The sequence below is a fragment of the Delphinapterus leucas genome, chromosome 18, assembly GCF_059928025.1.
Source record: "Delphinapterus leucas isolate spDelLeu-1000000601 "Yukka" chromosome 18, BTC_Dleu_Yukka2, whole genome shotgun sequence".
NCBI lineage: Eukaryota > Metazoa > Chordata > Mammalia > Artiodactyla > Monodontidae > Delphinapterus > Delphinapterus leucas.
Genome location: NC_143146.1, coordinates 7,001,043 through 7,073,131, shown reverse-complemented (window position 1 = coordinate 7,073,131; position 72,089 = coordinate 7,001,043).

Genomic DNA, 72,089 nt, shown 5'->3' with positions numbered 1-72,089 from the left:
GATGGTTAAGTCAGTTATCCAAGTCCATAGGATTTTCTCAGTAAATATTAATCCCTTTCCATGGTATCACTTTTCAAATCTCACCCTCAGCAGGTAGGATTTCCTGCCAATGATAGTTGACCGTGACTATTTTTTTTCACTTCAACTTTCTGTACAAAAATGTGATGCTGCAGCTTATTTTACACTTTGCTTTTCATTTTTTGGTGAAGCTTCAAATCTACAATATCTTTCTTCTGATCTCTATAATGAAAGTTTTGTTACGAACTGAAGAACACCAGAAATTTGTCTGCAAAAATGCATCCAAGTCAGAGAGCATAAAATGTTTCATCTTGAGTTTTGATGAAAAGCTTAGAAAACTAAAATTGATTCAGATGAAGCTATACTTTCCTGGTGAACCTCCTTTATTTCAGAGTTTCAGTATTATGGAGAGTGCATGAATTTGATCATCAGTAATTTCTCGGCACGTGGATTGAATGTTTTAAATGAATCAATACTATGCTTAGATAAAACTAGAAAGTATGAAACAGGATCAAAGTTATTAACTTGTAGTAATAATATTCCTAAAGAAAAGACAAATAGGAGTTTTGGGATTAGCAGATACAAACTATTATATATAAAATATATAAACGACAAGGTCCTATTGTACAGCACAGAAACTATCTTCAATATCTTGTAATAACCTATAATAAAGAAGAATATATATATGTATAACTGAATCACTTTGCTGTACACCAGAAACTAACACAACATTATAAATCAACTACACTTAAATTTAAAAAAAGAAAGAAAGAAAGAAAGAGAGAAAGAAAGAAAAAGAATATTTTTAAAGATGTATAATTAAAATCAGGAATTTGCAAATACATTTTATGGTACTGGAGAAGGTTGACTATTTTTGAAGATGACAGTACACTTTACACCCCTTCTGTTATTTTAGCAAGATTTAGCTCAAGAAATGCATATTAAATAGTAAGATATTTCACGTTCTATAAATAATTCAAAGGTAGAAATATGGTATCTGATTTATTTTGCTAAATCTTTGTTTCTTACATTTCTTAGTGTATTGTTTTTCCCCTTTATAAGTACCAAGAGGACAGCTCTTTATTCTTGTATTCCTTAGAAAGGCAGCTGTGAAGTCAACAATAGCTTCAGCAGGGAAATTAGAGAAAAAAGAGAATAAAGATGTTTTAAAACTTCAGCTCTGGGCTCTGTATAAATAAAAAATAAAATTCAAATATGGTGCTTCCTTAGTGAGCAATGTTGATCAAGTCATTGGAATAAATAGAGGGGGTGAATATTTTAAAAGACTACTTAACTTTTGGTTCAGCTCCAAAAGGTAAGGAGAATGGAAGTTGTCACTTTCATCCTTACTACTAAAAAAACCTAAACTTCGATGATTTTACTTGGACCCATCAGAGACTGAGGATTCAGGTTAAATCACCACCCCAAAATCTGAAGAGACAGGGCAATCCAGAGAATTACAGCCTAGATCAGTTTCCCTGCAGCAGCAGCCCTGGAGTCATAAACGTTGAGGAATGTTTAGGGAAACTGAAGAATTAACTGGAGTCAGAGCATGGACTCGCAGGAGAGTGAGGAAATTCTGGGCAGTGATGCCTCAGGGGCGGGTCCAGCACCTTCATGGAATTTACCTCCAGGACTCCTACCAATTTCACATACAGGAGAGTCCAGAGAAAACAACAACAACAACTCTTTAGTGGTTTTGGGTCTGAGGGAAGAGGGGAGGGAAGGAGGATGGGAGAGAAACCATTCTGAAACAAGTCCAGAAGTCTACCTTACTGGGGGAGAAGGAAATTATCCAACTGCAGAACACTCTAGCCTTCCTGCCTCAACTAATGTGTCAGGGAGAAGGCAAAAAATAGTCAAGTTCACAGCCAAAGCACATAGGAGCACTAAAACATTGACCTTTAGTAATAAGATTACAGAGTGTTTCTCTTACTCCCCACATGTTACCATCACATCAACTGTTAACTGTATTATATCTAATGTAATAAGACAAAAGAAAACAAAATGTATACAGATTGAGAATGAAGGAATTAATCTTTCTTTTTTTTGGCACATGCCCTGATTTTCTATATAGAAAATCCCACGGAAATAGCAAATAAAAAACACCTGCAACCAATAAGGGGTGGCAGCAGGGTCACCAGATACAATGTTAATATACAACAGTCAACTGGTTTCCTATAAAGGAAAATGAGAAATAGTAACTTAATATTAAAAACACATAGCATCAAAAACTGAAATACTTAGATATACATCTAATAAAATATTATGCTATATATATATACAGAAAACCTGATAAAAGGAAATCAAAGATCTAGATTTACAGAAAGATGTTTCATGTTCTAAAATTGGAGGACCCAATATTAAAATATCACTTCTTTCCTAATTGGTTTATAACTATATTACTATTCCAAGTAAAATCCTAACAAGCTGCTTTGTAGATATGAACAAATTGACTCTCATGTTTATATGGAAAAGCAAAAGACCTAAAATAGTTAACACAATATTGAAAAAGAAGAACAAAGTTGGAGGACTGATGCTCCCAACTCTAAGATTTACTGTAAAGTGACAGGAATTAAGGCAGCCTAACAATGGAAAAAGCATGTATAAATATATCAGCTGAACAGAATAGAGACCCCAGTAATAGGCTTGAAATATGTAATCAACAGATCTTTGATAAGAGTGCAAAAGGGATTGCAGGAGGAGAAGATAGTCTTCTCAACAAACGATGCTCGAAAAATCAAGACTAAAAACAACAACAAAACACCTACACACAGATCTAGAAACTTCACAGAAATTAACTCATAAGGGATTACATATAGGGATACAGATAGATATAGATATAGATATACAAAATACAATACCACAAATCTTCTAAAAGAAAACATTGGAGAAAATCTATGTGATCTTGGGATTGGTGATGAGTATTTAGATACAACACCGAAAGCATGATCCATGAAAGAAATATATATATATATAATTTTATAATTTTTAATTATATATATATATATAATTAAAAACCTCTGCTCTGCAAAAGACATTCTTAAAAGACTGAAAAGTCAAGCCAGAGGCTAGGCGACCATATTTTCAAACCTCGTATTTGATAAAGGACTTGATTCAAAATATACAGAGAAAAAATTAACTAAAAAACGGGCAGTGGTTCTGAACAAGACACCTCAGTGAAAAGGATACACAGAATGTTAGATAAACGTATGAAAGATGCTCAGCATCATTTTTCTTCAACGAATTGCAAATTGAAGCCATAATGAGACACCACTAACACTTATTAGAATAGCTAAAATCCAAAAAAACCTGAAAATACCGAAATCTGATGAGGGTGTGGAGCAATAGGAACTTTTCTTTTTTTGCGGTACACGGTCCTCTCACTGTTGTGGCCTCTCCCATTGCGGAGCACAGGCTCCGGACGCGCAGGCTCAGCGGCCATGGCTCGGGATCTTTCCGAACCAGGACACGAACCTGTGTACCCTGCATCGGCAGGCGGACTCTCAACCACTGCGCCACCAAGGAAGCCCAATAGGAACTCTTATACATTGCTGGTAGGGATATAGAATAGTATAGCCACTTTGGAAGGCAGTTTGGTAGCTTCTCACATAGTTAAACATAGTCTTACCATACAATGCAACAACTATGCTCCAAAGTAATTCCCCAGTTGATTTGAAAACTTAGGTCCACATGAATATTTATAGTAGCTTTATTTATAATTGTCCCAAACTAGAAGCATCCAAGGTAGTCTTTAATAAGTGAATGGATAGGCAAGCTGTGGTACACTGGAATATTATTTAGTGATTAAAAGAAATGAACTAGCAAGCCAAGAAAGACATGGAGGATATTTAAATGGATATTAAAGAAGCCAGTATGAAAAAGCCACATACTATGTGATCTATTTATGGATACACGTATACATAAGAACTGCTCTGTGAACTGAGAGTACCCCAAAGAAATTATATCCCAGCAGTAAACAGCCTATCAGATCATGGTTTCTAATACCAGTTTTCATTAATAAGTACCAGGGCTACTTGGATGAATGGTTGATTCTAGGACTCGGGCAAAAAAATATGCAAGATGAGCCTAGAGCATTATGTAGGATCAGAAATTTAGAAAGTGCTCAAAAAAATTCCCATTGATGAGATATGTCTTTTTTTTATTTCAAATATTTTGCTTAAACTGAGCCAGGCGCACTGCTAGCTTCTTGCATTGATTTTCTCTTTTAATCCTATCATTGTAAGATCCATAGGTTAAAAAGCAAAATCACAGTTCAAGTAAGTTATAAAGCTAGAAATTGGACAAAGATCTGTGTAACTCACAATTTCACTTATTTATTCCAGATAAACCTGGAGGCTTTTATATTAGAAATATTCCATTCAGAATGATTAAGATATGTCTGTGATAGTAGCAAAAACAAGGAACATTTATATGCTCAGGAAGCGTAATAAGCTTCTTAAAGGTAAAATGAAATTTTACTGTGACTGTGAGTTAAGCCTCTACTATTATTTTGGGGACAGGTTCCATATTTGTGACAATTCATGATGGACTACCTTTTAACAAAATTCATCGTATAATAAATTATGTCATGACACTGAAGTAGAAAAAGAATAGCTATTAGGTCATAATAAAGAAGTATCTTAGGCACTGGAAAAATCTGATTCACTCATCCCGAGAAGCTATTGTCCTCAATTCTATAAAAGGATTAATACTAAATATAGTGTAACATCAATGATCAACAGCCAAGATCTCTGTAACGTACGAAATCTGTCCATTGAGTCTTCATAGAATTTCAAGCAATTCTATTCAAAAATGGGTACTTGCTCATGCAAATTAATGATAATTACAAAATAAATCATAACAGCATCCAAAAAATCTTATATTCTTTCTGTTATATCTAATACATCGTCAATTTTGCTGATTTTAAAACTATCAGCAAATATTTTTTATATAAAGTTTTACTTTAATGTTTCTAATATGATAGCTTTTATTTATTCCCAAATTTCTTAAAGATAGTGAACACGGAAGGGTGAAAATAACCATGATACTGTCTTCTGCACAATTGGCTTATCAATAGGGACAGCTGTTCTTCTCTGGATTTATGCCACCTATATAATTTTAATTGCATTCAAAAATAGTTTTAAGCATTGATGCTAGAAGCAAAAACCAAACTCGCAGATCAGTTCCATGCAGATTCACTTGAACATTTTAGACATTGCTTGTCAACAACCATCTTCCGTTTTCCACTTTAAAAAGTACCTTCTTGATAATCACTGTAGAAAAAACATCTATCAATATTTAATTATTTGACCTTGAAGCATGATTTAGCTGCATTCTTTTGGATTTCATTTGCAAAAGCATAGAGGTACAGACTAATTAAGATGAAACTCTAATTAATCACGTTTTCAAAATGGAGTTTGGTGATACTTCTGTCCACTCTTTGGGTCAGTGATATAATTTAATATGAGGCTATCAGGGTCTTTTTTATCTTACATTTATTTTAGATTATGACATTACTGAATATTTCAATGCCCAGCGGTATATCATATTTATTTTCTTCTCTTTCTGTAGTGCATTAAATGAAAAGAAAATATCATGCTAGGGCCAATATTCATATGGACCTAATTTTGGTAATTTGAATTTTCTTATTATCATCATTACTATTCCAAATAATTTTTGTAAGGTTTATTTCTTCCATGTAGAGAATCCTCTTCTTCAGGCTGTTACCTTTTTATACAAACATTATCTTTTTCACAGACTTCGAGTTAAGGTTTTGCATGAACGTGCTCAGCTGTTAAAAGGGAATTGTCTTTGGCCATCAATCCATAATGCTTGGAATGTTTCCAGACGGCCACACTGATTTTAACTGTTCTGCTACACAATGTAGATTGTTTTAGTGTCGGGCTGTCATTGGGATACTTCCAGAGATAAAATAACGTTAAACCATTTGGCCTTTCTTATCTATTGTTTTTCATTATTTTAAATCTCTACTATAGCACTAACAGGAGTTTCCTATGGTTAAAAAAATAAAATAAAAGGCAAAACACATACACAAAAGCCTTACAGACTCACATTTCTAAGCAAGAGTTTCTTTCCAAAGAATGTTATCGTTTTTGTTGAGTGTACTTTTCTGCTTCTAAAACAGTTTGAAATTTGATAAGAGTGAAAAAGAACTTTTATGTTCACCTTAAAACAAATAGAGGTGAACTATAACTTTGCTCATGTTTACCTACAAAGACTATGTCTAAAAATTAGAGGTGGGATGTAAGTTTAAATTCTTATAAATCTTTATCTTCTATTAAAAAGTAAGCAGATGAATGAAACATTTTAAAAGATTTTAATTCCAGAAAGAATGCTTTTTTCAACTGATGCCTACGTGTTCTTTACTTTGTGCCTGAATTACGTTCATTAATCCACTTATACAAACACTCAGATAGCTATTCTTTGCCATAATTTTTCTGTTAAATATTCAGGTCAAATTACGAAAAGTAAAACTCTTGGAGAGAAAGAATCTACGTATTAAGTTTGTAAGTAATCTGAACTTATAAAAACAGCACTGTCCCCATCAATGTTCTGGCCCAGAACTGATTTTCAGACCCTCAGGTTTTTTGTTCACATCTCTGTTTTATTAAACTACTAGACTGTAAGAAATCTTGAAGAAAGTAACTATGCATTATTCGCTAGTGTAATCCCCACATGATCCAGAACACATTCTCAGTCAAGAGGAAAATGTAGGCTTTCAAAATTAAAAAAAATAAAATAAAATTAGCAAAATGATTTTTAAAAGTCCTTCTTAATTCCTGAACTAAGTGATGAAGAGAAACAACAAATGTGAATTTTTCAGTTTTTCTATATGTAATAAAATATTAAGTCCTCAGATAAAATTTTTAGAATTCCAGACAGAGAATTAGATAGATAGAACATAATAAAGTCAATTGGAGATTAGAACACAATGCTTCTAACCAAAATACATTTAAAAAACATTTATAATACCTTTATTATAACAGAAGAGGCTGCCTCCTTTCATGTTTGAGTAGATGTTAAGAGAAAAAATAGGTTAATATGTAAAGGAAATATTTGAAGAAACCAGGCCATCAAAAACATTAAGCTATCAAGGTTTCAGGTTTCTTGAAATCAAGAGAAAGTAACATCTTATAAATCAAAAAACTAATTATGAAAAGAAAATTACAAAATATAACAGGAGATCGTCTCATGATTTATTTGGAATTTCTTCTTTGATTCAGATAAAAGTTTCTTTTGTAGTTCAGATTAAGCATCACAAGATTAATGGCTCACTTAGATAAGTATGTTTTTAAAGCTAGTTTCTTTTTTCAAGCTAGTTCTTTTGGAGATATGACCCTAAAAGTGCAGCCATAAATTCCCTATAACTGGTTACAGTTACAGAAACACCTAATAAATGCAAATCTGAAGAAGATTCCCCCTCAGTTCCATTTTTTTGTTGTTCTTCCTCTTTACACACTTCCTTGGTGGTCTCGTCTCCTCAGAGAGATTTTTGGGTACCAGTATCTGGCAACTACCTCTCTAGTTCCAAATTCACATCTTTAAAATTACACTGCATTTTCTTCTTCTTCACCTAACTCCTAACAACGTCTCATATTGGGCTTGGTGAATGATATCTACTGGGTACTACAGTACAGTTTTCAAATTAATTTCTGCTCCAATTTCTAAACTAATTACTATCTCATTTTTTGTTCATCAGCGATCGTATTTTGATAGCTAGAGTTCCTGGGTCAGGAATTTTTCTTCAGGTACCAGAATAACCCTTGGGCTAAGAACCGTCTTGGGTTTTCACCAGAAAATTGCATAAGGAAAGTGAGAAGACACAAAAATGTAACCAAATTTCACCACTCTTATTTTTAATAATGCAGCTCTAATTTGAATTATTCAAGCAGGCAGCATTATTCCCATAAAAAAAAGTACAGTTTGGGGTGCATAGGTGGAATCGTTCACTTATAATTCCACTGGAGATATCCCCAAAATGAAGTTGCAGACTGTAGATGGGAAATAAAAACATTAAAAAAATTTTGGATTAAAATTCATCAGTTAATTTTCATCTAACAGCAGCCTATGTTAGGAATAGTTTACTCTGAGTGACTCAGGGTATAACTTTAAAAACATATATGCTGTGGAAATATTTCTATCTGGAGAAGTGAAAATGATATAATTATTCATTTTCACCATGTTTAAGATGGAAGGCTTTGCAAACAATAAAGAAAAATTACATTGATCATTAATTCATTCTATTATAATGGCTGATTTGTTAAACCCCAGGCCCCCCCTCCAAAAGATATATTGAAGTCCTAACCCCCAGTGCCTCTAATGTGACCTTATTTGTGATTTAGGTCATTGCAGATGTAGTTAGTTAACATGAGGTCACATAAAAGCAGGGAAGGTCCTAAACCAACATGACTCCTGCCCTTATAAGAAGATGCCCATATGAAGATAAGAGTTACAGAAAGAATATCTTGTAATTAAAAAGGCAAAAATTGGATTTACTCAGTTGTAAGCTAAGAAACACCAAAAATTACCAGCAACCAGCAGAAGCTGGAAGAGGCAAGGAAGGGTTCCCCTGCAGTTTCCAGAGGGAACATGACGCTACCAACACCATGATTTTGGACTTCTGAGCTCCAGAACTACGAAACAATACGTTTCTGTTGTTTGAAGCCATCCAGTTTATAATACCTTGTCAGGGAAGCCCTAGGAAACGAATACATATGACTTGTATTTTAAAGCAAACGTGTATGTATTTATTTATTTATTTAAAATTTTTATTGAAGTATACTTGATTTATAATGTTGTGTTAGTTTCAGGTGTACAGCAAAGTGAATCATTTATACATATACATATATCCACTCTTTTTTAAAGATTCTTTTCCCATACAGGGCATTCAGAGTATTGAGTAGAGTTCCCTGTGCTATACAGCAGGTTCTTATTAGTTATCTATTTTATATACAGTAGTGTGTATATGTCAGTCGCAATCTCCCAATTTATCCCTCTGATCCTTTATTAGAACACTTGCTAACACCATACACAAAAATAAAATCAAAATGAATTAAAGACCTAAATGTAAGGCTAGAAACCATAAAACTCTTAGAAGAAAACATAAGCAGAACACTCTTTGACATAAATCGCAGCAAGATCTTTTTTGACCCACCTCCTAGAGTAATGAAAATAAAAGGAGAACTAAACAAATGGGATCTAATTAAACTTAAAGGTTTTGCACAGCAAAGGAAACCATATACAAAACAAAAAGACAACCCTCAGGATGGGAGAAAATATTTGCAAATGGAGCAACTGGCAAGGGATTAATCTCCAAAATATACAAACAACACATGCAGCTCAATATCAAAAAAACAAATAACCCTGTCAAAAAATGGGTGGAAGATCTACATAGACATTTCTCCAAAGAAGACATACAGATGGCCAAAAAGCCCATGAAGAGATGCTCAACATCACTAATTATTAGAGAAATGCAAATTAAAGCAAACGTGTATTTATAATTTACTGTGTATCTGCCATTGTACTAATTCCAAGTAACGCAAAGATAGTGGTTGCTTTGGGCTGGAGAAGTATGGGGGAGGATGGGATTGACTGCTAATGGGTTAGAGTTTTTTTAATAGGGGATAAAATCTTTTAAAATTAGATTGCACTGATGATTGAACAATCATATAAATAAACTAAAAACCATTGAATTGTATGTTTTAAGTGGGTGAACTGTATGGTATATGAATTATATCTCAATAAAGCTGTTTAGAAAAATAAAACAGACTCTGGTTTCAAGCAAATCACAATGAGGTTGAGGACAAAGATAAGTAACCAACTGCAATTTGTAGTTAATTGAAGTATGATGCAGACTGTATTAGGAAATCACATGGGAGGGGCCCTCGACAAGATGGAGGTCAGGTGGGCAAGGAGTGGAAAGGATCATGACGAGTTCTCAAAAAAGATGACAGCAAGGCTAAGTCTCTAAAAAGGAAGGAGGCCCAACCCAAAAGGAATCAGGGAATGGCATTTTAGCCAGGAGAGGACATCCTAAAAGTTCACGTCCAAGGATCCTGAAACACAGAAGAAACCAAATACACACATGACAATTATTCAACATTAAATCTTTGCAAGTCCTTTTGGAATAAAGTAAAAAGCAAAATCTATAGCAATCAGAAAAATAGAGGATCAAAATTAAGTTGGCATTTCAATATTTAATTTGGTTTCAGAGCATAAAGGTGCCTCTTCTTACTCACAATTTTTATATTTTCATGTCTCTGAGCATTTAAGGAAGATAAACTCAATTTTTTAAAAATCATTCCTTTAAGGACATCATTTTAAATCTCTTACATATTCATATAAAATTCATATGACTATACTATTTCTTCTCAGGGCCCTTATGAAACATGCAATAGGCAGTTCTTCAAAGACGTTCTCTAAGCATATTGTGAAAAGATGAGTTACCGCTGCTTGTTCCATAGGCTTGAGTTGAACTTGAACATTATGCCGTTTTACCACTAAGGGTATTTTTGGTTATAAATGCCAGTGAGGTAACTCATGTCACAAGAGGACACTCAGATTTTGATCCGTGCTATAGTTGTAATACGAACATTATGCATCTAAATATCTGTGGGGTGCATAACTATGGCATGCATTTAAAAGCTTTAAAGCTTTTATTAAAAAGTAAAATATTTTAATAAGAAAATAGATATCAACAAATGTTATGAGGTAAATTTCTGTTGTTTATTTTACAATGTGTATGACAGAGCACAGTATAGAAACCAAGAACGTAAGTTTTAGAGCAGACTGGGTGAACCTGCTCACAGATCCCAGCTAACAGACGATCCATTATCTTACTATGAGTCCAATGCAAGCTTTCAAGATTTGCCAGAGCGTGGGAAAAGAGGCCTCAAGAATCACACATCAGCTCTGAAATGCTTCCACCTCGAAGTGCTGTGTTCTCATATCACTCAATTATAATTACCTTCCAAAGCATGGGAAAATCTATTCCTCCCAAAACCTAGAAGAAAAGAAGAACTGAGATAGTGATGAATTCAGTAACGTTTGCCTCAACAAGGTAAAGTATCATACATGTTTGACAAAAAATTTATTTAGGAGCCTCTAATATATACTACTGTACTATAATTAATTTTAATGGCAATATCCCTAGGGGATATTATGGAATATTTGTGGTATTATGGGGTATACATACACACAAATACACACACACACACACACACACACACACACACACACACATCTACAGAGTGTCCCTAGGAGAAATAATTTAACCTCTTAACATCTTAGTCCTCTCCAGGAATTAAACAAAGGTTAACAAAGAAGGAGCAACATATCTCTAGTATTCGGAATCTGTATTTGAATTCTGACTTTGATAATTTGTGAATGGCTGTCAGTGACTTGCATGAACACTTCGAAGCTCAGCTTGCTTTCCTGTAAAATGGAGATATAGTACACATGTGAATGGTTGCTAGTATCAAATAAAATGCACTGTGTGTTTCACAAGGTGTTTTGATTTTATAAGTTATTACCAAGTATTAGGAATTATGCTTACTTCATACAGTTGTCTGAGGCTGAAATAGGCTGACACAGGTGATATTACAGGGCAGCCCGTGGCATATATTGTCACTCAATCTTCAGTGATCAGATGTCCTAATCGCACCTCCATAATGCCCTCTGTAAGAGGTTGATTCATACCTGAGGATTGATATCAGATTGATTCAGATTGTAATATCTAAGAGCCTATGAGAACAGGGCAATGCATCCATGTCAAAGATGCAAACAATAAATACATTTTAAAAACATAGATTCTACCCACTTTATTTACTAAATGATGAGAAAGAGCATTAATATAACTGATGTGACATTCACATAAAGATTGTTGATTTAATTTACTGGCATAACCCACGCTTGATAAAAAACAGAAAATAAAGTATATATGAAGAGTTCAATAATCCTTTCACACTCTGTCTACCACTTAGATTTCTTGCTGCATGATCTTTGAGATATTTATCCTTTGGTGCATAATAGCTTTTAAAGAAAATATGACCATGATATATATGCTATTATATAACTTTTTAAGACTTTAACATTTTTCTGTGGAAATATTTATGCATCAATAAATATAATTCTATTTCATTACACTGGGAGTTTAAAAAACTGTTATTATCTCAAAAACTTAAGAGATTCAGATTTACATACTTCTGTGATAGTTTATCTTAGTCTCTTTTCCTTCCTCTCTCAAATATGTGGGTCATTCTTTAGATTCTCATTTACCATATGAACCAGAGGACTCAAAACAGACAAATGCTTTTGTCTTATTAAATTTCATTGCATGTGGATATAGGAAAGAAGTTATAAGTAACAACCGAAGGCTTAAGATTGCAAAGCTACGCCTTTCACTGTGTTTATAATTTCAATACATGAACATTACTCTCTTAAGCACAAAAGTAAGAACCGGAGTCTGAAAAAAAAGTCAAATAAATATTGTGTCATACAAGCATCTGGTGTTAATTCAAGACAATCTAGGATAGTTTTTCTTGGTCTCAATTTTGTCAATTATACATTTTTTTTTCCAAAAAGAAATTAAGCTACTATTAGTCACATAAAAGAAAATATAATATTATCTGTATTGGTCTTTACTCTCCAACTTGCCAGTCTGCTTAAAGAATCACTTCTCAAGATGCATGATTTTCTGTATGATTTTTGTCACCTCCCTGCCCAAGGTGTGCATCTTCCAGTGTGCACGTTCCACTCGACTTCTAAGCCTCTCTGCTACGCCACATAGGAATCATTGAATGCTGGTGAAGGAAACGCTACATCTGTGAGGTTCCCTGATCTCCACACCTTCGTCCCTCAAGTCCTAGCAACCTGAGTAAGTCTCGAATGAGTCGAATACCAGATCTTCTACAATTTTATTTTTCACATATTTTCTAGTTATTCTCAGTGGGAAGTTTGGTCAGCTACAACTTAATGTGCTTTGATAGAAAGGATAATTCCTATTTTAGAGCACGATTTTACTAATTCTCACAGCAACTCTGTCAATTAGATGTTATTATTTATTATAAGTTAATATGAGTCAGCTGCAGGTTTCTCTGTTCAGATGATTTGTTTGCCCAATTTAAGTAATTCAACAGAATAACCGGGGTTCAGTATTATTGTATCCTGGGTCCAATGCATATACCCATTTATATTATGTCTCAGGAAATGTGTTGGGTGCTTGATGAATATGACAAAGAAACTAACATCTTTTCCACGATACACAGTAATTCTTTGAATTCAAAGTTCATAAAAAGGGGCATTGTTTTAGCACCCATGTCAAATTTATTATTTAGAGCTACTGAGTAGTAAAATAATGAGAATTTATTGGCAAATTTTTGGCAATAAATTATATTAGTGTGCATCTTAGTCTGTTTGAGGGGCTACTGTAACAAAAATACCACAGACTGGGTGGCTTATAAACAGAAATTAATTTCTCACAGTTCTGGGGGATGAGGAGTCCAAGATCAAGGCAGTTGCAAACTCTGTGTCTAGTGAAAGCCCACTTCCCGGCTCATAGGTGGCATCCTTTCTCTGTGTCTTCAACATGGTAGAAGGGGAAAGGGAGTTCTCTGTGGTCTCTTAAGAGAGCACTAATTCCATTCATGAGGGCACAGGACCTAATCACCTCCCAAAGGCCCCATTTCCAAATACCATCACCTTGGGGATTAGAATTTCAACATATGAAATTTGGGGAGACATAAACATTCAGTCTATAGTAGAGTGTTCTAATAGCATCTGAAAAACAAGCAAACTTAATCCATGGGAAAAGAGCCTGGTATCAAGCAGAAGCAAAAGTGCACAGAAAATGAAATAAAATAACAGACACTACAGTTTAATACCAACCGAAGTCTCTAAGAAAAAAACAAATGTAAATTTCTAGTTCTAATATAAATTTTATCTTGGAAGCATAATATGTAACTAAGGCAATGGCATTAGTATAGTGACGGAAAAGGAACTAGGCATATATTATAAACAAAATAAGCTAAGTCACTTTCCAAGTTATTGACAAATTACTCAAAAGGCACAGACTTACAGACCCAATTTACCTGCCTATGGGATTCTCCCAGGATATGCTATGGACCACGATTAGTACAAGTAGAAAGCTGAGGACTACACAGAGGGGAAAAATGGAAGGAGGAGATTTGAGTTCACATAAATTTATGATTCTGAACACGCCTGTTCTGGCCTACGGCACATTTGTTGGTCGTCTACCTGATACTGGTACAGAGATTGTAGGTCAACATTTCCGTGTCTCTTTATCAATGAATAAATTAGTAGAGAGAACCACAGAACGCCAAAAGACATAATCTCATTCTCCTGGTGTCCTGTGTGTCTGTGATTATTTGCACAAAGTGACCAGTCCTCAGCATTGCCAATGGCTTGTACAGACAGAAATAAAATTTGGAATCAAGAAGTGTCTTCTTTAACGTTCTAAAAGGTCCAGGATGTCACTGAAAGATACATAAGAAATAAGAAAGAAGGCTAGAATCTCAGAAAACTCAACATCAGATGAGACAGAATGATGCGAAGTAAAATAGACCCATAATGGGATAAAGGAATGAAGTGGGAAACTTAGGATTTTGGTTCCCAACACCTTCCTTGATCGTGCTATTGAAAAGAAAGTAATACCTTGCATTCTGAAACTGAGATTAAGTAAAATGATTATCTTGTGTAGGCATCTTTACATGTATAAGTGGGATCCAAATATCTGTACCCTCCACACATTAGTTTGCATTGCTGAAAGGAATTCTGAGATGGATATAATCCACCGTAATGAATGAGAAACAGTTTTGATTGTCAGAGCAAAGCAGATAAGGGAATATGTTTCAGAAACATACCCAGTTAATTGTGATAATAAGGGATACCTGAAGAAAATCACAGAGACAAGTTGATGGTCTCATCAAGAAGGATGCTTCAAAAGAGAATTATTCATAACAGATGTCTACATTTAGGTTTAGAGAGGAGACTGAAGGGTAAGAGTACTTCCTGACAGCTATAGGAGTCAACCAGAAATGCGCATGGTAAATAGAAATGTAAACAGAAAGCTACCATTATAGGGAGAAACAAGCTTTGAGATATAGGAATTAAGCAAACCCTCTAAAAAGAATCTTTTTTTTTTTTTTTAACCTTCTGGAGATCTCCCAATACTGCTTTCTTTTCAAATTCTGACACACATATTGACACTCAGAAGGTCTACGGGAATACCTATGAACGTGCAAAGTTCAGCCTCAGCAACCTATTATCCTACTAACACTGAAATGCAGACTTGAAGCAATGTGCACACTGAGGATTTTTCTAAGCCCTCAGTTACCTCTTGTTCTCACATGGACCAGCATTGATGCAATTTCTTTCGAAGTATGCTAACTCCTGGCAAGACTTGGGGAAAAAACTCATTGAAAGGAGGTCTTCACTCCCCATGCGCGCCACGTGAGTGAAAGTACAAGTTTTAATAATGACTCACGCTCTCTTCACTGCAATTCAAAGACCCAGCATGCAGGCAAGTCAGGATGACTTTGGGTGAATGAAGTAGATTAATCACTATTGATCTGGTAAGAATACCAAGAATCCTCTGACCCCAGGGGGATTGTCAGAATTAGAGTTGGTGACAAATTCAAGGGGAACTTTGATTTTAGAAGCCATGCAAAATGTTTGGGCTGTTAAAGGGGGTTCTGTACAGGTCAGTTAATGTGTCTAAAAAGAGACAAACCATTAAGACAAGCTACTCCAAACATATTTATATGTACACATGAGCACCTGCGTGTTCAATAAGAATGATAGAATGAAATGTGTAAGTGATACTGTAGTTTTTTCACAACAAATCTAAAGACTATTAAGTATTTAAAAGACTTAAGGATGAAAGAAAAACATTTAACTAGTAAATCAGACACTGTAAAACGTTGTATGAAAAGACAAAGAAAAATGTTCAAGCCAAACACTGTAAATATCTTCAAAAAAGAAAAAGGCTGTGCCAGTCATCAGAATATTCTTGTCAAAACTCAATTTCTAAGGGTAAAAGAGGAATGCGATACAGTTATTTACCACAGTATAAGATAAAGAACCCTTTCTCAGCCATGTGAAACTATTCCCCAAAAATAATATTGTCTTCATAAATAAGTTATTCAAAAGATTATTAATAACTAATGGCCAATTTTACTCTCAGTTGTCTATTCAGAGTTGGTGCAGACAATTAAGAGTCAAATGCACCTGCTTTGTGTGTTATATGTGGGGTATATGCAGAAATGACCATTTTCCTCAACAGATATATCCTAGATACAAAGTAAGGTTTACTTAGGTCCTCTGGACTTGCACAAGCCAGCTTTATAAATGTCATTTCCAGTTAACAATAAAATGCTGTGTGCACTTTCAGTTTTGTGGTCTGATGGGTCATATAGCACCAGCTCACAGCTGAAGGTTAAGTTGAAGAGTCGTTTCGTTACATGTGTCACTGGGTCACATGCTCAGTTTCAGGAACTGCTTTGGAAATGGAGAATAATTATCAACAGAAGAAGTGCAGCACTGTGGGCTTTTCAGAGGCTGTACTGAGCTTTCTTATCTGCCCCTGATACTTCTAAGACATAAGACCCAAGAGGCAAGGTCCCTTGTACTACATCCTGGAATTAGTAGAGGGTTTCAGTTGGTCCCAGTTCCAGTTAAATGCATCAGCCTAAAAGATTTTGGTCAGCGGGTCAGAGCAGCCTACTGAAAAGTGCTTCTTTCTCTATGGTAGGCAGTGCAAGGTACAAAAAATTGTTCAACAGAATATTATGAAATTTCTTACATCATTGGATTGGTAGGAACCTCCCCAGCTTGAAACAGCTCTGGACTTAACATCGGATTTATATCTTCTGTCATATATTCTTACTATAGTTTGCTCCATCCTACTCACCAGGTCCAATTGGCACAGTATTATTAATGAATAGACAGTATTGTGTTGTACGTGCTGTTAAAATGATTGCAGTACTCAAAATCTACATTATTGCAGAAAGCAGGAGAGTTGACATTATCCTGATATAAGGAAAGGCAGTTAGACTACTGTCCATGGCTTATGAGGCAAAATGATATGAATATCTTTCTTGAAGGCACTAGAAAATAAAGCATAGTGCTAGGTCAATAGTTATGTGTCAGATGCCAGAGGCTTCTTTATTTGATCAGTAGAGATAACACACCTGCAATCACAGCTGGAATTGATATCACCATCTAGTTATATTTTTAAAAACCCCTAGTCATTCTGCAAGGCCCACCTGGCTTTTTCACTGGACAAGTACACAGGTCATACACAGACAAGTTAGAAAACCTCTGAATCCCTCAAGGCTTTGATGATGGCACCAAGTTCTTTTGTGTCCTCATGGATGAAAAATGGGGAATGAGGGGTGAAAGGAGATAGCTTCAGGGCTTTCACTCGACTCTTCCTAACATAATAACTCTTCACAGATCTGGTTACTAATGTGGAGATTCTACATATTACTAAATATATTTTCTCTCACCTCCTCTCTCCTTGTAGTCTTTCCCTAAAGGTACCTGCAGACTTTTACCTGAATTCCTGCATTAGTTATATGGCTATCAGTATCTAGATTTAACAAGTTTATACTGTCTCTGTTCTACGAATCTGCTGAGATTCCACCAAGATCCATCGCTCGGAGTAGAAAGGTATAGAAGTCAAGTGACAAATGGGGTCTTGGCCCAAGTCTACCTCATGGGAGTCCAGCTGAACCACCAACCATCCTGTGGTTGTTGTCCCAGTTTTATAATGAGAGCAGAAGTGGGCTGTGATAGGGGTTCTTCCTTAAGTAACATAACTTCCTATCAATCAAGGGACACCAGCTTTGTGAACTGACTTCGGTTAGAAACTGAGCAAGAGGGCATCAATCCTCACTAATGCAACTCAAGTCAATTTCAACCCAAAAGACTTAGAATTGTCTAATTTTATATGTCAAACAAGACCTAAAAGGACTACTCATCTATGTCACTGCTAGGGATTTGTGATGAATCAGCCACAATCACAGATACCCTCAGCTTATAATGGTAATTGGGCAAAACTCATCTGATAGTGAAGCATGGCCTCTACCACTGTGGGATCACTGTTGCAAAAAGAAGTCTTATGCAGCAAAACTAAACTAAACTAAAAACAAACAATCTCTCCCAATAGGAAAAACAAAGAAGTATTAAAGAATTCATCATAAAGTTAATTAATATTTTAAAGGTTATTTTCTTAGATCTTGTGATGTTAGTTTTGACAGCTTTAAAACTGGTTTGTTATTATTATGGCTATTTTTAATCATTCTAATTCAATTATCATTTTTGCATGTATAATATTGCAACTTTTACTTAAAGGAGGACTCCAAAATTTTATGTCACAGAAGCCACAAAACCTTGCTCCACTCCTGAGTCTAGTTTGATTGCAACATGGGCCAATGCCACCCATGGCCCTTGGAAGAGGGACATTATTTCATTTTCAGGCCCTGGTGGTGAAGGAGCTGATGTCCAGCTTAGGCAGGGATGGAGCGGGGGGACAGGAAGGGTGGCTGAGCAGTTTTATATAATTAATCCACTCTAACGTTTCTTTCTGCTAGAGCTTCTGGTTCTTGCCTTTAGTGAAGGGGCCAGACAGTCTTTATGTAAAGCACCAGATAGTAAATATTTTGGGTTTATGGTCTTTGTTGCAACTACATAACTTTGCCATTTCCATGCAGACACATGCACAGACCATGCATAACATGCGTGTGGCTCTGTTCCAGTAACACTTTGTTTACAAAAACAAGCTGGCTGGCCTGACTTGGCCCATGGGTTGACCTGTGATAGAGACTATGCCCAGCAGCTCTGGCTATTAAATGCCATTGACTGAGAAGAATCACACTTAATTAACTAAACTAGCAATCTATCAATGCCACTCCCAGAGGCTTGAGCTAATATATGAAATTCTCACTTCCAGACAGTGTCTTTACATATTTTCTTAATCTTTCCTGGTCTGTCATCCTCAGAACCCACTCCAACATGTTTCCCAGTTTCCTGCCAATTCAGATTGAAGATGTTCTGCAACTCTTCTGGGATAGAGATTATTTTCTCTCAGGGGAGACCCTCTCTGGTATGTACTTCTCTCTCAGGGTTTTGTTGGGATCTGACTTTCATTGTGGGCCAGGGATCCATGAATGTGGTGGGAAGAGAGATCCATAGTCTAGTCAGGCAACTGCTCCAGGTACAACCACGACAAGAGTGTCGTGATGGAGAAGCCTAGTTTCTCTATTCACTGGGGAGGAGTTACGTTAGCAGACAAGGACCCTATAGGAAAACTTAGGGGCTCAAAGTTCTTAGCTTCCATTCTGCCTACCCACATGTCCCACCCCATGTCACAGCAGCACCCCTCTTCCTCTGTGTTCTCTTTCTTTCCTGTAAGAATCCTGTAGGGTCCATTCATCAATGCTGCAACTCTGTGACTGCAGGTGAGGCCAGGGCTTGATTTTCAGCCCTGTCTTCTGTGCGCCTACAGAAGATTAAGACCATCTTTAAAGCTGTCTTGGGCTTCCCTGGTGGTTCAGTGGTTAAGAATCTGCCTGCCAGTGCAGGGGACACAGGTTCGAGCCTTTGTCCGGGAAGATCCCACATGCCGCAGAGCAACTCAGCCCGTGTGTCACAACTACAGAGCCCGCGTGCGGCAACTACTGAAGCCCGCGCGCCTAGAGCTCATGCTCCACAACAAGAGAAGCCACTGCAATGAGAAGCCTGCGCACTGCAACGAAGAGTAGCCCCTGCTCGCCTCAACTAGAGAAAGCCTGCGTGCAGCAACGAAGACCCAATGCAGCCAAAAATAAATAAAATAAAGTAAACAAAAATATTTGAGCATTCCACTATACATAAATTATTATCTCCATTAAGAATTTATATTAAAAAAATAATAAAGCTGTCTTGGTGGCCATCTGTGTGTACCACACATGCCCTGAGTTGGGCATCCCTTCAAGACCTTCAGTTGATCCATTTCTCCGTGCGTAGTCTCTAAGGTTTTCAGAAATATTCAGCCTAGCTCTGCTTATTCCACTTTTCACCATAGTGACAGTGACTCTGTGTCACAGCCATTTGCTCTAAGAGCACCGTGTCCCCTACCTGCCCTCATGATGCCACCACATGCCACAGATCAGCACACCCCATCAGCAAGGAGATGATCAGTGCGCTCATCAAGTGTGTGAGCAATCAATGACAAAATTCCACTCTGAGCTTCTGTTTCCTGAGGCCATTCCTAGTGACAATTTCTGTATCAAAGTCCTAGAATAAATCAATGTACTCTCAGGAGGGGAATTAAAGAGCTCTAATAGAATTTAATGAAATGGCAAATTTATTTAGCTAACTGTGGGTGGTAAGAGCCCCAGTGTCAGTAAGGGGGAAAAGCATTACCACCTTAAGTTTGAAAGGGCAAGGAGAGCACTCGCTGGACCACAGAAACCAGTAGCTGCACGTCCTGGTGGGAGGCTGACCAGCAGAAGTTGTGCTTTTGGTTGAGGGATGTGGCCACAGCCAAAACACAGGCTGACAGGAAGAAGCCAGTAGAATAAACACTCTGGCTTCTCTCTCTTCTACCATCTAAGGCTGTTGCTGCCGCCTATTGGTTGACACCACCCAGAAGACAAAGGACGAGGAAGATGGGTTGATTCTACCCAGAGAAGGAGCTTCATGGGGCAGAGCCCAGGCAGAAAAAGAGTGGAGTGAAACTGGAAGGGCAGAATTAGAATATCTGGCACAGAGATCTTATATTTCAGTTAAGCTTCTTATCTTCTACTAGAGTCAATTTCTTTGTGTAAAATCACTTCTGTTATTTGCTTAAATAAGCAAGCACATATAAATTATGTGCTCAGTATAGATATTTACTAATTTATAATTGCTCAGATTATTACTTTAAGCTCCACAAAATATTCAGAATAGAGTGTTCCAGAAGTAGTGTTGTTTACTGTGTAAAATACTTTGAATGTGTGTGCAACATGTTTTTCATATTATCTGTAAAACAGGTACAAGAAAACCTTATTATTTGTATTAAAGAACAACTATATTTAAGGACAGATAACAGAATAGGCATTAGTTTCTCTTTTTATTGCTTGGAACGCTACACAAAATATTCAGGAGGCTCAATTCCAGGGGTAGTATTTCTGAAACCTAGAAGGCTTGCTATGAATATGCAACATATTATCAGTGGAAAATCATCATTGTTTACAACCTGTAGAACTTAAAGGAGTAAACAATTTGTAAAACACTACATAACTACCTAGTCCAAGAGGACTTTCAAAAAAGTACTTTTATTTATTGACTGTTGTATCAGATAACCATGACATGAGGGGAAAATATTTTAATGGCTATTTGAATATCAATTAAGAACGATTAGTGATACCAAAGGAATTCTACAGTAACTTTTTAAACAGAGGTCTGCTGGTTAAAGATAAGAATACAGGGGATATTACTTTAGAATTAACTGGTAGCTTTCCTACTGAAACTGTAATAGTTAGGACACGCCAGATCTGGATAATGTTTTCTTTCTTTTCACCTTACATGTGCCATAGTCTATGTTTGGGCAGAACAGGGTGCCTGCTGATGCTCAGCATCTCGAATCTGGGATACATCTTGATGTCCGGTATGTTTTAGATTTGGATATTCCTAGAGGGATAAGAAAACCCATTATTATCCAATTATTAACACTGCTATTTAGAAGAGCTTCATGAGATCAATTTCTGGTTATCAGAAGGTTGTTTACAGCTCCAGAAAATTAACTCAGTTAGAAGGAAATTTTATCAGTTGATTTGAGTTCCTTTAGATAATCCAAAGGGACAAGTAAGACCTGAACTACACCTTCAACAGAGATGGGAGAATTTGACATCGACTTGGAGCTGTTTTCCTGCTCCTCTCATCGTCTGGACAGAGGATGACATCACATAATGGAAATTCCCAGATATAAAGCTCCAGGAGGTCTTGTTACCTCACCCAGGTGGCTAAACTCATAACCTGTCATGTCACAGTTTCTACCGTGGGTCTCGATGTGTAAAGGTTCAGAGGTTCTCAGTTCTAGCCATTTTTCTTTGTAAGCTGGGTGTTCAATAATTGAATGCTTGATAACACTGTTTACAGTGGTGCTCTCACCCCCCTGAGGAATAGCATGGTGCCTTCACGTGCTCATGACCAGAAAAGGACAGATCATTTTCTCTCTCTGGAAAGGGGCATGGGGACATGTTCAAAGAGTGTGATCTGTTCAACCTGGTTTAGAACACGTGCATTTGTTTTCTCCCTTTTCATGATGTAGCTGTCCTTGAGGGAAGCAGAAAGGAGCTGGAGCCATGTGGAAGGCATCATTCTCCACATCACTCTCACTAAGCCAAAGTTCATTAACCTTTCACTTGTTGCCTCTTCTCTCTGCTTCTTTCTCTTTCCCTGCACACCATACGGGCTCTATCAACCCTTGAAGAATACAGACTACTGGGGTCATCTACCTCTGACACAGCTAGAACCAGGACTGCAGAAGACATCAGATTCTTCCAAGCTATTTTGATTAAACAAAACAAAACAAAACCACAGAGAGCCACAAGTTATGAAGAAGAGATCTGTCAGGATCTGAGGTCATTTCAAAACCATCCACTCCCTCCATCTTTGTGTCTTGAGCTGCAGCGTCTTTCTATCACTTGTAATCCCATGGTTTCACTTGCGGAATAAACCTGTTCTCATTGATGTACTGGCTCCTCCCCTTCCATGACTTACCAATGACATCTAAGTTTAGCTCCCACCGCTGTCTTATTTCATTGGTATTACTTGTCTCACATTTCCAAAAGAAGTCCGGTCTGGCTTCTTCGGTTGCTTTTTTGTTCGCTTGTTTGTTTGTTTTGTTTGTTTGTTTTCCCAGCCACCTCATGGATCAATAGTCCCTTGTGTATCCTAGGATTACCTGCATTGGGCTTAGCTCCCACTCCTGGTCCAACCAGCTATTGCGGGGTAGTAGGTATAAAGGATGAGTTGGAACCAAAATGGCCCCGTGGGATCCTAGAACTTTGAGGGACCCTTTATTTTAGAACAAAAGGAGACAGGGTATCTGTTTTCACCAGACGTCTGAGCAGAGCTGCTTAGGATTTTGTCATTCTTCTTTTCTACAGTCACCATCTCAAAGTTATTATCTCTTATTCTTTCCTTGATCACCGACTAATCCTCTTTTGATTACAGCTGCTTTACTGATAATCTCACTCATGGATCTCAAACAATGTCTTAAGTTTTCAATTCATGGTCTTGTTATCCGCACTTTCTCTGTCTCATTTAGTATATCATTTCCTTCTTGAAACATTTCTCCTTCGTATCACATTATCTTCTCCTTCCTCCCTTTTATTACTACTTTTTATCGCTTTCTGTCAAATCTTTCTCTCAACACTTAAATTGGACATTCGTCAGATGCTTCCACCTGGTCTTTTGTTCTCCACCTCTTATGTTCTTTGACTCTGAAAGCAAACATACAGTCACTACATGGTTACCACTCCAACAATTTAAACTTTTTATATTTTCTTAATTTCAGTGGAACGCATCAGATGATCTCACTCACTTGTTCACCAGGAATTTTTCCACCAGGAAACTGAAGCATATATTGAATCATGATATAAACTCATCTCTCAACCTGGTTATGTGCCCTAGCTTTTCTGTTTATACTTACGATAAAAGATTTTTATAGCCCTATAAGGTAAAATCCTTCCTTGTATTTGACCCTTCACATAGATCTCAATATGTATCTATTGATGGTTAAGTCACCAAATTCATTGTCATGTTGAACTGTAGGTCATTTATTCACAATATTCATTGATACTACAAACTTGTATGCAGCGTATAACAAAAGCATATTTAGGTATTCTATGTATTAATGAAGCAATAGCTGTTCTGACAGATAAACTCTTCAGTCCCAAAAGCTTACACTATAGAAGTTTATACACTACTGTAGTAAAATACTTAGGAATTCCTGATTCGTAAGTGGCTCTCTTCCAAACAAAGCTTGGTATTACTACCTAGAGACTGTTGTACATGTATTTAGGCAAAAACAAATGTATGTGTCATTGGAAACTGGAATGCTGACATGGAAGAAAGCAAAACATATGTAAGAGAAAAATTTAGAGGATACCTGGTATCCCCAATGGAAATGAAAACTAGCTGTATTTTATCTCCTAAGGGGAAAAAAAAAGAAAGAAAGAAAAATAAATCCTGGCCCTGTCCACAGAAAGTGCCTAGAAACATTGACCAACTGAGAAATCATGTGTATTGCTAGTACTAGGAGCAGGGCTCTTAGAACAACTAAGGCATTTGTCTGAAAATTTGTTTTAAAAATAGGATGGAGTTAAACATTCATCCCGTGTTTTCTGTAAAACCCTGCTTTAGGAGTCAGTGATTATCAATGGCTGGTAACATCACAAAAATAAAGATAAACTGACATTATGTGACCCATGATGTGAATGCACATTACCCGTGAAGAACTTTTGACCAAAACGAAAATGAATTTGAATATGATCAAGCTTTCTAAAACTACCAATTTACAGAAAATAGAGGGGGCAAGGAAACATGTTAAATGACATGATGAAGGGGTACTCCGTAGACTCTGGGAAACTCTGTAGAAGTTTCTTCAAAATATAAAATGCTGGGAAAATAAAAAGACAGAGATGAGAAACCTACAGATTAAAAGAGACTTCTGGGGTGCATTAAATAATTACAATATATGGACCTTGCTTGGATCTTAATTCAACCAAATTAATAAAATTTGGACTAACTGGGAAATTTCAGCACTGACTAGATTATTCATGGTATAAAGAGAATATTGTTCATTTTTAGGTATAATAATATTATTGTGGGTTTGTTTTAAAGGAATCTTTTTATTTTAGAGAAGTGATTTGGAATATTTATGGATGAAGCGTTATGTTGACAGGGAAGTGTTAAAAGTATCCCCATTGAGGAGAAATTGTCAATGGTTTGGATGAAAAACCTGGCCGTGTTCTGATGATTGTAGGAGCTGAGTGATTGGAATATACAGTCTCATTATAGTAGTCTATGCAGCTTGTACCTAGTCGAAAGAATTCATTACATAAACAATGTTTTCAAAATGGGGCTATTGGTAGAAGTGGGAGGGTGTGAGTTTGTGTGTGTGGACACTTGTGTGTACAATTATACACACTCACATAAGCTTCTGTGGTTGGAAGAGAAGAAAATGAGAGCAAAAGTGAGAAGAAACAAAGAGATTAAAGATTGAGCGGTGACGTTCACCTAACAATAGCTTTTTGGGACAGCAGATTACATTTCATTCTTAGAAACAATAGACGTGAGGCTAGAAAGGAATCTTGGGCCATACTGAAGCGCTCTTCGGAACGAGCTGATAGCCACGGTGGCAGGAAATTAGTTAGAAGTTCATCCAAGTGTCCAGGCAAGAAAACAGTATCTCCATAGTAGGGTAAGTCAGGGGAATGGGATAAGGGGCCAGCCCATCTCATTGAAACAGCGCAGAGATACATGTTCTACAGCTAAGAAACTAAATGCAAAATAAAAGGTGAGGGGAGAAAGAAAAAAACACATTTGCAAAATTTTTGAAACTGGTGAGGGGAGCAAATCTGAATCACTACTACCATAAAAAGAGTCTAGAGAAGAACCCTCTTGCGATATATGGAAGATGTGAGGAGAGGGAAAATCCTTATCACCACTCCCACCTAATAGCAAATTCCCTTTAAGTGTCCCTTCTAATTATGCCCTGTGTGCGTCACTTCCTCTTTATTTCTACTGCCAGTTAACTACTAAGAACTCAATGTTTATACTATTACTTGTCAAAAATCACTAGACCTTTCCTTGAAGCAAATCAATCTCTCCCTAATTCAAAATTCTATAGTGTTTTCCACTGACTAGAGAATGAAGTCAAGAACTTTTAACATTCTAACTTTATTCTCTAACTCCTACCTTCTAGAGCTATTTTCTATTAAACCCCACGTGGTATTAAACTGAAGTCAAGTTATTCTCCTAAATGAAGTGTGACTTCCTTCATGATTCTGTTAATATTCTCTTTTACTTTCTTAAAAATATTATTCATCCTTCAAAGCATGGCTCTGTTCCCACTTCCTATGTGCAGATTTCTTTGAAAACTGAATCACTGTCAATCCCTTCCTCCTCCAAACAACCCCAGTATTACACGGAGACGACTGCGGGTCTTTGTCTCATGCATAGCAGATTTGCTGAGTGCCCCAGCCATGGGATTAGATGGACCTGCATCTTCCCTTTCTTGTTTTGTGAGCTTGGGAAAATATCTTAATTTCATTGAGTCTGTTTCTATTTCCTCAGTGCCTTCCCATCTCACTCCTCATTAAAATCTCACCTTAGAATTTACATGACTTCCCTTCAAATCTCCAACTTCTTCTCGTTTTGTTTTGTTTTTTGTTTTTTTAATAGTTCTTTATTGAAGTATAACTGCTTCACAATACCATGCTAGCCTCTGTCGAACAACAGAGTGAATCAGCCACATGCACACATATCCCCTCCCTCTTGCATCTCCCTCCCACCCTCCCTATCCCACCCCTCTAAGTCATCGCAAAGCACCGAGCTGATCTCCCTGTGCTATGCAGCTGCTTCCCACTAACTAATTATTTTACATTTGGTAGTGTATATATGTCAATGCTACTCTAATTTTTATTTTATATTGGAGTATAGTTGATTAACAATGTTGTGTTAGTTTCAGATGTACAGCAAAGTGATTCAGTTATACATATATATATATATATATATATTTCTATTCTTTTTCAGTTTCTTTTCTCTTATAGGTTACTACAAAATATTGAATATAGTTCCCTGTACTATATAGTAGGACCTTGCTGGTTATTTATTTTATATACCATAGTGTGTATATGTCAATCCCAAACTCCCAATTTATCCCTTCACCCCCCCGCACCTTTCCCCTTTGATAACCATGAGTTTGTTTTCTAAGTCTGTAAGTCTGTTTCTGCTTTGTAATTAAGCGATATCGTATTATATTTCTCTCTCTCTGTCTGACCTACTTCACTTAGTATAATAATCTCCAGGTCCATCCACGTTGCTGCAAATGGCTATATTTCTTTCTTTTTAATGACTTAGATTCCGACCTCTTTTTCTAGCTTCCTCCATGTTCAGTTGGCTTCAGCCACAGTGGCCTCCTTGCTCTCCGTTGACCACACCAGCCTAATCCTTGTTGGGGTGATGTTTGGTATTCCTGCTGACTTTCCCAGCAGATGCCCACATGGCTAATTTTCTCCCTTCCCTAGTCTCTACTCAACTGTCTCCTTATCATGGAGACCCTTCCTCACCATCCCAACTAATATATCTCTACCACTCCAACCTGTACAGTTCCCATTCTCCTCCCTCACTTTACTTTGTTTCTTGTTTCCGTAACGGTAACATCACTTTCTATACTGTATGTGCATGTTATTGCCTGGCTTCCCTTTCTGGAAGGTGAACTCTAGGCGGGAAACCACTTTGCTCTGCTCACTGATCAGTGCACATGTTCAGAACAGATAGATACTGTAGGGCAGTGGTTCGTATTAAGCTCTTTATAAGTAGTTTTACAAATAAATACTGAACTCTTGGATGTATGGAAATAAAGTGAGAGAACTTTTTCTCAATCACATTGAGTTTTCAAATATTACTTAATTTAGGTAATTTATTTGCAAAAATATTACTAACTGAGTGAACTCATGTGTCAGTTGCCACCTTCTTTCTGGTGGTTTGAATATAGAAAAGGGCTTTTAATGTCTGCCATGTCAGAAACTTGGAAGGGAAAACTACTTCCAAGCTTGGAACTGATCAGATCAAGGAGAAGAACAGACTATAATGTTTTACTGTTTTCCTGGCTTTATTTACTTTCTCTACTTTAAGAATGAGATCCCTCTATAAAATTCCCATCTTTTTCTCCTGTTTTAGTTTTTTGACAAATGTAGAGGCCAAAGTCTGTGTGTGGGTCTCCAGGAAGAAATGATACTGTAAAAAGATGATGAAAATTGAGAAGGAATTGATGAGAAAAGAAAGGAGTGAATTTGGACTGAGACTTTGCCATGTATCAAGTTCTGGCCCCTGTACCCGTGAAAGTTCTTATTCAAAATGGGAACGGATGAACTTGATTTTTAGACATTGAGTACATCCTAGAATATATGTTATGCATTCTCAACTTCAGTAAACAGTTCAGTTGTTCTATAACTGCAATTACTCTCTGGTTGTTTTGAAAAATAAAGGTTACAGAGTTGGCACTGGAAAAATCATTGGGGAAAGTGTATTCCCATAATTTAATACAGTGTTGTCTGTAATGTGATTTCAAAGATAAACCATTTGTTTAGGAAGACTGGTCCCCATATAATTCTGTGAGTAATTGTTTCTAACTCATTTTTTTAGGCGAGAGCAGGAGAGGGAAGGACTTTAAGGAAACGATGACAACTTTTCCTAGTGACTGACTAACTAGAGAGCAGTAGCAAAAATAAATAAAGTAGCAAAGTTGGACACACCTACATATGGGAATGTATGAACAGACAGCCACATACAATTACATTTGGTTTCCATTTTTCAAATTCTAACAGTATAATTTATAATGCTTCTTATTCTGCTATTTTACTCAACTACAAATGACTTTCGAGATCGTTTGCTACATCGTAATCATTTGATAACCCATTTTTCAGCATTTCATTTTTTTTTTTTTTTGGAACTCCTAAATCTTCCTTGCCTGTGGATGTAATCTAAGGGAAAAATGGTAAAATGTAAAAGATAGAAAACAAAATTTTCTGGCTTTCAAGGCTTTGAAGAAGAAAATGATTAATTGAACGTTGATCTTATCACAGTGTAAAGGTTAACTGTCCTTGCTTTAAAAATATATGCACTGGAAATTGAAATAAATTACAAAGACAAATTATTTTTATTAAAAATTTCTTCTTTAAACAAATGATCTCTGTGGATGCTCGATTTCCTCCATTTATCTCAAACACTTTCGAGAAGGAAATCAGTTTCTCTACTGAAATAGTCATGTGGTTTGTCCTAAGAAGATTATTTATGCAAGATCGGATTTTACTCTGAAAATTATAATCAAGGGTAGGCAATAACACTTTGGTTATGAAACAGAAAAAGTATCAGCATTAATGTCAACATAAGGAAGTTACGTGAATGTTGATTTGTGTAGTATGTCTTAAAAGAATCTTCATTCACAGCTAAATACCTCAGAGCTTTGATAGATGTATGCTTTCGGTACTTGTCTATTTATCACTGTGTACTTTGGACTAAACTAATTTTACTGTACTTAAGAATTCCAAACTTTCTTTTAACATCTTTATTGGAGTATAATTGCTTTACAATGGTGTGTTACTTTCTGCTTTATAACAAAGTGAATCAGCTATACATATACATCTATCCCCATATCTCCTCCCTCTTGCGTCTCCCTCCCACCTTCCCTATCCCACCTCCAAACTTCTTAATTAAAAAAATTGAATTAGTTTTAAATGTTTGTTTTGTTATTTATTAGCTGTGAGACTATGAGAAATTTAACCTTCTGAGCCTGTTTCCCTATTACAAAGGGTTGCTATGGTCACTGACACTCATAAAAGGGATGGTCAGCAATAGATGCCCAGGTCAGGGGTGGTCAGTGATGGGATTTTACAGATGGTTAGTGATGCTCTTGTTAAGGGCGGTTAGTGATGCCCATGTCAGGGAAGGTCAGCAATGGCTGAGACAAGGATGGTCTGCAATCTCTGGACAGAGATGGTCAATGATGGCCATATCAGGAATGGTTAATGAGCCCCAGGTCACGGATGGTGAGCAGTGCCTGTTGGTCATGTCATGACTGGTCAACAGTCCACACTGAATTGTCTGGAACTTACTTTGAGGAAAGAAATTCTTCTAGACACTAGATATGCCATCCCAAATTTTCTCCACATGCTGGATGCACAAGTAAATTCTGGATTCCCAAAAGCCTTTTTGCATAAAGCTTGCTTAAGCTTTGCTAACCAAAAATGCCAATCCTGGTTCATCAGTCATCAGGATGACGTCAGAATTTTTAAAAATCATATTTAAGGGTATGACATAAAAACTACTGTCAAATTTGAAATAATTAGAAATAAGTTCCAATTGTAGATAAAATAATACAAGTTGCCAAATGCAATGCTGTTTATTTAAAATCAACACATATATTTAATGTTAAATAAAATCAGCACAATTTTTAAAAAGGCGCATCATTTAGTTTCACTGGTTTACACTTTTAACAGGTCTGTTTACCTCTCACATGCAATTTTTTAATGAAAGAAGGATAATGTGAACAAATACAAAGCATGTTGTTTTCTTGGCTTCATGATTTCAAATTTTCAGTGATTCAGAGAAGTAAATTTGTAAACAACAAAAAAAACCCCACAGAGATACCAATATTATAAATGCTATTTTACAGGGAGTTTTATATACACTATGCTTTGTCCTTAGAAATAATTTACTTACATCATACACTGAGACATAAAATTAATTATAATCGCTACAAATATTTATAATGCTGCCATGCATTAATAATTTAATAACATGAAAAAACTAATTTTATTTGTTATATTGGCAGAAAAATGTCACAGACATTTAATTCCCACAAAGAATGTTTTTTTCCCTAATTCTCGGGTCTAGCATTCAATGACATGGAGATGATTTGTAGTATATATTTTTGCCTTTTAGGGCTGTTAAACATTATAACCTTGTATTTAGCCTTGCTTCATTAAATATGTATGCTTTTAGCAATCTGATTCCTAATATACATCACTGACATTGTGCAGTTACAGCAGTTCTGTTCCCTCTAATGGGTCTGTAAGAGCAATGCCACCAAAAGAAGTCTGGGAAGAAGCACAGAATGCTAAAAATAACCACAGTGCACCAGATTTGGTGAAGTGGCAGCCCAATAATATATATGTGGAAAAGCTACTAACAGTCTGGAATGTGATACCAGATTTTTCAAGCAAGCGAAATATTGAAATTTATATTCATTTAAACAGCAACAGAAAGCAGGAAACTGCAGCAGAGCAAGCTATTAGGTCAATGCAATGTCACGGTGAATGCAGCCAACACTTGCGTCCCACTGTCAAGCATCATTAGATCTGGATGAGAAATTTTCCTCTGTGATGTTATTATTCTGAAGAATCATAGGTCCAGGCACTTGCAGAGTATTAGATGCGTATATGTATGTGTTTAAATATATATATATATAATATTTATATACTCATATATATGTATATATAAATAAATTTATATTATATGTGCATTATGAATATATATGCATATATCTTATATTTACACACATAATGATAAATATTTTCTCCTGGCAAATCAATACCAGGTGGATTGGCAGAAAAGAAGTATCTCCATTGTCCCCCATATATTTTCCCTGCATTTGATGAATCTATGTTGACAAGGATAATTATGTGCCACATACTGTTTCTGGAACCAAAATGTACTGGTCAGGAAAAACAAGTGCAAGTTTCAGGGGGGTTTGTTGACTTCTTTTCTCTCATCTTTGTACTTGAATCATTGAAATTTTCCAATGTGTCATGAGCTGCCAGCAGCTACCTGACATGTCAAGATTGATTGTGATAAAAGCATGCATGCATCATCACTCCGTGTGCTGTTTCGTACACAGTGAGGCACCGCATAGTCAGGAAATAGAAGCTCATTTCCCTGGGAGCATTGCGCTTACCCACAGTGCTGTGCAGGAGCTCATCGTGGTTAACAGAGCCTAGTCAGAAAGACTTAAAAGTAATTTTGTCTTTAGAAAAAATATAAGCTTTATTCAATTGATCATATGCTAGACTTTTTTTTTTTAATTGATTTGTTGAAATGTATCCTTTAGGTTAGTTCTCTAAATTTACCACCCACATTGTAGAAAGTCTGACTATTGCAGCCATTCTTCGTTTTTGTTGTTGTTGTTGTTGTTGTTACGCGGGCCTCTCCCGTTGCGGAGCACAGGCTCTGGACGCGCAGGCCCAGCGGCCATGGCTCACGGGCCCAGCCGCTCCGCGGCATGTGGGATCTTCCCGGACCGGGGCACGAACCCGCGTCCCCTGCATCAGCAGGCGGACTCTCAACCACTGCGCCACCAGGGAAGCCCGCAACTCTTCTTTTTAATCATGGAATATTGTAAAAAAGAAACAGATTCTAATCCTAGTTTTTCCATCGACAACAAGTGTGACTTTACAAAAACCATATAACTTTTCAGGACCTTAGATTCTCATGTACAATATGAGTGTGAAAGAGTTGATTGTCAATTTGTTCTCATTGTTAAACTGCATAATAAAGTTTCTAAGAAGGCTGGTGTGGATACTCCAAACAATGCAAATTATTTTATACAAAGAAAAGGTGTGGAGGCTCTTTACCCTGCTTACTTAGTCTACCCTCTACCCTTGACTTATGGGTTATAGGAGGTTCATGGGTAGAACTGGAAAACTGCACTGTATGGGCTTCAAGAAATTTGCCTACTCCCCAATTTTTATTCTCAAATTGTTGCAAATATCCCCAGGCCTTTGTGCAGAGCTGATTGAAAGCTGTTTTCTGACAGAGCAATTTTGTACATGTAGACACAGTTTATAAACTTTGATTATTCCTAAATCAAAGATTGAGTTAGCCAAAAATATGTAAAATATATAGGATAATTTCTTTTCAAAAGGAATACATGTTTCACCAAAATTTAAAAATCATTTACCAAAATTATAATTTAAGGGAGATGAATTATATAATTATATAAATAATTTGATAAGTAAACCCAGCCAAATATCACAGTATAATCTTCTTTTGTTACTTTGAGGATTTTTAATTATTACTTTATATATTCTTAAAAATTTAGATATATTGTAAGGAAAGGACAAAATTAAGATAACATAAACCTCACATAACTCAGTAGCCAAAATACAATAGAATTGGCAAAAATATCTAGCTACAAAGAAATACTAATACAGTGATATTTATCATATTATCATCAGCAAAGTTCCTTCTGACACACTCTTGATTCCATTTCCTTACCGGAAGAGAGGAGGTATAATTTGAAAATTAGTTTGACTTTCAATTATTATGGGTGACATTTTAAATCATTAGTATTTTTTAATTAAAAGAAACCTGAAATTTGATACAAACAGATTAAATGATTTGCATAAGGTATTGAAAATCAGTTAATTTCAGCACCAAGGGAATAGGGCATTTTTTTTCTTACCCCAACTAAGGCACCACCATGCATTACTTGTTTTATATCAAATATTGCCTCTGATTAAAAATATATGATAGGGGCTTCCCTGGTGGCGCAGTGGTTGAGAGTCTCCCTGCTGATGCAGGGGACGCGGGCTCGTGCCCCGGTCCGGGAAGATACGACATGGCGCGGAGCGGCTGGGCCCGTGAGCCATGGCCGCTGAACCTGCGCGTCCGGAGCCTGTGCTCTGCAACGGGAGAGGCCACAACAGTGAGAGGCCCGCGTACCGCAAAAAAAAAAAAAAAAAAATAATATATATATATATATATATATATATATATATATATATATGATAATAGTCCTGCCTATAAAGGCATTTTAGGATTGTTAACATCATCTCCAAATTTCAATCTTTTCTCTTTGCCTCTCAAAAAGTGGTATGATTCTCAAAATCATAATGGGAGGGCCAGAACATTTATTCAGATAATCTTGAGGCATCTACCGTATTCTGATGTTGGTTTTTTGAATCTGTAAATAAGAACTCACATTCACATGTTTTGAAAGGTAAACACAATGCTATATAGTAAAGTATATCAGTAAGTTGATAAGGGCACATCCAAAAGTAACAGCTGGAATACCAAAGAGCTAGAAAAAAACAAGATATTTACCTCTATTATCTTGGCCTTTCCTTACTCCCAAAAGCTGAATGTCATCTGCAAAGAAGGAGATTTCAATCTGTGCCATCTTTCTGGATCATTTATAAAACCCCTAAATAATATCAGCTTTGGCAATGGTCACTGTTCCACCACCTTGTTTACACCAGAATTCTCCAGTTGTCCCTCTTTGTAATTTAAATTCATAACCTTACTCTATGAAAAGCCAACAATCCATTAAGACAGACCAGCATTTCTTTTGGTCATCAAAGGAACTGGGCTTATTGCTGAGAAGGAATATGCTTGTTTTTAGAATGTTATTGATGTTTTTATTCATGGTTGAAGAACAAGCAATTTGCTAAAAGTATTTTAAAAAATAAAGGGAAATAAAAGAAACGGCAACAATTCAGCTTTCTTGATACAATTAAATTGATTAAACATTTCACTTGGAAAGACTGATTCCTGAAAACAGGTCTAGTCCCTAGGTGGAACTAAAAAGCTGATTTTGATTTTGTGATCTAATTTTCTTAGCTCCGGTCATTTTTGGCTATTCAAATACATACAAAACTGACAAATGTGGTTATGTTCTCACTTTTAGCTGCCACTTTTACCTATTCACACCCTCTTCACTTCAGTGGGTGGCTCCACGTAAAGGGTTTCACATAAAAGACTCAAGCTAGCCACATAGAATCTTAAAATCGTCTTACATTAAATTAGAATTTTTCTGTGAATTTTCTCCTGATGGGCTCCAGCCTTAAAGAACCAGTTCTACAGAAGCTAATTTTAACAGATCCTCTATATGGTACTGCTTTTATATTTGTCCTATTAATTTATTTGTTGATTCCCTAGCATTCACTGAGCATTCTCTGTAGGCAATCACTGTGTGCAGTGACAATGTTCTACCCACCAAGGTGCTTTGTCCGGTCTCTTCAGCCCCTGACATCAACTTCCCATCTGTGCCAATATTCTTTAATATCTCATCTATGTTCATCTCTGGCTGCCTGGTTTCTGAGCTCGTTACCTGGCTTGCTCTTGACAGGTGGTAAATGAATTCATTCTGAACCTCCCATGATCTGTTTCATGTCCTTGCTCTGACCTTGGATAAATGGATGCAGGTCTGCAATGAAGTACCCTTAGTTCCACAATCAAACTCTTCTTAGACCTTGACGTTTCTCTGGGCTGGAGCCCTCCCAGAAACATTCTTCATCCCCACCCATCCCCACCCCCGAGTACCCGTTCCCTAGCCTTATCTGAGTGCTCAGAGCTCTAGCTCTTTGCTTAAAATTAATGCACAGTGAAGCCTATTATCCAAATACTGATCATTTAAATGTGATTAATTAGGCAGAAATGCATTTAGACAAAATATACAATATGTTTAATTCAGTCGTTAAGGAGCATGTATTCAGAGTTATTGGCTAGGCACTGTGCTATGTACAGTATGAAATAGGCTTGTTTCATAGAAAAGAAAATTCTTTTCACACTGTTCCTCATATATTTTTATAGTTGTGTATGATTGGTCGTGAGAAATGCTTGTCAACTATAAACATTTTAGATGTTTAAAGCCTGAGAGCTTCAGTAGACTGTAAAAAATAAGGTTATGTCATCATCTGGTCCCCAACCTTTATGTGAATAAATCTGATGGGTGAATGAATATTATACATTTCAGTTTGATTCTGCATCTCATTGGTAGTAAAGAATGGTGGATGAAAAAGATTCCATCTCTCCGCTTGTAGTCAATCACTCTCATTTAGAGAGACTGAAGAGGTATGGTGAAAAATTTATTTCAGCCAGTTGCATTATGATTCAAAGGGTATGCCAATTAGTAATGCAAATAAGAGGTTTTAGGATCTTCCAATATTCTGTGATATAGATTAGCACATTTTCCCTAAAACTTAATTCTGTGATACATGCAGAAAACCTTCCTTATTCCATATCAAAACAAGGGAATCAAAGGTTTAATTACCTTATTTTAAGAGGTATTGTTAGGATGTAAATTTTGTGCCTCTAATGTCAAGGCAGCAAAATCTCATGGATGGTGATAATGCTCAGAGAAGAATTAAGAGATAAAAGTTAGATCGGGAATAGGAGATGAGTCTCAAAAGTCTATCTGAGAAGTTTAAACTTTATTTAGTGAAAAATTGAAAATTTTGAACACAGAAAGTTTATAATGAAAGTTTCATTAAATTTATTCACTATGACAAGTTTGTTTTATCCCCACTTTATAGGTGAGAACATTGAAGTTTAAGATTACATAGTATAACCAAGGTCACACAAATAGGAACCAGCAGATGGAGAATTCAAACATAAGTCTGTCTGGCACATCTATTTCTCCTTGGCCAAAGTTGAAGATACAGGAAACATACAGGGATGGGGGTGGGGGATGGATGGGAGAGACATTTTAAGGAGAGATGAACAGACTTAGTCATTATAGACATACAAGCTAATACGGAAAGAGGAAGTTAAAAAATGATCCTATATTTTGAGATCAGGACAATATATCGCTGATACAAATTGGCAGGTTTATAACATCGCTGATATAAATTGGTAGGTTTTTAACATTGCAGAAACAAAGTCTGGCATGACAAACCAATCTGGTACAATGTTGCTGTTTTTTTAATTATTAAAAAGAATGATCCAAGACATCATGTTGACTGAACATATTTACTGTATTAAAAGTGGCCAATATTTAGGTGGCATCGTGTTTTGATTTACAAAGTCCTTTGTATGAATCATCCTATTTGATTTCTCACAACTTCAGAAAATAAGTTCTACTGTTGCAGAGGAAGAAATTAAGGCTTAGAGAGGAGATATAACTTGCTGAATGTGATACAGTGCATGCATGATGAAGGTGGGGCATGAATTTATGTATTTTGATTCCAAATCCTGCATACCAGGAGGTTCTTAGGATGTGATAAATAGTCGTAAACACTTTTAACTTCCTTGAATCAAATGGAATACACATACATCTCAAACTAAACAGAACTAGTTATCAATCTATTGAAATGCAGCAAGGGAGATTTAGATAAGCTTGGGGCATGATTTCTAGTTCAGCAAAGATATAAATACCTTACTAAGTAAGGTAGAAGAGGCTTATCTTCTGAAATATGAATAAAGCAGATAATCCTCTGCCTTGGCAAGATTACCTGTGGCCCTTTTAAAGGCTGTGAAGGTGGCCTGATGATGAACTTGGAGACCCAGTTCTGCATTCTAAATATGTTACACAGAAAGGAAATTTAATTAGAGTCCTCAAACCATATCTTCTTCAATTTTTTAAATTCTGTGATACTGAATAAAGTAGACAGTCTTACTCCAAAATGGACAGAGGACTCTCTCGTTTTCTATTTGAAGTGGAATTTTAAGGTTTCCATGACTGCAACTTTCTACTTTCATTTCATCCCTTGTGCTTTTCTTTTTTTACATTTTGAGAATACAGAAAACCCTGTAAAGATTTTTCCTGTAGCACACCTGTAACAATCGGTGTCTATCACATACAGAAGCACAACGTGTGTATTCACACCCCTGCCCTATCAAAAAGGACATGTCTTTAGGACAACGACCACTGCTCATACAAGAAAAAATAGTTTCCTTGAGAATCTCAGCATTTGGTCTTCTGGGGTAATAGCTGACAAATGAAAATCATTTAAGAAAACAACAGTAAAACAGCAAACTTTTCTTTAGAAATTTTATGCACAATAATTAGTAGATATTATGTGCAATATTAATTTTTAATTTCTCCAGTAAAATGGAGAAAACAAGTAATATGTTTTGACAAACAAGCCAATCGATCTCAGGGGAAAAATAAATCTTTGCAATCACTCTATACTTCAGAGACTAGTGGAATGAAAGGAGAGAAAGACCAAACTTCCAGAGGCTCTGATTGGTTCTCCCAGTTGCTAACAGTTGAAAGACCAAACTTCCAGAGGCTCTGATTGGTTCTCCCAGTTGCTAACAGTTGAAAGAGATGATCATTTAGGACAGCAAATTAATGAGGTTTAGATACAGTGGTAATTGTTATGTACTGAGCTTAAAGGGAAGCAGCTAGAAAGAGGAACTCATTCTTAAAGAAAGAATAGGGTGACTTGAAACAGTTCTCATAACTTCTCAGTCTCCCTACTTTTAGATAATTATTCACTGCATCAAAGATGGCTGGGATAAATTGCCTTGTAGAGGAAAATCAATGGTAATGCATTGGGTGCTGAGTTTTGGAACAGGAAAGCCCATGCAGGAGCCTGTAGATTTGGAGGCCTGGGAAACTGGTTAAACATCAAGTCCCCTCATCCTTGCCAGAATTCCAGCGGATTTCCAAGACTTTGAATTTCAAAGATCAACTTATCCCAACACGCACAAGGGTTTGTATTTGCATTATATCTGCTCTTCAAATAATCCTAAAACTTGGGAATACTATTCCCATTTTATGTACCAGGAAATTAAGGAAGTTATGTAAAAAATACATTCATGAATTAAAATCAGAGAAAATGAAAAGAAGGGATAATTGTTGCAAAATTTGTGAACAGGGCTCAGTGGTTGGTGGAATTTCATGGAAAGGTAGAAGCATGGAACAAACATGGTTTATTTCAGCCAAGGAATAAAAGTTTGAATTATGCTGTACACCTTAAATTTATACAGTATGTTTGTCAATTATATTTCAATAAAACTGGCAGGAAAAATAAGTTTGAAAAGCAAAATTTTCCCATATTTTCCCCAGTGTATCTGCTGATCCTTTTCTAATCACCTAATTACCTGCCAGCAATAATCAAAAAAAGTTTATGAAAGGGACATTTGCCAATCAATTCGTTTGATTTTAAGGAAACCTATTATAACCTTGTGTGATATGTACAAATAGCGATTACACTTTTTAAACATTATTATTTGATTTAAAAAGTGCATTTAAAAAAAATAAACCTCATCAGTTAGTTAAAATGTATACATTTTAAGTTGTCAGACTTTATATACTGTTTTTTTAAAATTTCATGTATGCCATTAATTCATACTTAAGACCTAAGTAGTAATTATTTACCCATGGTTTTAAATAATATCCTACAAAAACTTTAAAATGGATATATAGCATCCCCTTTTTTGTGCTATAATTTATTTAGGCAAACCTTTATAATTTAATATGTAAATCGTTTTCAATACTTGAATATTTTAAATAACATTGATTTAAAATTTTCCTTAAATATTAAAAATGGAATTTGGCAGAAAAATGTACATATTTTTAAGACTTTTGATACAATTTTCCAAGTGCTCACCATGAAGGACCAATTTAAACCTTACGGTATCTATGAGAGGCTGTATTTTCCCCCAGCCTTGTAAATACTGAATAATGCATTTTAAATCCCCATCTTATAGGGAAAATAAAATTTGTTGCATTAACTTGTATTTGTTGCTTATTCGCCTACACTTTCTTAGGCTCGATTTTCTAATGATGTATTCCATTAGTTAATATTAGGAGATACTTATAAATTAAATATTAATGTTCTGGCTATGTATTACAAATTATGTGTTTGTCTGTAGTTTAGCCTCTTTACCATGGAGAAAATTCATGCTATGTGGTCAGATTTATTGCTCTTTCCCTTACTTTCTGTCTTTGCATGTGTGCTTCCATAGGCTTCCTTTATGCCAACAGTATATATTCACTTCTGTTTTATTTCAGTAGTTCTGTGGTTTAATTCATCTGGATTTTATTAGGATGCATGTTGTGAGGTAGGGGTTTAACTTTATTTCCTTTTCCACATGGTTAGCCAATTGGCCCAGTACCATCTGTTAACCAACGTATCCTTCTTTCCCTTGATGCAAAATATGATCTTCATCACATTACCTTCAAGTACACATCGAACATATGTCTGCCGTGCTTGTGGGCTCCTTTTCCGTGCCGTTCATCCTTCTGTGTCATCCTGCAAACAGGCCTGACATCTTAACCACAGGGCAGGCCGGAAGACATATGACACAGGAAGTTTCCTAGCAGTGGAGCTGTGGGCAAATTTGGTGGGGGGGATGGAAAATTGATGACGGGAAGTACTGCAGGGGTTTTCCTCTGAAAAGTGATAAGAAGTGAAAATCTCCAAGAAGTCAGAAACTCTCCTTTCCCTTGACACAAACTGCACCAAAAAAAAGAATCTGCAGGAAGAAAGACATATCCAGAAGAGAAAAAAGAAATGAAAAGAATGAGAAATAAAGTCTATAGATTTTGCTTTCTCTTCCCTTCCTACAGTCTCCCTAGCTGAAAAAAGTTTGCAGTGTCATTTTAAGCTTCAGAGTAAGTAACTGAAGGCAGAACATAGCTAAGAGGCCACCAGGCTAAGGAGGCACACAGAGCCACAGATTTGGAGCAAAGCATTCTTCAAAGCTAGGAGCAAGTTGTAGTAAATAGGAAAACCCTTCATTTCTTCTGTCATCCTTCAGTCACAGGTAAAGACTTCCCGAATTCTCCATTACAGCCACCAAAAATGTGGATGTATTTTTCCATGAACCTATTATGCACAGATATACGTTTCTAATCTGCCATCTAACATACATTTTTGCCAGGAATATTTGATGATATACGAAGTGTTAGAGAGTTAAAGAGGTATGGGGAGAGTACTTTATTTCTATGTAATAGATATTCTCATTTGCATCCTTGTATTACATTACAGTGGACATGAAAATGATTCCCTGGGCCACGTATGGTTGTCTAAGCAAGGGCAAATATCCCACGTGCATTTAAACAGGACCTGACCCCAGCCACACAATGTGTTTCATATACCAAAAGCCTAATAAGATATGGTTACTACAACGTCCGTGTCTTTCCAGCTCCTGACATATATTTCTTTAACAAATACTTAACCTTTGAGAATAACTTCATGGCTGGGTTACTTGATAGATTGATGTCTTGGAATGATGCTGCCTGTATGAACATAGAAACTCTACCTATAAGCAAGCAAGTATAAATAATATTAATTTTTAAATGAGTCAAATCAGGGTTAGTGTGTCTCTGTGCCATATGCTGAGGTAAATTAAATACAAATATTTCAACACCAGAAGGCCATGTCAATGAACACTTCTCAGCAAGAAGTCAAGTTGAATCCACAGAGAATTCACCAAGAAATGTGTTGAGGCCTCACACAAACTTTCAAACTCTCTTCACAAGCAGAGGGTGTTTTTATTGTGTGGTTTTCACTTGGGATGCAGAATGCCTGGGTTGGTGCCAAGACTACCTCACAGTTACCCACAGAGCAAGGGGAAAAAGCCAGCCACAAGGAGGAGGTGACACCTTCAGCTGGTCTGGAAACTTGCACCAGGTTTGTACAGCAAGACAGGCAGGACTGGTCCCAGAGCTCCTTGCAAAGCAGCCCGCGAGGATGAGCTCATTTGTCTGAAGTAAATTATTTCCCCTCTGCAAGGGTTCACAGGCTTTACTGCTATCTTAGTGCTGTTGGTCACATGCCTTCAGAATCATTAAGAACTGATTTCGATTTTCTTTCACTTAATCATAGCCATATTTTTAATTGTCTTTAATGGTTTGAATAGGACTGGTACTCTTTCTTTCTGTAAGCCAAAAGATAGCTTTGCCTTTTATTTCTTTCTCTTTTACTGAGGTACAATTGACAAGTAAATTTGTAAGATATTCAAAGTGTAGAGTGTGATGATTTGTTATACGTATACCTTGTGAAAGGATGCCTCTCCACTGAATTAATGAGCATATCTATCACCTCACATATTTACCTTTTTTTTTGGTTTGTTTGGTGTGAACAATTAATTCCTACTCTCTTGGCAAATTTCAATTATCAAATACAGTGTTATTAACTATAGTCACCATGTTATACATTCACTCAGACTTTATTCATCTTAGAGCTGAAAGTTTGTACCCTTTTACCAACCTCTCCCTATTTCTCCCACCCCCAGGCAACCATTTTTCTACTTTGCTCTTCCTATGAGTTCAACCTTTTTTTTAAAGATTGCGTATATAAGTGACACCATCCAGTATTTATTTTTCTCCATCTGACTTATTTCACTCAACATAATGCCCTCTAGTTTCATTCATGTTGTCGTGAATGACAGGATTTCCTTCTTTTAAAAGATTGAATAATATTCCATTGAATATAGTCCATTCCATATATATATATACACAATGGACTATATACAATGGAATATATGTATACATTCTCTTGATCCATTCATTCACTGACAGACCCATAGGCTATTTCCGTACCTTGGCTATTGTGAATAACACTTCTGTGTACGACAGGAATACAGATAGCCTTTTCAGATAATGATTTCATTTTTCTTCAGTATATACCCAGGAGTGGGATTGCTGGATCATCTGGTAGTTCTATTTTTAACTTCTTGAGGAACTTCCATACTGATTTCCATAGTGGCTGCACCAGTTTGCATTCCCACCAGCAGTGCATAAGGGTTGACTTTTCTCCACGTCCTAGCCAGCACTGGTTTTCTATTCTTTTTGAGCATAGGCGTCCTAGCAGGTGTGAGGTGATACCTCATTGTGGTTTTGATTTGCATTTCCCTGCTGATTAGTGATGCACCTTTTTATGTACCTGCTGGGAATTTGTATGTCTTCTTTGGAAACATGTCTATTCAGGTCCTTTGCCCATGTTTTAACTGAGTTATGTGTGTTTTTGCTGTTGATTTGTATGAGTTCCTTGTATAGTTCAGGCATTAACTCCTTATCAGATATGAATATTCTTACTCAAGCTATTATAAAATATAATTCCATTTAATATAATTTTTAAATTCACCTAATATGTGTTGGGAATTCTAGCACATTAAAAATCTACTGCAAAACAGATAAATGCTTTCATAAGATGGAATCACTGACGTGTTAAAAAAAAATTGATGGCAAGTATCTCAGTTATCCTACGATGTTAGGAATGTTTTTCTCACAATTCCCAGTATTCCACTGACCGATTTTATTGGAACAAATCTGCTGGAATAAGAACTTTGTTCTTAAGTACTGATTTGACAGAGTAAGTATTGTAAAGGGATACACACATGTGCTGTTCTCGGGGATGCAGTTTGCGAGTCCCACCCAAGCACAACTAATTTAAAACATTTTAACAGGATTTCCAGGTGAAAAATTCAGACTTCTGAGGCAATCTGTGATGAAACATAAAAGAGAACTAGGGATGGGGAAGAGAATGTGCAAGAAAACTGGAGGATAGTGAGTTATCTGGACCTGCCAGAGCAGGAAGAATGTCTCTGTGGTTTATCTAGGGGGCTATTTTAACTCTTGCTGGGGGTCCTACATGTAATGATACAAACAGACCATTGGAACAGAATAAACTGTCCAGATATAGACTACACATTTATGGACAACTAATTTTCAACAAAGGCACAAAGGCAGCTGGGTGGAGAAAAGACAGTCTTTAAATAAACGGGGCTTGAATAATTGTAAATCTATTAGCCAAAAAATATCTATCAAGACCTTGCACTTGATAGACAAGTTAACTGTAAATGGATTGTGACTGTAAATATAAATCCTAAAACTCTAAATCTTCTAGAAGAAAATATGTGAGAAAAGCGTTTGTAACTTGGATGAAGCAATCATTTCTTAGATACCACACCAAGTACCAGACAAAGAAGAACAGTGATGAATTGAACTTCATCAAAATTAAAAACTTCTGACTCTGAAGAAAATGTAGGGAAAGCCACAGACTAGGAGAACATGTTTATCAATCACATAACTGACAGACGGCTTATACCCATAATATACAAAAAACTATCAAAACTCAACACTAAGAAAACAAACAACCCAACAAAAAATGGGCAAAAGATTTGAGGAGATCCATTACCAGAGAAGATATATGTATGGCCAGTAACACTATGAAAAGATGGTAACCACCATTAGTCCCTAAAATGCAAGTTAAAACCACAATGTGATGTCACTCACTGCTTTTAGGGTAACTAAATTGTTTTTAATGACCATACCAAATATTGGCGGAGATATGGAGGACCCGGAACTCTCATATCCTGGTAGTGGAAGTAAAGAATCATAGAAATACTTTGGAAGACAGGTTAGTAGTTTCTTAAAGGTTTAAACTACCATACGATTCAGTCATTTCATTCCTCAATACTTTTCTGAGAGAAATAAATGAAATAAATACATATATTCTTACAAATACTTATACTTTCTGTGTGTAAAATTCTTCATAGCAATTTTATCTGAAATAGCCCGACTCGAAACATCCTCACTCTTCATCATCACATGAATGAATTAACAAACTATGATAACTATTCAGTAATAAAAAGAATAAACCGGGGATACATGCTACGAGGAGAATCAATCTCAGGATAATTATTCTGAATGGAAGAAGTCATAACTCCACTCCCCATCCCAAACCCTCTCTCCCCCCCCAGAAAAAAAAGGATGGAGGAGAGAAGATCCATAGAGTTGGTAGTAGGGAGGAATTAACAAAAAACCATCAGGAATCTTTTGGGAGTGATGACTATGTTCATTACTTTAATTATGGTGGAGTTTCATGAATTCATACGTCTAAACACATACATACAATATATCAAAGTATACATTTTAAACACGCACAGTTTATTATATCTCAATCTGTCAAACAAAGGTAGAAACTAGGTATTAGACTTCTTTCTGCAGAGCTTTTTTTTCTTACCTCCAGTGCATCATCCCCCATTTTCCCAGTCGGAGGCTGTTTCTTCATCCTCTGTGTGTTCATTTCATGTTGTGCACACCAGAACATGTCCAATAACCTTGTAGTTATTTGCTCACATCTGTCTCTGTCCATTAGGGTAAAGCTCCTTAAATTCACAGGTCAAATTTTGTGCCTGTCATATAGATGTTCAGTGGATGGTGAATGAATGAATAATCAGTGACCCTGCCATTGAAAACGTATGCTGTTCCAGGACAGATAAACAAAAAAGGAAAGATGAACTAGCATTTCCTCCATGCTGGTTGTGGAGCATGAGGCTAAATGATGTTTGACTTTGCTAACTGATGACTAAAGAACAGGGCTAGTACTCTAGCAAATATTTAAATTCCAACTGCAAATACCGGTGGGCTAGAAGAACTCTCAGGCCAGCATGAGGGAATTTAACCAATGCAACAGGAGGTAATTAGGAAAGTCAACACTTTGGCAAAGGCTAAAGAAATATTCCAGAAAGATGAGCGTCTAAGGTCAAGTGCAGGAAATGTTGGCTTGTATATTTTAGCCAATTTGAAAAAAATTGTAAATGTCCTTTCTAAGTAAACGTTCCTGTGCTAAGCAAATACCCTGAAATCACCCCAAAAGCCTTTGCAGTTGTGAGAATGATCATTGTAATCAAAATCATATACATTTCTAGTCTATGTAAATGAAATTGAATTAGTGTGGAGTCTGTAAAAAAGCACACACAATTCTAATCTTTATTTAATTTTCCAAATTAATTTCATTTTAACCAAATAACTTTGTTTTATATTTTCTTTGTTTACATCCTTTTTTGTACTTAATTACTGTTTATTACTTTCAGAGGAGATTTTGTAGGATGCCATCTCTGGGCAAGAAGGGCTCACGCAGAATCAACCCCTGAGACAAGGATTTGAGGCTGAGGTGTTCATTTGGGAGGAGAGTCTAGGAAATACCAGTACTGAAGTGGGGAAGGGAGCAAATATAGAGATCATTCAGCAGCTGGTTACTGCTCAGGGCAACTGGAATTGCATTCTGTTGGGACCTCTGGGAGATAACATGGCAGACTTCAGATCCGTCTCACCTGAGGGCTCAGAATGCTGGAGTATAATCCACCACTTCCTTCTGTCATTGGCTGAGGGCTGCTCCCAGGGGTATCAACTCTCTGTGCCTCCAGGCTGCTCTGTCGCAGCCATCACCAACTGTACAGCCAGTGTAATTCCTAGGAGAAGAGCCACAGGTGCTTGCAATCAGGAGTGGTCTTCATGTCCAGGAACACAGTGCTGAGGGTTATGGTGGGTGGGTGGGTAATATAGGAAGGAGGCAGTGCTAACATCTTGATTTAGCTATTGGGGGATTCTGAGCACAGGAGTGGTGTCTCAGTCCGTTCAGGCTGCTGTAACAAAGTACCACAAACTGGATGGCTTATAAAAAATAGAAACGTATTCCTCATAGTTCTGGAGGTTGAAGTTTGAGATCAGGGAGTCAACATGGTCTGGTGAGGGCCCTTTTCTGTCCCAGACTGCTTTTTGAATGTTCACGTGCTGGAAGGGGTGAGGCAGCTCTCGGGAGTCTTGCTTATAAGAGTGCTAATCCCACTTATAAGGGCCCCACCCTCATGACTTAAGCTGCTCCCAAATGTCCCTCCTCCAACTGCTATGGCATTGGGATTTAGGGTTTCAAAGTATGATTTTGGGGGGAATACAAACATTGAAACCACAGCAAGTGGCATGAGCTGAATTGCATTTTTGCAGCTTCCTCTGGCTACTGGTTGAAAACTCTAGGTGGGCAGGACACGGTGGTGAGAGCGGAAACAGGGAGCTATTTTGGGGACTACTGCCGTCATCCTACCAGCGAAGCATGGGCTTGAATTAATGCAGTAATGATGGTGAGAAGTGGGAATACAGATGCATGATGAAAGGAAGCTAATGGGATTTCTTTATGAAATAATTATGGAATGAAGAGAAAAGAGAACTATCAAAGATGTCTCCAAGGATTTTTAACCCGGGAAATGGAAGAATAAAGTTGTCATTTACTGAGAGGAGAAAGATTGCAAGATGAGCTTTTTTTTAAGAAAAAAAAATGTGAAAACAAGAATCTTGAGTCTTAAATATCTCTAAAAAGTAGATACTGTTATTCCCACTTTGTAGATGAGAAAGATGTTCTCAGAAATGCTGAGAGTTAGCTGGGTGATCTTAATTTTATTAGTGCTGTCAAAGGAGGGCAATCATGTCCATTTTCAGGGTGGTGAAGAGTAAAATATACATTAAGTGCCTAGCACACAACAGTACGTGCCCAATAAATAATGGTAACCTTACTCTTAGCACATTTGCAATATTTTATGCTTGAATTTGTATTTAGAACTTATGTTCATTCTTATTCACAATTTTTAATATTAAGTTCCTCAAAACAAAAATACCATTCAACAAAATGAAATAGACATCTATCAAGAAGGCTACAAGTGGGCTTCCCTGGTGGTGCAGTGGTTGAGAGTCCGCCTGCCGATGCAGCGGACACGCGTTCGTGCCCCGGTCCAGGAAGATCCCACATGCCGCGGAGCGGCTGTGTCCGTGAGCCATGGCCGCTGAGCCTGCACATACGGAGCCTGTGCTTCGCAACGGGAGAGGCCACAACGGTGAGAGGCCCGCGTACCACAAAACAAACAAACAAACAAAAAGAAGTGTATTCTTTGCAGTAAAAGCAAATTAATTTTAGTAAACCATTAAGGCAAAATATACATTGGTCACGTTAAAAAAAAGGAGCCATAAATAAGGAATTTTTGTCACTTTTCAAGAAAACTGAGACTACTAAGTGTTGTCGTTAGTAGCCTCAATGTTCTAATAGTTCCAAATATATTCATCTCTAAATTATTTAGTGCTTGATTAGGCAATGTTCTGGTTACCTAGGCTACTCTGTTCTCCATGTTATTCTTTGGGGTGTTTAAGCACTATCTCTAAGTTTACCACCTAACCCCTTAATAGCTGAGGGCAAGGAAATGACACTGGAGCATCTGGATAATTGTAATTGTTTTATTAATGTGTGTATAGGCAATAGGTTGATACTTACAAATGCCCTAAGATTTTTAAAGTTTACTGTGGAAATTATGAAAGATAAAGCCAGCTATATTTTAAAATTATGATTTGAAACATAAAGCAGTGTCTCTGAACATCAGATGAATTATAAAGTATGCCATATCTCAAACACAAGGATTAGTATATGATATAAATCATGAAGAATGAGTAGTCATTTCTAGAAATCATGCATATCCTTAAAAGTCCAATATTCAGTAGTTAAAAAAACATTAAAATATCTATACACTTAAGGAATTTAGAACTGATTTGATGTATAAATAATATAGATATTTAATAGGCATTCACACACTTACACCCCTGAAACAAAAAGTTGTAATAGCTACAATATATGTTACAAACCATATAGAGCACAAAGCAGAAACTTTATAAACTTCAGTTCACTTCCCTTTCCTTATACGATATCCCTTTTTATCTGCTCTGCTTGTCCCACCTGAAATACATCTCATAATACGATGTCAGAAGCTACACATTAACAGAAAACTCAAGTAGATGTTTTCTTTCCTTTTCACACCAGAACAAGAGAACTCAAAATATAGATCACATAGTTTGTAAGAATAATTCTTTCAAATAAATGCAACCCCTTCTTCTCTACAAGTAGTAACATTATTCATCATCAAAATGGGGTAAAAGTAAATTGAAAGCAACACTTAGCATAGGTTACTAAGAACACAATTTAGTCCATTATACCTATACAATTTTAAACAGAGTAATGTATTTTCTATTAACCAAGAATAAAGTAAGAGAAAAGAAGATATTAATGAATTATATTTTACTGTATTAATCTTCATGATTGTTTTTATTGGAGGATAATTAGATATTCATGTGACTTTTAACAGCAAAGTATTCTGTTATTAATTTTTTGCAAGGCAGCATCAGGCGTTGATTGGGACAAATACCTTTCATTGAATATAAGCATTGCTATTGAGAAAACTTAGTCTGCAGAGACTTTTAGCATATTACAGTAAGTTTCTGTGACAAAATGGGAAATGCTGGTAAAAATGCATCACTTTTGGTCTGTGTGTGCGTGTATGAGAGAGTGAAGGTGCAAGATGATGAAAGATACACAGCAAATTCAGTAAAAGGCTGTTTATTTTAAATACTCCACTCATTACCGTAGAGTAAATTAAGAAACATTGAAATAACCTAGTTGTTCTAACATCCTGCTTATCTTACCATATTGTCTCAATATCGCTTTCAAATAAAGATGTTTGAAATCGTGTCTGCAATATACACTTCTGATTTACCTAAATAGACTGCTGGCTTCAGAAGAACATTAATGCAAATCTAATGTACCTACTGGTATGATTAGCTGAATCAAATGATGGCATTTAAGTAACACCTAAATAATCTTAATTAGGATCTTCAACTCATCTTAGCACTTAGAACTCTACAGATGGATAGTCTTAATTATCAGCCTTTTGATTAGGATAACAGCCCTAATCAAGATGATGTGGGCCTGATAGACAGGGTATCAGTAAATTAATGACTGCTGTTAAGTAGGAACATGGGCAAAAAAAATAGAGCTGCTTTCCGTGAGAGGCAGGATGAGGCGTATGCTAAGGTAATAATATTGTCAGAGAAAATCAGAGAAGAATCGTGGATTGGGATTACTGTTATTGTATCCAAATATATTTGAGCCTTTATATTCAACATGACTATATAAACTTATTATTTACATGAAATTGAATGACTGCAGGTGATTTTACAAATGTTTCTTAAATTCGGAATTGGTAACTTGGTAGAAGTTAATAGATTCGGTATGTGTGAATCAAAACTATTGGACATGCCTTTATGATGAAAGAAATCATGAGATGGTGATGTGAGAAGCAGGAAAATACAAAATGTCTTGGTTTCTCCGGAAATAGTTTCTTTTCTGAATTTTAATTTGCCAAATTACCAAGTGTCTGAATAATAAGGCATAAAGCAGTATGCACAAGTGTTTTCTTGGAGTTGGGCATGGCCTTCTTGGTTCCAAAGCTTTCCTTGTATTTAATAAAGGAAAAAAAACCAAGCAAGCATTGTATTTGCATTCTTTTTATTGGACTGTGAATTGATGTAGAATTGATGAAAAGAGGGCCTTCGTGTAGTTTCATTTTGCACTTTACCATCCCAGACCTTTAAAATGAAGGGTGCTAGGACATTTTAGCTTTTATCAGAAACTTTCCTCAAGGCTCTGTCGCTGGTCCTCAGTGTCTGGGCTCCAATCCTCAACACTTCCACCTCCTCGACCCCTTCCTTCTTCTTTTTAAGACCTCTCCAGGCACTGCCCTCCTCTGATTTTTTTGTAGCCATCTCCTCTCCTCCTCTGTCTAGCATGAATCCTGTTCAGAGAGAAGTGCATCTTCAGGGGCACCTTTGCCTCTCGCTAAATATTTAAGTTTAGTTTTGGAATTTGATATTTGCAACTGGGAAGTATTGGTAAATGTAATGCCAGGAATTAGATATACCATTCATCCCCTGCTCAGACCCATGAGACTCTGGTTTGGGTGTGAGTTAGTGAAGACAGCATAAACCTATTCTTACCCTAGAGCAGGAGAGAAGAAACACATTTATCAGTTTGGCACGAGATACATTGAAAATCCACTACATCAGTGGGACAATTAGGAATTCACCATGTTTGCAAACTGTATCAAATGATGTGTGTCTAATGTTTTTGTGCTTACATGCCTTATCCTTGGAATAATAGTAATAATAATGTTGATCTATACAATGATTATGTGTAACTGCCTCTCTTTCATTCTAACACACACAGTGAAAGACTTCATGCGAAGCCACAGGCACCTCACCTGAAAATTATTCCAGCCCTTGAGAAAGAAAAGCCGTGCAAACATCTCCTTAAACTCACACGTTATTACATATTCCGGAGTCTCCTACTTCTTTGACCACCATGTCTTTCATCTCATCAACTGGCTTCTCTTGATAAACCTAGCCCTTAAACATTTTTCAAAACTCCGCCCTAGATCATGTTCGTGCCATAAAACTCTGCTTTAATAATCTCATCCACTCCTAATGGTGGACGTTTACTTCTGTATATATGATTATCTTCAACCCTGATTTGTTCCAGTTTTCTCAACCAATACACTGAAATGCTTTGCAGATGTCCCCACCTGGGTGTAGCCTTGCAACTTTAAATGAAGCATGTCTGAATGTAAATGTACTCTCTTCCTTCTCACCTTTATGTCCTCATCATTTAAGCTCAGAATCTTGCAGGATTCTTTGCTCTCCCCTTGTCCTCTGTGTGCAGTTAGTCACCAAGGTGTCCTAACTCTGCCTTATAAACATTTCTTGCGTCTGTTTCTTCTTTGTTTTTCCCACTGTTGATTGTTCATGCTCAGCCTTTTTCAAATCTTCATCTCATCACTACCAAGCTTTCCTAGTCTTTTCTTCCCCGACCTACGAGTTCAACTATTACAAGTGGAATCAACCACCCCTTGGAGACCAGGATAGAAACTCTTTACAACCGGAGAAGTAAAGAACAAACGTAACTGACTAAATCTAGTCCAACACCATCTGGAAACATTCACTTATCGCAATCCATTTGGCTATTGGAGAAGCTTTTCTCCCACATCGTCATTCCTGTATCTCTCTGGCTCTTCCTTGTCTGAATTTTTCTACCCATTTTCACTTCTGGAACTCACACCTAAACTTGGCATGCACCTGCAGTGCTCAGCACTGCTTACTACTTGGTCTTTGAATTCCACTGCCCTCTCTGCTGTGTCTCCAAGTTTTTAGGGGCGTTTTCTACAGTCCACTTTAACTTTTGAGTTTCATTTGCTACAGCAAAATTTGTTTCCAGGGGTTTCTCTTTCAACCTACGGCAGGAACAATTCCTGACTATCTGCTGACTCAACTCTTTTTCTTTAAATAAACTTTTTATTTTAGAATAGCTTCAGATTTACAGAAAAGTTTTGAAGATAATACAGATTGTTCCCATATACCTCGTACCCAGTTTTTCCCCTTGTTAACATCTGCATTAGTATGGCACCACTGGGATTCCCAGAAGGGGCAGAAAGCTTATTCTGCTGACTCATTTCTGATTGTACCTTGATCATGATGTCATGACCCATATGCTAAGATATCAAGTCCTGATTTTAGTAACTGACATATTCCTTCAACACTTGAATTTATTTTCTACTAATGAGTTGCCTAAAAATAGAATAAAGTAGTAACTAAATTACTCAAACACAGAACTCATAAGTAAAAGGAAACATATTATTGTAAATTTAAGGGAAGATGCTATCAGCAAAGGATACATTTCAGCTTTAAGTGGATATAGCAGAATGTCAGTATTTCATGGGACACTTGTATTTCCTTGCCATTGTTCACTATTATCTATAATCCATCATACATCCAGTCAATAAAGGGAAACTAGAAGCTAATGTTTTTTACTCCTTGGGAGAGCTGTGACTCATAGGTCTAGAATATGTCTTAGCTCTGGGAACATGTTCATTCTTATTTAAGTTTCTGTACTCCTTATAGGTATCACCACGTTTGGGTCAGTCATTCCAAGAGAATGATACAAACGCATAAAGGAGAAGGAAGGTAAGCCTTAAGACACCTACTGGTGGCATAGAAAGAGTGGATTGGCTGCCACACCTGATATCATAAAGGAAGTAACAGCAGCAGGTAGATAACAAAATTGAGGGAAGAATAAGAGTTTCTCAAATTATGTTCAGAAGGAAACTGTTGGTTTCTGAAGAAAAAAAATAGATGAAAACATGTCCCTGTTTTCATTTAATATTGTGGAATTAAATTAAATTATTATTAAAATAATAATTATTACTATCTAGTTATGTTTTTCACAAAGTAATTAATTAGATTTAAAAACTGTTATGCTCTGTGAGGTTATACATAAGCTACAAGAGCTACATTGCTCAGCTCATCATGACTGATAATAAAGAGTATGTTTGTAAATATTTTTTTAATATAATTTGGATGGCATTGTTTAGTTTTCTTAAATTTATATTCTCCTTATTAATATTCATCATGTCTACCAAAATGATTATATCCTTCGAAAGTGGTTAATTAAAACATAAAGTACTGAGAAGAATAGTAATTTAAAACTACTCCTCACTATAAAGTATAATAAAAGGAATATGGTGACTTCAGTGCAAATGAGGAATGTGAATCTGAATAGAGTGAGATAAATTCAGTACTTGAGTGTGATGATTCTATGTAAACATCTGGAAACTCAAAGCTCAGATCAAAAGCATGATGATAACATAAGTGAAAACTGGGTATTATAGGCCAGGTGATCCCCCGTACATTGTGTGTTACAAAACTTTGTCGAACAGAAACAAGAATCCACGGAAGCATTCATTTTCATTAAAACTAATCAATCAATTAAATTTTCCAAGAATAAGTTAAAAAATAAAATTTCTCATACAAAATTAATTTTATTGTTTAAGGTAGAGAAGAGAACATAGCTACAAAGGCATTATTGATAATCACAGTTCTAATAATGAAAACAGGCACAAGTCACAATATTTCTGAGAAGTTAATGATAAATATATAGTATTTGAAATCAGAACAAAAGGCTCCTAGCAAAAATTTTTAATCAAATTACAATGTTAGGCATAACAAAGTTAATTATGCACAATATGAAAAATGAACTACTATCCTCTTTCATGTTAGCATACATTTTATTTTAAAGTCAAATAAAATAATATATACTAAGAATATTAATCAAGTCTTGATATGTGCAGAACATTTTTAAGGAGGAAATACTCAACAACTTTTTGCACTAAAATTTCTTGGTATAAAAATCTTTGTTTTGTTATCAGTCTTAACGTGAGTTATGACTTAGCAAATTGTCTAACACCACTGACAAAGATTCTTTTTATAAATGATGACATCTCTTATATTGATATAACACCTATATTTTCTTTAACTTAAAATATATTTTAGTTGTTTTATTTTATTATTTTCAAATTATTTATTCCAATATTGATACTACATATGTATAATTCACTAAAGGGCAATTGATGTCAAAATTTTAAGAAACAATGACAAATCTTCTGTAACATTTACCAGTGAATTTTCTTCACATCAGATTGTCTTAAAATCAGGTATATTTTTCTGTTTAGAAAGAAAATGATGATAGATGTCACCAGGGCATTCAAAATGTCATATGTCAAGGATTTATGCCTCTTTGATTTGTTTGCTAAGAGTCTATGCAGGTTTTGCAAACCGCTTCATAACTGACACTGGTCTTAATTGTTAATCTGATCATATCAAAATTCTTGTCATTAAAACTTTCATGATTTCTCATTCACTAATTAATTAAACTTGAACTCAATCTGGCACTCATAATAAAGCCCTCCAATCTCTACCACAGACTTTTCTTTTAAGCCTTCTCCTCCATTAATTCCTCTGAGTGTAGACGCTAATCTAGGTTTGGTTTTGTTTTCAAGAACGTATCTGACATTTTCCTCTTAGTCTTTTACACCATTTCCTCCAACTAGTGTTTCTTTTCTTTTCTCAATTGTCATTTTTATACTAAGAGTTTAGGATTCACATTAAATGTTTTCTTCTTATCATCAAAAGTATCATCTTCAGGGCTTCCCTGGTGGCGCAGTGGTTGAGAGTCCGCCTCGTGCCCTGGTCCGGGAGGATCCCACATGCCGCAGAGCGGCTGGGCTGGTGAGCCATGGCCGCTGGGCCTGTGCGTCCGGAGCCTGTGCTCCGCAACGGGAGAGGCCACAGCAGTGACAGGCCCGCGTACCGCAAAAAAAAAAAAAAAAAAAAAAAAGTATCATCTTCTTCTCCTGATTCCCAATGGGATATATTTGTATTTCCTTTGAAGTGTTTATGATCCTGTGTTTGGTATCTACCAAATGGGCATCACCTTGGAGAACAGGGACCACATTATATTTATCTCTCTACTCCTCTCTGTCTTTTCTCCATCAGTAGTACCTATCATAGTATCCTGATTATGGCCAATGCTCCAAGTAGATGTAGGAAAAAATAATGAATAAACACTGAAGTGTAAATGTAGAAAATGCTCTTAATTTTGTGTGTGTGTGTGTGTGTGTGTGTGTGTGTGGTACGCGGGCCTCTCACTGCTGCGGCCTCTTCCGTTACAGAGCACAGTCTCCGGATGCACAGGCTCAGCGGCCATGGCCCATGGGCCCAGCCGCTCCGCGGCATGTGGGATCCTCCCGGACCGGGGCACGAACCCGTGTCCCCTGCATCGGCAGGCGGACTCTCAACCACTGCGCCCCCAGGGAAGCCCCTGCTCTTAATTTTTTGATAAAGCAGTCTGCTAATAAAATTCTTGTAAGAGATCTAAATGGCAGTTCCAAAAATTATACTAGCTTCAATATCCTTCAAAAATCATATTTATTTTGAGGAGAAAAAAATAAATTGATCAAAAAATGGTGTTAGAACTCTAGAATATCTGAAAAATGTATAAATTTCATTCTCTAACATCAAACATCAAAAGAATTCCAAATGGATGGAATATTGAATGAATAAATGCATAATAAAAGTATTAGGAGGCATAGAAAAATTATACTTTACAATTCTAACATGATTTAAAAAAAGTGGTTTCTATCAAAAAATCATAAGGTTAAAAGACTAATTTTTTTCAATTTAATGTATAAAATAACTATGACAAACCATTATATCTCTAATATGAAAAAATTCTTACAGAGATATTTTTAAAAAGGATGGATTACCAATATAAAAGAGAGCAAAGACTATGAACATCATTACCCCAAAGAAAAGTAAAATTAATGTCATATAAAAAGATATTTAACCTTATTAGTAATCAAAGAAATAAGGAAAGCAAATATATTTTTAAAAAATTAAAAATCTCTTTGCCTCTTAGATTAACAAATATTTAAATATCCTAGAAAGCATCATATTAGTAAGCCTTTGAAGAAATGAGTCTGAAATATTCCGAGGTTTAAATAAATCAATCATACATTCTTTAAGAATAGGAGCAACTAATCAAAGATTTGGAGAGCACTTTTGCCATATAAATCAAACTTTAATTGAGCAAAGCAATGGCCAACCAAGTTCTACTTTCAAGAGTTTATCTTGTTGCGATAATGACACAAGTGTGGAAGTATACACGTCAAAGGGTGTTCACTGTAATGGTGTTCAAAGTACTGGGAAACTGTAAACAGCCTAGAAATCCATTGACATGAAACAGGTTAAATAAAGAATGGTATATTCAGACAGTGGCAATTTAAAATGATATTAGGTTGTCAAAGGTGAAGAAATTTTCTGAAAGAATAACAACAAACTGAATAGAGCTTAAAATAGGTCACTCAGAAATTAAGATTGCAAATCTGTGTGATACTGGGAGGGAATTAAAAGGAGCAAACTATTACTGAATATTTACTAAGTGCTAGAAGCTTTTTTCTGACTGTTTAATCTTCAGAGTTGGTCCAGGAGGGTAAATAGTCAGGGACTAAGAACTACCAGACATCAGGGCTACTTTTTAAATTTAATCTCCTTGATTCCAAAGCACATGTTCTCTGTACTACAACAGGGAGTTCACTCCTGTCTTGCGAGATGCTCTTTTCTCTATGTGGCCTACTTGTCTTCTAGGAGGTTGATGATGCTACAAGACGCTTATTCCAATCTCGATAAAATTGACTGCCTTTGAATATTCCTTTTCCTTATGACTTTGGAGTCCAATTCAGAGGTAATATAAAAATGTCTACAAAAAAATAACTGAAATCAGATGAATTGGTATTTTATTATAAGAAAACAAACAACATACACACTGAAATTGAAGTTCAGATCACTGCTGCTGGCAATATACATATATACTTGTATCACAGTATTCAAATAATTTCCTTTTTTTACCTCAGTTATACCTTTTCTGAAAATAGACGCTTAAAATTGTTTTAAAGTACTACTTCTTCCACTTGAATACTTTGTTTCTTCACTCTTCCAAAAGCAGTTATTTAAGAACGAATTTCACATACGTTATTCATCCTCCAAAATGCTTTCTTTCTCTGGGATATGATGCATTGGTAACTGTATTTATAAGAGGCCTGAAGAGAATAAGTTAGTTCCAGAATTAATCTTATGTCAATGAACTAATTTTGTTTTCCATTGGCATCACTCATGTTCCTGCATTATAAGAATGCATATATTCACAGGCACAAAGATACATTTAAAATTCCTCACCAGTCAAGTGAAAAGCACACACACAAACACAATTCTTTCTGGCTTCTGAAGTATTGAAAAATGTCAGAGTGGCTTTCATATAAAACCTTTCAAAGACAAGGTCACTAAAAGTGCATATAAAATCTGTTAGCTCAGGCTAAGTCCAATGCTTAGCCCAAGGTCCTAAACTTGTGGCATCCTGTGTAGAAATCATTATTTTGCTTTTCAGCTTAGTTTTTGTAAATATATTTATGATCCTTTGTTCTATTTGTGTCTAATGATGCCTAAGTATAGTTGGTACCAAAAATAAACTCCAGGTCATGAACTTTGGAAATAATGGGTCATTATTTCAGTAGCAAAAATAAGGAAAAAAAGCCACATTGCCAAAATCCAAGAAGACCCCACCTTTGTATAACAAAGAAGATGTGGGAATAAGATGTGGAAAAGTTGAGATCCAGCTGCATTCAGAAGTCACCTACTGGACAAACAGTTATCACACCCGTATTAGCTGCCATGTGCCAGTCACTGTGCTAAGCTCAGAGGAAGTTCAAGAAAGAAAAATGAAGAGGAAGAGGAGAGAGAGGCGGGGGAGGGGGGAGGGGGGAAGAAGGGGGGAGGGGGAGGACCTGCTTGGTATGTTGCAGTCATAGCTTAAGAGCTTTTCATGCATCGCTTCATGAGATAGTCACAACTCTTTGAGGAAGATAACATGGCAATCCCAGGGACATGTATTTTTAGTAAATTTGGGTTTTCAGAGACTCTAGCTGAAGTGGTGATTGGGGTAGAGTCTGTAACTTTACAAAAATAGCAACTAGGGCTTCCCTGGTGGCGCAGTGGTTGAGAGTCCGCCTGCCGATGCAGGGGACACGGGTTCGTGCCCCGGTCCGGGAAGATCCCACGTGCCGCGGAGTGGCTGGGCCCGTGAGCCATGGCCGCTGGGCCTGCGCGTCCGGAGCCTGTGCTCCGCAACGGGAGAGGCCACAGTAGTGAGAGGCCCGCGTACCGTAAAAAAAAAAAAGAACAAAACAAAACAAACCTATTTTCATAGTAAAGCTAAGACACCATTTGCCTCGTTCACCATGCGACGTGTTTAGTGAGGGTGCCTTAGCAGCAGTCAGGAAAGCAGTGCCCCGACTGTTCTAGCAGGTTCTCTTTGTCATCCATCCTGCTCCCAGGAAAAAACAAGTTCCCATAAGAATGTCCTGACGAAGCAGTACAAGCTCCTAACGTAATTAACCTTGAGGCTTACGTACATGTTTTTTATGTTACTTAGGAATATGTGGGAAAATGGAACCTATCTGAAAGCATGTGGGCTGCATGTAGGTGCGTGGTGTTCTTCTTGGGGAAAATCCCTAATGTATCTGTTGGGTCTGTGAGCTGAGCTGCCCTTTCACTTTTTGAGAACACCACTTTTACTTGAAAGAACCACTGAGAGCAAACCAAGGTTGTTCACATTTGGGTATTTGGCAGACTTACTAAAAAAATGAATGAAATCAGTCTGTCACTTCCAGGAGAGCAACTTCACAGTAGGTGTTGCCAATGGTAAAATTCAAATTTTCAAGGAATAATCAAAACCTTAGAAAACTTCTGTTTATCAACACAAGCTCTACAGCATCCTAATACTTATGGGCTTTTCTGATGAGAAAGTGAATGTGATTTTTGTTTTAGATTAAAAAGTAAATTGTATCCAAGTTTGGAAAATCTGCATAAGTCAGTGAACCAATTTTCCAAATGACCAACGGATGACGGTGTAAAATCACTGTTGGGTAAAAGATTTATTCAGAGTGCAAGATAGAACGTTGTCTTTTCATGTAAAGCCGTTTAAAAATGTATTAATATGCTTTTAGATTACACATTGTAAGAAATATTTTTTTAATTCCATTTGTCAAGCTTTGGTGTGATATCAAAAGAAGAATATCTGCAGTTATCTCAAAGAGTTTCCAGGTACATATCTGCGTGAGACCAGATTGTTTTTTCCCTATACTTTAAAACACTGAATTGCCACATATTAAATGCAGAAGCTGATAGGAGAATATAGATTTTTTTATATTAGGCCAGTCATTAAAGAGATTTACAAAAATGTAAAACTATGCCATTCTCCTTACTCACCTTTTTGTTTTTGGGAAACATCATTATTTTTAAAGAGTGTGTATTACTTTATCATTTAGCACATTTTGCAATGTCATTTTAATGAAATGAAAATATTTTTCAACTTTTTTTTGACTTAATGTGGTAAATACTGGTAGATATAATTCAGGAAAGCGAAAGCTCTTTGAAGTCCTCAATATTTTCTTAGGATGTAAAGACCAAATAGCTTAAAAACTGCAGCCCCACGGCAACCCTACAAAACAGAAGACAAAAATGTGCTTTTTCATATTCGTATACTGAAAATATATGACGTTGTTTTAAAATGTCATTTATAAGACGTTAGGGGGAGATGAATAAACAAATGTTAAGATATATTTACTCCCTTGCTCCCATTGTAGTGCCTACTTCCAGGAAACTTTCTAGAAGCCAGACTTCCTTCAAGCACCTCCTGAATAAAAAGTCAAAAGCTTTTTAGCTCTTAAAATTTACAGTTGGCTATGAGTGCTTTTATAATTCCCATAATATTTATTCCATGAAGACTTCCTAAATAATAGTGATTTCTCCTTTTTCGAACTCTCTCTGGGCTTGTGTTTATATCAAGCAACTTACCACTTCAATCAAATGTGGATTTCCATTGCTCACTAGGTAACTTTAATTTTCTCTGCCTCTAATTATGTTTTGAATCTTGTTTCCAAAATCAGATTATAATAAACTTATTTAGGGATGAGGTTGTAGTTTAGCCTTCTTTGGATGCCTCTCTGTACCTTTCATAACGTTTTGTTTAGATAAGGCACGGATCCACATCTGATCTTTGATTATTAATAACAGGAAAATACTTTCGTCCCAAGTTTTTGTAAATGTAGGCCTAATCAACCTTTAAATATGCTTTGTATTCCCCCAAATAGTTCCTCCTTTTGCTTAAAATGGTTGTTCCCATGCTTATAAACTACTTGGGCAACTTAAAAATGATTATTGGTATACAATAGTTATAGTGACAAAATATATCATATATCTGCTATATTGTCTGTAATTTAATTTCAAATACTTCAGATTGTGCAGTTCCATATACTCATAGGTGGTCATTTGCAGCCATCTGCAACCTAAGAACGTTTGTTAATATTTGATGTACCCAGTTGGTAGACTATAGTCAGAAGATTATATCCCAGTAACTTGTTACTGTAAGTGTTCAGCTGTCTTTATCTTGATCCACACTAGCTGGCTTCATGATTAGCAATATGGATGTTAAAGGGAATTAAGTGGTGTCTAAGGTTCTTACCTTGACTAGAAATATTGTCCAAGCATCATGACTATTTCGTGATCTGTGTTCTCTACTGAGCCCAAAGTCTTGCACCACTTCAAGTGGAAACGTGGCTTTAGGATTCTGAAACAGTCTCCCGTTAAACCACTCAACAGAGAATCTGACTCCAATGAGAAAGTTAGATGAACACCGTTGCTGAGATATTGCTACAGTTGTCTCTTGTGAACTTGTCAGCCAAGGTGTTTCCATAGCATATGAAGAGCCAGTGCTAGGATTCTGCTAGCTTACAATAAATGTAGAGTGAGGGATTTCCTGCCTGTGTGCTGGTAAACACTTGTATGCACGGTAGAATTTTGTCTGGAATTAGCTTTCTCTATAACTTACTGCCAGCTCTAGAGTTTGTGTGGTAGAAGACCCAGAACCTACATAAGGTTACTGATGTCTGACAAAAAGAACAGAATTGTTATCCATGACCAAACTGATTGAGGTCAGTTTGCAACATTTCCTTCCAGGTCGAATTCAAGGTTGTTTATTTGAAGACATAAAAGAAAATGGAAAAGGTAAATGATAGTGGAAAACCAGTATTTAGAAAAACACTGAGCAGTAAGAGGGTAAAATAAAGAAAAAGGTAATAATGCAAAATGCAATGAGATGATTTATATTGCTGCGTTACTTACAGAAGTATACATTTTAAAAGGTGTTTTTGTATGCTGTTTAATCACCTTTATTTTTTTAACTTAACTTTAGAAATAGATAATATTTTATTTTAAAACCCCAAGACATATTCCTTGGTATTTTCCATGAACATACTGTTGCATTGGGCTGGGTAATCAAATCACAATTATATAACTGTGCATTTATAAGTAGTCTTTCTGCACATTATAATTTCCACACATATTACGGTGAGGATGAGTTAATTCAGGAGTAAAATAGATGGGCCAAATCACTTACAACTTTTTAAGTATTATTGTAGAAATAACATCAAATTAATTTTATATCATATTTAACCTGAAAAACGTTTTCCTTAGAAAGGTAGTGAATTGTTAGTTAGGTAATTATACATTTATAGTCTGTGAAATCAGTGATTAAATGGTAACTAAAACATACTTACATGTTTACACACCATAAAATTACAGTATTTTTAACATACAGTAATTAATTTATATTTAACATACACTTGTGTATGCTTGATTAAATGTCAATTAGGTGCCTATTTGTGAAAAATTAACCATTACCAATTTATGGAAATATTAAGATAAAGCTAACCATTTTGCTCCTTTAAATTTTTTTATGTTGGATTAAATGTCATTCTCCAATTCATTTTAGTTTTTACATTTCTCAGCAAGTTTTTTTAATATATATAAAACATTGAATCTAATTAACTACCTTATTCAGTGCAAATGCTAACTTCAAGCACCTAAATAAAATGAAAAATTAACAAAGACAAGGTTTCTAACCAATAGAGATAATTTTGTTTAGATGGATCAGGAAAAACATTAAAAAAACACATTATCAGTTCTTTTTCTTGCATCTGTTGCTATGTCTATACTCTATTTTCTCTATATTTTCTGTCTTCTTAATGATCAATGAGTTTGGGCATACAGACATTTATCTTAAATATGTTTTGCACAAAGCTTAAATAAAATTTTCATAAAATTTGATAATTTTCTTATCACTATTTTCATAATAAACATTGTTCTGAAAATGAGTATTTCTTACAGATAGGTAAATATGAATAAACCTGAATGATTTAACCTATTTTTAATGATATACATATATCTAAATAATAGTGTGTGTGACATTAAAGGCCCCATAAAAATAGGACAAAGACATAAGGAAACACTTGATGACATTTTGATTGTGAAATTGCTTCACATTTGCCTTAGTACTAATTGGTCTCTAGCTAAGATGTTCCCATTAAAAATTATATGCTTCTCCATAGTAGGTTATAGCTATCAATTAGCTATGACAATGACATTTTCATAGCAAAAATTCAGCATCTCAAATGTTTCGGAAAATTATACATTTCAAAATGGAGACCAGAATCAGAATTCTGAGAACTTTGCAAGATACACACACACACACACACACACACACATACAGTGGATAATACACCTAAAATATACTATCATATCTGCATAAAGTTTAGCAAGTATACAACCGTTGCATTTGCCCCTTTGATGGACATCAATCATATCATTTTTCTATACCGTGTCAATATAAAATTGCCTGTAAATATAGGAAAATTGCCTAATTGGAGATTATTTGTTTTCAGAAAACTCTTCTATAGTGATAGCTATACAGATGTTCTCAAGTGTCTTGTGGGAAGTGGTCATTGAAGTATCTAATGCTCAGTTGAAAAACAATTAGCATTTAGTTTTATCAAGTAAAGAATGCTACCTTATTACAGATTGTAATGTTCCAGTTTTAGCACATTTTAGCCATACTAATATGCTGCTCATATTCAAGAAAATCAGTAAAAAGTGGCAAACGAATCATGTATCTCATATTCACAAACAGCTTTAAGGTAATTTTTAGCTCAATTTTTAACTGATTTTAGTTATAATGCAGAAATTTCTTGGATGAGAATATTTGGGGGTAGAAGTCAAATATGAAGCAATATGAACAAAGGGATTTGATCTGCTTTTGAGGGACCATCTCAGCTGTCTAAAGAGTAAAGAAGCCCAAGAGTCCATAGGGGATGTTCTGTATGTTGCAGAAAAGCTGACTGATTATTTCCATTGATCCAAAGGGCATCGTGACAGAAGACCATGGCCAACCTGGGCAACACCATTGGGTATCTTCACAATTAGCTCTTGAAGATCCATTCACTGGTAACATCATTAAACTGAAAGCATTCCAACATGGAGCACCATTTTACCCTTTTCCTTTTACTCAATTCTCCAATTCTTCCAAAAGCATCCCATCACAGGAGATGCTCATCAATCCTCGTTCATTAAATTCTATGAATGGCGTAATGGGAAGCATTATAGAGAGGAACATGTGAAAATAATTGTATTTCCAGTAGTGCTGATAAATTATCCCCAATTTATTCTTACTTTTGATTTGGTAAAAGACTATTCTTAGTCTTTTACCGAATGTTCCCATCCTCCAATATAAGTAAATGCATGCATTTGAAAGAAGCCTTCTCGAAATTAAGATTCACACAGTGGTTACGAAAACAAGCCATCTATATTTTAACATATTTATAGTGAAGACTCTTAACATTCTAGATTAAGAAAATATGTCACAAAGTCACAGACTAAAGTAATGTATGTAATTGTCAGAAAATCAGAACTCCTACAGTCTGTGTAAGGTGTGCACTTGTAACACTACAGGAAACATTTCATTTTTTTATTGAACAGGTAATGTGAAAGCATTTGAGTAACATTTACTAAAACTCTTAATGTAGCTTCAGTGCTTGCTTAGAGAGTATATCAGGTTGATATCTATACACTTATATATCAATATCCATCCTTCTACAGATATATTCATATGTCCTTCTTATATAGGAGAAACCTGAGTAGATATTTGTGGCCTCCGTTTAATCACTTATTTTAAGACTAAATTTATGATGGAAGTTATTCAACTAATTTTAATTTAACTTCCATATATTTTCATTGATAAAGAACCCACCTCCCTAAAAAAGCTCACACAGATTTAAAATGATAACACTACAGAAATTTCAGAAAATCAATACATAAGGTAAGGTTAAGAAGGAATTAATTTAACCATAGCAGAAATATATTAAGTGATCAGCAGTCTCTGAAGAGATATCACTTTGCAGGAAGAAGGCAAAAAAAAAAAAAAACAACAATATAGAAACAACACCTTGCTCTCAATCTCAATGCAAACGAACACTGGAGGGATGTGCACCCTTGTTACCATGACCTGGAACAGCATGAGAAGGGCTTTCTGAGACAGATAGAATCACCCCTCTTCCCCTCCTCCATCCTTATCCAGGCATGTCTTCTATATTTAGTAAGTACCATAATTTGAAGTAAAATAAATAACAGAGATGGAAAAGATGAATGACAAGGACTCATGGAAACCTAGAATACCATTTTACTAGGTAAGAGCAGAGGGAAGAAAATTCCGGGTATAGTAATTCTAAAGATTATGGGTTGTCATGTTTTTGTAGATTGATAAAAACAAAGTAAAATAACAGACTATTTCAAATTCCCAAAGTCACGTGAAATTCTTCTTGGTCACAGGAACTGAAAATGGTACCATGATTACGAGCCTAGTTCTATTAATCAGAAGGCAGAAGCAACAAGCCCCAATTCTCACTGACATCACAGACTAAAAGTTTATTTCCCACTTACACAGGGCTGCTGTGGGTCCTGGACCACTCTCCAGGGCAGCTGTCCTCCATACGGTGACTCAACCATCCAGGTAGCTCTTATTTCATTTGCCGGAACAAATGAATCACAAGTCTATTTCCAAGATCTTTGCAACAGTGGAAGAGAGAGAAACTAGAGAACACTCCATGGGTTTTTCACTGTCACAAGCGATAATTGACACATTTTCATGTCATTGACTGAAATTTAGTAGTACTAATTTCTACCCTAGTCACAAGGATAAGCGCAGACCTTAAAAGGGAAACAAAGAAAGAAATAGGCATTGGTAAATAATAGTAATGTCTACCAAACAACTTGCTAAGTACCTACTAAATGCATAGTAAAGTTGGGCTACAACTTTGTACCAATTTATTTTCCAAATGAGTTCCTCTTAACCTTCAGATTCACAGCAATCAGGAGGACGCTGGTCTGGAAAGCACTGGTACACGTCATCATGATAAAGTATTTTTTATTTGTGTTTGATGCATAAAAGAATGGAAATAATATCTGAAAGTGACAAAGTAAACATCCTAAGCAAATCAGCTTGGAAACAAGAGCTCAAAGAGATTCAGGGAAGAAATAGGAAGATGGAGGTAAAACATGAACTTACAGAGAGCATAAAAGACCAAGGAAGAAATAACGTCTTCAAGAGTATGATAGCGACACTAAAAGCACCTTAATTACAAAAGTAATTAGAGAAAAAAAAAGAAAAAGAAACTGAGAAAAGAAGCAAAATAAATGGAACCAAAGAATTAGAAGGAACGGTGAAATCTTGATTGTTGCAGAAGATGAAAAAGTAAAATCCTACTTACATGCCAATGTCCTTGGAAAAGAGAATTGAGTTGATATAGGAGAAAATATATTTAAACCTAAAAATCCACATGGGGAGGCCGATATAGAAAAGAAAGATCGCCCCTGGTCAGCAGCCCCAGCTAATGTTCCAGAAGACTGACTGTGGCAAACAGTCACTCCAGGGAGCCATCTTGGAAGTGGAATTTCCAGCCCCTGTCAAGCTATCCCAGGTGATACCTGGTGGAACAGAGATGAACCATCCCTGCCAAGACCTATACAAAGTGCAAATTTGGAGGCAAAATAAATAATTATTATTTTAAGCCATTAAATGTGTCTGGTTTATTATATAGCAGTAGATGCCTGTATCTTTGGCATTATATATTTATTACAAAGCAAAAGGGAAAATGTCTGCAAAAATACCTTAAAAATTGATTATCTAGAAATAGCTATCCATCCTCTGGGAATCATTGCCTGAAGGCATGGAATAGTGGACCATTCTTGGTGGGCTGAGGCAGGAGATCTGTCTGCTTATTTTATGGGTACGATGACCTGGGAAATATAGATTGAATATATGCACTGTTAAAGTGACTGCTTGATCTATTTTTATAGCTAAGTAATTAAATGATTCTATTTCTTTTCAGACAGACATCTTTTTTTTAAGATTTTTTTTAATGTGGACCATTTTTAAAGTCTTTACTGAATTTGTTACAATATTGCTTCTGTTTTATGTTTTGGTTTTTTGGCCATGAGGCATGTGGGATCTCAGCTCCCCAACCAGGGATCAGATCAGCACCCCTTGCACTGGAAGATGACGTCTTAACCACTGGACCACCAGGAAAGGCCCAAGATTAGTCCCAAGACTAATCTAGATAATGAATGAGGTATTTTAAACACAAGAAGTCAAAATGAAGATGCCATAGACATAGAAGAGGATGGGGAAATGTCTACATGTTGAGAATGTCATTTTGATTTAAGTATATTAAATGCTATCCTAAAATGTGCTTATTATTATACATATTTCTCTGTAAATTTGGTTTATCAATGAAAATGTCTTTTCATCAGAAAGTATTATAATAGAAATATAACCATTAAAATAAAATAACACAAAGATTTCCCATGAGAAATATTTTGATGTTTTTTACAGAAAAAAAAAGAAACAAATTATGCAAGTAAAAAATGCCAACTGATGAGAAAGCTGCATTTGAAAGAAAATTGTGAATTATCTTATGATTTTATACACATTTGACAGTTACACTAGGCAAAGTAATAATATGGTTCTCCTAAAAGTCAGAACTCTGTCAAAATCTGTTTCCAGGGTAAATTGTAGATTTAATGGGTACTTCATCTGTTTATATTTTCATATTGCTTAGTGATTTCTAAGATATCTTGCATATCACACTCAAGGCTTTCTCAATATTTTAATGGAGATAAATTACCACATTGAATCTCAAAAATTAAATCAACCATAATCACTTATTTTATTTGACTTGGAGACAGAAATATTAGGAAATCTGATGTTTTACCACCTATCATTTATTTTAAGCTTATTCTTTCAAAATCTTTTTGTTGTTGTTGTTCAGCTTCCTTTAAAAAAAATCTGCAGAAGTACATTTCGAATTGTAGGAAAACATCAGTTTTCAGTTGTTTATACTTCCTTCCTGCAAATGGGAAAAAAATGGGTCTGAATCCAATTCATATGCAAATTGTAAATTACTCACATCAGGTAGGTACATTAACTTTTTTTTTTTTTGCGGTACGCGGGCCTCTCACTGTTGTGGCCTCTCCCGTTGCGGAGCACAGGCTCCGGACACGCAGGCCCAGCGGCCATGGCTCACTGGCCCAGCCACTCCGCGGCACGTGGGATCTTCCCGGACCGGGGCACGAACCCACGTCCCCTGCATCGGCAGGCAGACTCTCAACCACTGCGCCACCAGGGAAGCCCAGTACATTAACTTTTAAGTATTTCAACTTAGTGCATTAGTTAATTCATGCCCTGATGCACTCTGCAAAGTAATGAAACTAAACGGGACATTTAGGTTTTTGCCTTAATATCTGGCATGTTTATAACAAGTATCAACATTTTATTAGATTATGCAACAGACATTTTTACAAGTAATTTAGTGAAAAAGATCCAAGGAAATTTTCAAGAAGCCTTTTCTCCATAATTTCTAGTAATAATGCGTACGCAGTTTAGCTTAACACTGAAGCAATCTAATTTGCTATACATTATTTCAAAATATTTGCGTTTACAAAAAATTAAGGTCACAACTGTGTAAAATTTTAGAGTTAGAAGGGACTTCAGAGAACACGTAATTAAATTGCTAATTTCACGAATGAAGAGGTTGAGAAAAATTAAAGTGACTTGCCCAAAGTTACTGAAAGTTAATCTTACAGCTCTCACTTGAATCTACTTTTCCCAATTTGCAGTCCAGTCTAATTTCCACTAACACGAATCATATACCCATGGTCCCCTGAAAATACCTGACAGCTTCTCAATGTAAAAGCAGTTGACAAATCAAATAAAAATAAAGTTGAAATTCCATAACAGATGTTATATAATTTCATGGGAGAAAATTTGTGGACTGTTAGGACTCTCATCAAAACGTTTGCAAATGGGTGCTTGTGTGTTTATGGTAAATCATTTGCAAGTGTTTATATGTAGAGCTTTTATGTTTTTGTTTATTAGGTGTTGATATATGATATCTGACAAACACAAAAGGTAATATGTTGCATATTTTAAGTTGTAAAGAAAAATAATGTCTAGAATACATGTAAACCTATCACTTCACCTAAGAAATTGAACATACTAATATCTTGCACAAATTTTTCTACTTCTCCTATCCCCTGCCTTCCACTCATAAATAATCACCATCTTGAGTTTTGTGCTAATTTTGCCTTGTCTTGGTAAATAATTTTATCATATATGTATGCATGGTTAAGAAATACATTTTTTTTTTGTTTGATTTAAAGCTATATAAATGTGGTCTTATACTCTATTCAGACTTTGGGTATTCCTTTTTCTAAACTTCAGGTTTCTAATGTTTTTCTGTGATATACATGTGGCTATTGTTCATTCATTTTTACTGTTGTAAAATATTCCAGTTTATTAATATATAGCAAATGATTTATCCATTCTCTAATGAAGTAATGTTCTCTGAAATATCTTATATCTGACTCCTGAAGCAAATATACAGAAATTTTTCTTGGCTATAACTCTGCATGGAATTGCTGAGTTGTTTGATGTAAATGCTAAATTGTTTCCAAGATAAATTTAAAAATTTATCTTCCCAGAGTAATGCATAAGAGTTCCTGTTATCCATATGCTATCCAACACTTCATAGTGTTAGACTCTTATTTTTTTCTGTATTTTAAAATATAAAACTGTATCTCATTTTGGTTATAATGTGCATTTCTGTAACTAGAAATGAAGTTGGACATACATGTTTTCTGTGAAGTGTCTGTTCATTTTTTTTTTTACAAAATATGTGCTGGGTAAATGTATTTGTCTTAATAATGCATACATTTTGGATTCTAATGTTTATAAGTTGTATATGTTGCAAATATCTTCTTCTAGATTTTGATTCATCTTTTCAGCTTTTAAAATGTACTTTATTGAACAGAAGTTCTGATTTAAAGGTAGTCTAGAATTTCAACCCATTCTTTTAATTAGCACATGTTGTGTCTGTTAAGGAATTCCTCCCTAAAGTCAGAAAGATATTGTCGTGTTTACTAAAATACCTTTGTGTACATGTGCGTGTGTGTGTGTGTGTGTGTGTGTGTGTGTGTATTGTGCGGTATGATTCCAACTTCAGGTTTTATTTATGTGGCTTACAAAATATATACAAATTATCCTTACTTATTCATTGGGGTCTGCCATGCCTATCCCTGTTGCATATTAAGGGCCCATGTATGGTTCTGGGGCCTCTATTCTTTTATATTTATTGACTTATTTATCTTCCTTAATTCCTATAGTTTTATTTTAAATTTTGGTAATTTTGTCAGACATGTCCAATATTCCACTTTCTTCTTCTTCAGTTTCTTGTCTATTTTCACTGTTGTATACATTTTAGAATTAGCTTGGCAAGATCCATGAAAAATCCTACTCATATTGTGTTAGACTCTCATAGACTCTACAACAGTTTTAAAAGAATTAACATTTTGGGGACATTAATTCTTTCCATCCTAGAAGAGGGTATTTGTTCCTTATACTTATGTTCTTTTTTATGTTGAATTTTATCATTTTCCTACATATGCTTTATAGATCTTTCACAAGACATTCTCAAGTGGCTTGTTGTTTATATTGAAAGGGTGAAAAATTTGTGTGTGTGTATTTGTTTCTGTTTTCAAACAGCTTCACTGAGATATAATTGAGGTAATGGATTTTTAAAATTAAGTTTTAAAACATTTTGTTTTAGTACACAGATATGCAGAAAATAGATTTTTGTATTGATCTTATATCTGTATACTATGCAACTATTTTATTATTGTCTGTAACTTGCCTATAGCATTTTTGTATTGTAAGAGAGTTAATTAAATTTTCTATATTTGTCCCTTCCCAATCCTTCTTCTCCTTCTTTTGTTCTTTTCCTGCACTGCTTTGAAATTCTAGTACTTGGTTGAAGAGCAGCTAAGAGAGTGGGTGTCCTTGTCTAAGTTTGGTTTTAAAGTTAATAGTTTCCAATGTAGCCCCATTAAAGAAGGTATCATTTTTTTTCTTTGTTTGAGATGCGTTGTACTTTCATATATGTAGATTCATGTTTTTAATGAGGTCTGGTATATTTTCATCCATTATATCTTCAAATATTTCATCTTCTTTATTTTCTCTAGTCTCCGACTGTTATGTGTATTACAACGTTTTGTTTTCCCTTAATATATCTTCATGATTCTTTCATATTTTCCTCTCCTTACCTCTCAGTTCTTCATTCTGTTACATTATTGATTTTATTATATTTTCCAGGTTTCTGCTTCTTTTCAAATCTCTCTAATATTTTACTAAAACTTTCTATTGACTTTCATTTTAAACAATTTGAAATATATATAATAAATGCAATATAATATACATCATGTATTATACAAATGTAAAGTGTATATATATTTATGATCTCTCTATATATACATATATACATATATATATTGTCTAGAAGTTCATGTGCTTTCAAATTTCTTCTTTTTTATTTCTGATGATGACTCATTGTTGATCAGTCATTGAAACTGCATCATTTTTGAGTAAATATTTGCAACTAACTCTTCTATATTTTTTATTTGACAATTCCAGTATTTTCAGTCTTGGGAGATGTTAAACTTTTATTTACCTATATTTATGCACTTGTGTTTGCTGATTCTCAATTACAGTGGCTCAACCTTTCATGTGTTTGTGTTCCCTGATTGAGAATTCAGTGTTTGACCTTAATAGATAGGAGTCTTATGGGCCCAAATTGGGACGTTCTACTCCGGAAAAGATTTGTTTCAGTCAATGGTCATGGGATGCCACCACCCCTAACTTGTCAAGCTCTGCATCCCAGGAGGATTCAACTCTGTCCCCAACTCCCAGACTCACTTGCCCTATGCCTCTGATGATTCAAATCTCCCAATTTCCATCACAGGATATTGAACTAATTATATAATTTATTTGGGTCTGATCTACCTTCAGTTCTTCATTGTGCTTGGCTAGTGGAGCCTGAATATAGTAAAATATCAAGGTTGTAGTCCACACTTTCACATAAAGAAAAAACTTTGGAAACAATTTATAATCAATCATGAAATGCTATTTTAAAACCACAATTAAACATTTTATCGATATACATAAAGGCAAAGAGATTTCATTAATTGGACATTTACAAACAGTAATGAATAAATAGTATTTTTGTAACCAATAGAATGCTTCTTGCCCACCAAAAGTTAGATATAAGTATATCATTGAGGCAAATATCCCTTGTTTAGCTTTTTTAGTATCTGTAGATAATTTGGCCTGATGATATGCCTTTGGTGTATTGAGTCTGCACAGCTGGCCTTGAAGGAATGGGGTTACCTCTTAATAAAGACTTGACCTGCAGTAAACAGTAACCATACTGGATCCAATGGGGGACACAGAATTGATTATCTTGAGAAAGAGGCTGCTATATGTATCCTAGTCAACAAAATTTATCTTATTTACTGCACATAACATGCATTTTACTAATAACTATTTTACTAACATATATAAATCTCCCTTTAAAGGCTTTTACATAAATAAGTCAGTGGAAATATAATTGTTCTAAGTAATAACATTTTATATTTTTGGAGGTAATTTCTTTTGTAATTAGATTACAGCATGACTAAAATAATTTCCATACTCTTAGTAAAGAAGAATTTCTAATAATATATTTTGTAAAATCGAGGCTACTATGAAGAAAACAAGTTCCAATAACTTATTAAAATATGTCATTTAATCTTTTATGTGCTGAAGGAACTGAACCAAAAATCTGTATGAACTTTATATACTCCTCCATACTAATTTTAAGCTAATATTGCAGAACTAATGACAGCCTTGAGAAATGCTGTTATCAATTCCAGCTGTCTCTTGCATCAAGATACCCTGAATTACAGCAACATTTCAAGAAATGAAGCTCTGAATAAAACCCATTACAGGCAAGCTTCTGTTTTAATACTTTTGCATATGGTTTTATAGTGTGGCTCTTTCCATCACAGAAAAAAACTTATGACAACCTGAGTTATTTTATTTCCTCTTTTTCTTTTTTTAAATCATTTAGTCCTGGACTGTGTTGGTACTGAATCACTGGTCTTACTGAACAACTTACCCACAATCTCCCAATGGTGTAGCTGTCAATGTCACTCACTCATCCCTTCTATGGTCTACAAATGGCATAGA